This window comes from Echiichthys vipera (genome assembly GCF_963691815.1).
Source record: "Echiichthys vipera genome assembly, chromosome: 9".
NCBI lineage: Eukaryota > Metazoa > Chordata > Actinopteri > Perciformes > Trachinidae > Echiichthys > Echiichthys vipera.
In genome coordinates, this window is record NC_139834.1 from 25,094,672 (window position 1) to 25,155,619 (window position 60,948).

The following is a 60,948-nucleotide window of genomic DNA, read 5'->3' on the forward strand; positions in this document are numbered from 1 at the left end:
GTAAAGTGTCAAGGAAAATATCAAGTGTACATTTAGCAGTTGTAATCTAATATTGAACCCTGCAATGACTCATTTTGTAGCAATATGGGGGCAGCGGAAACGAGCTGACACATTATGACCTTTTATTTTGGTATGGCCAACCTTTTAGCAAACGGTTGCCTATTTAAACCTTCAGCAGCTACGAAGCAACGTTGCATTCATTTGGAGACATGTTTGTATCCACCTGACAAAGGTGAGTGTAATATTCATTCTACTGTCTGTGCTGTTTTGATCTCCACCAACTCCCTAGGATATTAGCTGTGTAACTATTGGACAGACCTGTGGAGAAGGGACAGATGTTGTGGGAGAACGATGATGCGACGGCACAGAGGCATGCTGGATAAAGAGTCCAACAGAAAAACTGCAACAGGCTGTTGCCCTCCAGCCTCATATACAGCCACTGGTGAGCTACAAGAGAAACATATAAATAACAACATAAGACAAAATAATAACCTGTGTCCTCAGTTTGTGTGGGTAATTTTAATGGACACTACTTGTATGGGGCCCATAAAGCAGGTGCACTACACTTCCACCGTTTGTCCGTACTTCCATTTTAGCACTCCAGCTAAATTGAATGGGGGTTAAATATTTGATAATGTGGCTCTTCTAGACTTGCTAATCATTATCAGACCGAATGGATTGAGTTCTGATATCAACACGAGTCATTTTGCGGGGGTTGTGATGCTCGAAATAATGTATCCACTGATTTACAGATGTCTCTTTTGCCATGTTAGTCAATGGGAACAAGTATTTTTGGGCCCAGTCACGTGACCACCACAGAAGTTGTAATTCTGCCGTTTGGCCAATATGTCAAATTGGCTTCAAAGTTCATAAAAGTTCAAGAGTCAGCTAGTGCACAGGAAATGTTGCTGCTGTTTTTTCAGGAGCATATTTTTATTCTGCATATTCTGTCATATTTAATGGATTTACTGTGGACAGATAACATCAATGCAATGTGATAGTCCGATGCTCGCCTATTATTAGGACACGGAAGAGGTGTTTTAATAACTGACTTTCCTCATTGAGGAATCTATCCCCCCTCGAGGAATACAAGCCTCCATACTGTAATGTGTGTGTGTGTGTGTGTGTGTGTGTGTGTGTGTGTGTGTGTGTGTGTGTGTGTGTGTGTGTGTGTGTGTGTGTGTGTGTGTGTGTGTGTGTGTGTGTGTGTGTGTGTGTGTGTGTGTGTGTGTGTGTGTGTGTGTGTGTGTGTGTGTGTGTGTGTGTGTGTGTGTGTACGTACCTCTCAACAGCTTTGTTACACTGAGGTCCATCAGAAAGCTGAGGATGGCAGTAAAAATGCCCAGAGCAGCATAGCTGTACCACTCCATCCCACACAGTGTTTCCAAACAACTCCTCAGCTTCAACAGCCACTCTGAGGACATAGATAGGTGGGTTAACCTCCCTTTAAGTTTCATTTCTGTCTTGCGAGGCCAGAAAATGTGTATTATTAGATTTTTGTTATTACATTTTATTACTGTCCCTAAAGCCTTACTGTTAAGCAAAATATTCACATTTTAATGGCTGAAATCAGAGCATTTTGACAAATATTCTTAAAATAATGATTAAAAAAGGATTAAATCGATCATCAAAAACAGTTGGTGATAATTTAATACTTGACAGCTAATCGATTGAAGAGTAATCATAGCAGATCTAGTGAAAGTCCTATTTGCTTTACCCATCCATCACCCCCACATCATGAATGCATAGTTTGGAGTTCTTATATATACTGTATGTTAAACCTTACATTCTCATTTGCTCCTGTGATAATTACTACAGCCACTAGAGGCTGCCGCTGAACAACAATCATAAATATGGGTTGTAAGAAGCTGCTTGCACAATTGACCTCTAAGGATACATTTGGAACGTGTTCAGATGCGAATAGCAGTAGGATACAGAAAAAAATCAATATTTGTATGTACAAAATTGTATGTTACAAAATAAAATAAAGGGACACAGTGTGCATAGTATACAACAGATAATAATTATGTATGAATGGATAATTAATATAAACAAAATAGAAATCTCTGTCACAAACATTAGTTTAACTCTTAATACAGAAAATACATATTTCAATAGCATTACATTACATCGTAGGCTAAAAGCCTGTCTTGTCCTTGAGTTCAACATTAGTTAAGCTCACGTTCATGTTTGAAACCACGCGCTGTCTGGCTGCTCTCTGGTGTATCGATTGGGTCAGTATTGATCACATTCTAATCATTTTTTTCTGCAGTCTGACCTTTGACAGTCGCACGGGACCGTTGGCATGGTTTCCATGGATCAGCGAGGAGAAGATTCTTATTATGGGATGTGGCTGATTGATTTTCTGGCTCCCAGTTGTTGTTCTTTGCCACAGTTTCGCTCCAGTGATCCTTGTCCAGGCTTTTCATGTTGTCTGGAAGTGTTTGTGACTTTAACAGTCTCAGACAAACACTGAGTGTAACGATGTAATATATGAATCTGCCACTGCAAAACTCAAAGTGAAGACAGTTAGACTTACCTTCTATAGCACTGGAAGTGTTGTATCTGTCCGTATGGTCATATGTGTGTGTATGTGACCTCTGTTCAGGTATTAGCATAGAAGTGATGGAGCAGTCATGGTTGAGAGAGTAGCTAATATTAACTCTTAATGTCCTTCATTGGTCTCTGTGAGAGATGTTTTCATGCTTTCATGCTTTTTAATAGATTTCTGGTGATATTATCAGCCGTACTGCAGAAAATAATTAACCTCATAATCTCAGTGTATAATACCACAAATTGAACATGACTGGGGATTACAATGATTATATATCAGTTTGACAGATAAATATAGTCTACGGTATATACTGTATATATTGTCAAACTACAGTTTCCAAGGTCACGAGGGAACTTACTTCATAATATATTGACATTTCAATAATTATAATTATTTTGTGCTGGCAGAGATTACAGGGTTATTTGCAGAAAGATAAAAAATGTGGAAGACATTTAATAAAGTACAGAAAAGAATCCAAATGCATTATAGAATGGGTAGCTCAAATCAAGGTGATCTGATTGATCCGACTATGTCGTAACAATTCTTTGCACAATTATATCACTCTGTGCCTGAGAAAAAACAAACCAAACAACAAACTCATAGCCTGACAAAGTTACATAGCCAAGACCTGCTAACATTTGTTATAAACTAGTTTATCCGGGGGCTTAAAGCTATGGCTCCTATCAGTCCTAACCTGGAATGAGCTGGGAGAGTAGGATGAGGCAGATCAGTGTACCACAAGACCCATTGCTGGATTAGCAGTTAGCTCTTCTCTCTGACTCTTTGGTGAGATCAGTCGTTTTACTTCAGTTTTGTTAATGTTCAAACAATAGAGCAGGTGTCCACGAGCTGGAACAGTGTGACTGCAGTGTGGTCTTTCCCACACTTTGATTTTGTCTTGCAGTTATCCCAACTCTGAATTTTCTTTGAATTATGTCCTTCCTTTTATACACAAGTTGAGAGAAGTAAAAGCTGTTCTTGTTGTGTCCAGTGTGGTTTTGGATCACCCATGGTTACTGTAGTCTGATAGTTGGAGGCTGGATACCTAATGACAGTTAATGAGCTGTCAGACATTTAAGAGGCTGACAATTAGCTCCACATATTCTTGATTAGTCACATATTCTTGATTAGTCAGTAACCTTTTGATTTTAAAGTCTTTATTTTATCACAGTTTCATGAGTCATTATCTATAGCAACAGAGTCAACCCCCTCTCTTTCTATTATTTTACTTTGCATACAAATGATTCCCATGACATCTCAATTTTGAGAGCAGAGCGCTGGTGTCAGATCAGTACTGGCAGAGAGAGACGGACTCAAAGACAGAGAGATGCAGGGACGCAAGCAACCAAATTAACATTAACTGTAATAATATCTATAGTAATGATATGAATATGATAGACTCTGCCATTGTGAGGACATGAAAACAGGTCACATCCACCATACTAACAAGTTATGGCAGTTAAATGATATGAATAGTATAAATAATGGCAGTTAAGGTAATAGAAATATGAATAATAGCAATCCTGGTGGTGAATGATACAAATAGTAACAATATTAGCTAACGACTAATGGTATTATCCATCTGTCCAACCAATCTTTAACACGGGGTCGCAGGGAGCTGGAGCCATTACATCCGTTGTGAGGCGGGGTATGCCCTGGACAAGATGCCAGTCCATCACAGGGCACGTAGAGACAATCATTCACACTCACATTCACACCTACGGGCAATTTAGAGATATCAATTGACCTAACACATTCACTACTTCATGCCCCTCTAGTTCTGGCACCCTTGCTTAGACCACACCCATCTTGGAACTTGGCCGTCCTTTTGATCTCAACTATCACAGCCATAAAGTTTTATGTTGCTATGTTGCTATTGTGGTAACAAAATCTGTCTACAGATGAATAGATATCTAGCAAAAAACTCAAAACCATCTCTTTGTTAGTTCCTGCTCCAGAAGTCTCCAGAAGCTCATTTAGCCATGGTGACACACACACACACACACACACACACACACACACACACACACACACACACACACACACACACACACACACACACACACACACACACACACACACACAAACAGACTCATATGGTAAAAACAATGCAGCTGGTAAAATCATGTCGTGGCTTCCTTCTCATAGCTTCTAAAAGCCACTTTTATCAAAACGTTTCCAACACGAAGTCTTTCAAGTTATTTGATTTCCTCACTATTGTTTTGAATTGTTTGCTCATCAGGCTGAACTGATGTTGAGTTTTTCATGACGACTCAACATCAAATATTGTTCTAACATACAACACACACTGTTTCCCATCTGCGTATTCCACCAAACATTCACCACACCTGTCTCATATTAATTGGATGCAGTACAGTGGCAAATGTACAATTGTACCACAACAACAGCAAACAAAACACTGGCTCTAACACACATTTCATTACAAAGAACTATAATATACATAAAATCTAGCATTTGTAACACAGTGTTATAACAATAAAGATAAAAACATCATATATTTATACATACGCCCAATACCCCAGATGATTAATTTTATTTATTTATTCATTTATAAGGACAATGCATATTAATTAACATTACTGTAAACATACCAGTGTTAGCCAGCGGGCTAATTTTCAAGTGTAGTCCTTAAAAGTGTTTTGAGACCAAAGTAACAGGAATCAGCAAGGCATTGGTGCAGGTTATTATGAACTGGCAAAAAACACCAAGACGCCAGAAAGACAGCATCAACAACAAATGAAGTATTGTCAAGAGAGTGCAGAAACTCTGCAGAGCAGAAAGCCATAAACATTAACACCGTCATACGTCAACAATACTTTACTCTCAGACTCTGTTTGTTATGCATCTTTTTACTTTTGACATGTTTCTCAGGTGGTGGTATACAGACAAACAACAATCATAAAACACTATAAAATTCAGTAAATTCTTCGGGCGATGAGTAAAATAACAAGTAAGATAATTAAATTACCTATTTCATGTTATAAGAACAACAAATTCCATACGAATAATGAACTCTACCTATCGAAATTACCAATTCCATTCACACACTGCGAGGCAGAGCATATCGATTACAGCTTTAAACTTATGACGTCGGAGAGAGACGTAGGCCATTTTGGAGCAGAAAAAACAATGAAACTGTCTCATGTCTCACAGTTTAATTTTCCGTAACCATACTAAACAAGATTAACCTGGTCGACGAATCCTTTCGACAAACGTTTTCGTCATTCCCACAGTATCAATACATATAATTAACATCCTTGTTGTTATTTAATCATACGCTGCAGCACACCATAAAAACTGAATTTATAGCCTTTTTTTAAACATAGTTTAAGAACACTAACATTTACTCAAGGGTGTGTCAATATGTAATTGTGTAAATATGTAACCCACAGTGACCTAAGATAAACGGATGGCAACTGAATATCCTTTTTCGTCTGGCTTATAAAGAGAGCTCCCTCATCTGATCACAGCATCACAGCATCACAGCACCACGACAGGGTAAGCGTTTAATTTGATATGGTGGGGTTTTTTTTTGTGTTGTTCCTTTTCTGTTTCTCTCCTTGGCAGTGAGGTACAGTTTATGGACGTGGCTGGTTGTCAATTTCAATTTCAATTTTTCAATTTTTTATTTAATTGTGCAGGTTGTGCAGGTCTCTCTAGCACCTGGAACTAATCATCACCATCACTCCTCACATAAAAGCCTGGTCAAGACTCCAGATTTTTCCTGTACAGCCAGTAGTGTGTTTGGGGTTCTTGTTACCTGTGGTGACTACATAGTTTAAAAAAAAACGACATCATTTCAACCACAGATGGTCCTCCTCAGATAAATATAAAAAAGTTAAACAGTGTTCATAAAAGTATAATTTACCCAACCCTAAATATCCGCTCTTTACACAGATGGCATCAGGATTTCACTACATCGTGCTCCTCTGTATCACCAGTGGACTGTGGTGGGAGGCAGGTAAGTAGTATCTGTAATGGCATAGTCATGGAAAATGCAGTTATAATGTAAAAAAAAAAAGCAATATAATATGAATATAATTGTACAATAACATCACATTGGGACTCATATTAAATATTACATAAATATAAACCATAAAGTTAAAATATATGCATCTCACAATTCAAATCAACATCCATTAATTTATTAATAGTAATAATAATAATAATAATTATAGTAATAATAATAATACATTTTATTTATATTGCACTTTTAAATGGTACTCAAAGACACTTTACATTTAAAGATAAAAATAAAAACAACTCAGTAAGAATCCCAGTTATAATCACAAGTTAAAGTCACAGATGTGTTTGGGGAGAGAGTTCCAGAGGGAGGGGGCAGCGATGGAGAAATCTCTATCACCCTAAGTACGGTGCTTGGTCTTTAGTGGTGGACACAGGAGGTCTGCATCATAGGGCCGAAGACTGCGGGAAGGAGTGTAGAGGTGGAGTGGGTCAGTGAGGTAGGAGGAGGCCTGGTTGTGGAAGGCTTTGTTGGTGAGCAGAAGGACTTTGAAGAGTATTCAATGTGGGACAGGAAGCCAGTGGAGTTTCTGGAGGACAGGGGCGGTGGAGCGGGAATGGGTGAGCGGACGGGCAGCAGAGTTCTGGATGTACTGAAGTTTACTTTGGATGGTGAACTGTAGTGAATGCTTGCAGTTGTAGGATATTGTCCTTGTCTCATCATCAAAGAGGGGACACTATCTGAGATGGCACCCCTTATGCCAACAAGGAAATTGGACATGGGCTTTGGTTGTGTCTGCTCTTGGCCCAGCTATGCTCTCTCTCCTCTGGCTCTAATATATCTCTTAACCCTTTGACCTTTGAAGCAGGCTGTTATATTTGAAATTTAAACAGATTTTGTGAAGAGATTTACCCCCTTGAATAAACAGAAAACTGTCAAAAAGTAAAATGAACCATTCTGCTTCTCTCATAAACTATATGAACAAGAGACCTCTCCTCTCCTGAGAGAAGTTTTATAGCCCCTCAAGAGACAGCCCTGCATTGCTTCTCATTGTGATAACAGAACACTTTTTATGACCTTAAGACTCTTTCACTTCAAACCTTCATCTGATAAGAGGAAACACAAAAAGACACATCTTTGTACGTTCTAAGTGTAAATTGGATTGGAACTCTCAAAGCTATTTCTGCCGATGTATCCAGAAAGACTCTTTAAATGGCTTAATGGGTGAAGATTTAGGGTTAACAACTAAATAACCCTCGAGGCTTTGAAACCAGTTGCCAAGTCAAGTTTTTCAGCATCCCCTCTCTCGAATGCGGCCCTGTTGGACAGCAGCTCCGCTGAAAAGCCCGTTGTTGTGAGCCTTGAACGAAGCTTCTCCCCTTGGGAGTTTACCAACTCAAGTCATCTCACCAGACACAGTTGGGTATCTGGTGAGATAACTTGAGTTGGTAAAATTTAAGGAGCAGATTTGGTTACCCCTGGCCATTTGATATTAAACTTGTTGTTTCCTTAGGTTGAACTGCAGTCGCTTTATCATAGCTTTTGCCAATCGTTATTCATTTTCTGTGTTATTTTTCGTGTGTCATTTGATGATATAGCCTTTTATATTCTTTGTAAATTTGTGTATAGCCTGCAATGTTAGTTAGAAATATATAACAAAAAGCAAGCTGTGTCTGTGAATATTTCATCCTAATTGCAAAGAGTCTTGTGGTCAATGTGATACCAGAACAGGCATTTCAGATTGAGATTGATAAGAAAAAATGATAGAAAAATATTCTTTTAAAATGACAGAGATGGTTGTGGCCTGTTAAATAAATAAAAATTAATTAGCCTAATTTATAATAAATAAGCTGATTCATTTATTCAGGCTTATTCATGTAGAATTTATCTTCGCTCGGCACAGTAGTCAATAATGGATGTGATGAAGGCATTGATCTGAGTTTCAGCAGCAGAGGAGAGTGATGGACGGAGACGAGCTGTGTTTTTGAGGTGGAAGAAGGCCGTTCTGGTGATTTGATTGACATGTTTCTCAAAAGAGAGATTGCTGTCGAAAATGTCTCCAAAGCTGCGGATGTGAGGGGAGGGAGGCAGCAGTCATGAGTGGTTTTAATGAGATGGTCCTGTCAGACTTTTTGAAGTTGAGTTGAAGAAAGTCCATGCATGATTTAATTTCAGTGAGGCAGTTGGTCAGAGTGGAGTGAGTAGCAGAGGTGATGGATTTGGTGGAGATGTACAGCTGGACGTCGTTGACATAGCAGTGGTAGTGGAGGCTGTGGAGTCGTATGACATTGCCAAGTGGGAGCATGTAGAGGACGAACAGGAGAGGGCCAAGCACCGAACTCTGGGGGACGCCTTGGGACAGAGGTGCAGGGAAGGAGATGCAGTTGTTGATGTTGATGAACTGTTATATATAGATATGACCTTAGCCAGAAGAAGGCAGTACCAGTGATGTTGAGGTAGGATTCAAAGCGGGAGAGAAGGGGGTTTATTGTGTCGAAAGCTCCCATGAGGTCGAGGAGGATGAGAATGTTGAAGTTACCAGATTCTGAGGAGAGGAGGAGGTCGATTTTAAGGAGGACTGTTTCTGTGTTGTGAGCGGAAGCCGTATTGGAACGGTTCGAACATATTGTTGGAGATGAGGTGAGCTTTGAGCTGAGAGGCAACAATGGGTTCCAGTGCTTTTGACAGAAAGGGGAGATTGGAGATGGGCCAGAAAGTTTTCATGATGTCGGGCTTGAGTCCAGGTTTCTTGAGAATGGGGGTGATAGCAGCCAGTTTGAGTGTGTGAGGGACTGAGCCATAACTGAAGGAGGAGTTGATCATTTCTGTGATGAAGATTTCTGTCTTTTCCTGACAACCATGAAGTTGGATAGCTCCATATCCAAAATCATCTATTTGATAAAGAGACAAGGCAAATTATTGTAACGGGGATGTTACTCCAGTTCTGTAAGAAAGCCTACCTTAATATCACAAATAGCTTAAACGCATTTACTATGGGGTATATAATGAGGGCATGTTGGGGTGGTGAAAGAAAATTAAAACAATATCTTCATTCTGATAAATGGATGGAAACTGAATTATTATGTATTATATAATTTAATATTTATTTTAATAATTAGTTTATCGACTTTTACAATTGTGTTGTAGGGGATTGCTGTGAGACCTGCCCTCCTGGTTGGACGCAGTTTGGCCCTCGCTGTTTCATGTTCAACAATGATGAAAGGGACTGGGCTGATGCTGAGGTAATATATGAAATGTCAACACTAATACAGCGACTGCCACACTTTATTCATGAGATAAACTCAGAAACAGATTTTTGCTACATGAAGCAGTCTGATGTTCTTCATATGAGGCCTTCTAACACCAGTGACTTTCTGTCCATTTTTTGAACAACTGTGTTTCCTTCATTAGACGGCTTGCATTGCCACCGGAGCGAATCTGGCTTCTCTCCAAACAGACGAAGATTACAAGTTCATCAGAGAAATTGTGAAAAGAGCAGCAGGCAAAGATAAAGCTACTTGGATTGGAGGCTCTGATGCTGTCAAGGTTAATAATTTATGGGATTTTGTAGTAGCTTAAAAGACAAATCGACTGTCATTTGAAATATTTCAAAGCAGTATATATGAATGATGCTTCTGAGCAATATTTTGCTTGCATTGATGTTAAGGCGTTTCATTCAGGAGGGTGTGTGGAAGTGGAATGATGGCTCGAAGTTTGACTTCAAAAAGTGGGGCAAAGGGGAGCCAAACAATGTTGGGGGAATGGAACACTGCATGGAGATGAACTTTGAAGGTACAAATCCATTATTGATTCTCCTCTTATGATTCTTTAATCCGTCCATATTCAAGGTAACATGTCTATCTATTCCTGTTGAACATGTAACTAATGACAGGAGCCATACATTGTTACTTGTGTATTTTTTTCATGCAGTGGATCCTAAATTAGTCTAATAAGTGTTGTTTTTGGTAATTTTGTAACGTCTGCCAACAGATCGCGACTATGTCAACGACATGAGGTGCGTTGAGAAGAGATCTTTCGTTTGTGCCACGGAGCTGTCAAATATGCACTGATGATGTTGCGTCTTCAGTGATGATGCCACTGTCATCAGGATATCAGGCCTCGATGGCATCAGTGCTTGGAAGATTTATTGGGAATTCTGACTCATTTACACTTATAACTAAAAAAAAATTTACCCTGCTCAGGAGTTATTCTGTATAACAACAACAGCCTGACCTGAATATGTCTTTGTCATTCTGCACTACAATTCTAAAAGCTATTCTGCAATAAAGGCATAATGATCCTTTATTTCTGTGTCTTCTACGTGTTTCATCAACTGGTGAACTGATTGAATGCTAAACATGACCAAAGTTTCACTTAATGAGCTAAACATGTGTAGTCCAGTCTAATCGCCCATGATCAGATCTCCTTAGTTTTTTTCTAATTTCTCTGCGGTCTGACATCAAGCCTTCACAGATTTTCAAATAAGGTTATTTGCTCCAGGCACGCAGGCCTTGCACCCCCAAGAAATACATGCACTATGCACAGCTCCAGTAGAACATGCTGCTGGTTACTACATGTAGCTACATACTTGTTTGTGTTGTTCATTCCTGATTTCGTATCACAGTCCTGCTGCAACATGCCCAGCTGTGTTGTGTTCGGTTTAGAAGACTTTATTTGTGACTTTTGACAGTAGAAAATCCCATTATACACTCAGTGGCAGTCAGTCCACTGCAGTGGTAGAGAGACAGTGAGCAGAACGGAGATCGAGTCCATGGAAGGAAGCTAGGACACCACTCAAAGATGGCGGTGCTTTGGGTGTATGACGTATGCGCAGTGAAACTGGAGCTGCGCTGTTGGGGGGTTCCAGCGGATGGCACTACAATTAAAGTGCTCATGTGCTGTTTGGGTGGGCTTGGGCCGTTTCTTCTTCTCTTTCTATGATACTAGTCTTTACGGAGATCGGGAAGTGCGGACCAATCAGAGCAGACTGTGCTTATCAAGAGGGGGGCTTTAAAGAGACAGGTGCTGCAACAGAGCGTCTCAGACAGAGGGTGAATACAGGTGCAGCACCTATCAGCAGTATGAGAACAATAAAGTTAAAAAATTAAAGCATGTCAACATGTTCTAGAAGAAACCCAAATATATGAACATGAAAATGAGTGTAATAGGTCTTTAAGTCTTCTCCCAATTCCTTAGTAACAGTTGGTCTCAGCAGCATTGTGAATTGGTTTGAAGAGCCTGTGAATGTTCTCATTTGTCCAGGTCATCGTTATCCCCAAAGCAATTTCAGTCCAAAGCAACTGGACTTCATCAGTTCATGTATCCGCATCTGACCAGTCCCAGCCTGGTCAGATGCGTACATGAACTGATGAAGCTTCTTGGATGAGAGGTGAAATGTCTTCCTAGACAAACAACCAAGTCCAGTTGCTTTTGACTGAAATTGCTTTGGGGATGGTTTGAAGAGGACTCTCTTAGGTAGGAACTTTAAGTGCTGTATAGGAGTCCACCTGGGGGTAAGGTAGAATGTTTTGGGAATATGAGCCGGATGAACAAAACTCATTAACCTTCTTGATGCAAGGGATTCAAAGACTCATTGAAAAGCCTCTGAGGACCAGTAAAACACATTCAACATGAGTCCTCTTAAAACAAACCACTGTTGGAAAGCAGCGTTGCAGTTCTGAGCAGACTGCTCAAGGTCAAGGTAATCATTGTTAAGAAACAACAAACACACACCCACACACAGACTTTAAATGAGTCTTTGGTCAGTGTTCATTTCCCCATGGTTTCTTCTACCCTCATGCTTTCAATAAGCGCTTGTGTTATTATAGAGATTTGAAATCTGCATGCTATGAGCACACTCACACAATTACACCACGGAAATGTGTACGCACTGTTTTTCTCAGTATAAAAATGTGTTTCCATGGGAACAGCACTTTAGTTGACTCTCATAATCAATCATTTTTGAGAAGTTGCTCTTCAGGCAAATGAAAGGTGATATGCAAATCAAATTAAGTCACACAAATCCCCTAACTGAAAATTAGTATTTTTACAAATACAATACAAATACAAGTGGCCCATTTGGCGGCTTCCATTGGATATAATGGGCACGTACAGTAAGTGCTGCATTTAATACAGTCGATCACATGATACATCCAAACTGACAGTAAACCACACGTCCCATCCCCTTCATGAGACACTGACATCACTGAGCAGCTCCTTCAGTGATAGACTAAGACACCCACTGTGTGTGAAGGAGAGGCTCCGCAGTGCTTTTCTTCCTGCAGCAGTCAGACTCTACTTTTAGCAGTGTTTTTGTTGAACACACACACACACACACACACACGCATACATACACACACACACACACACACACACGCACACACACACATACACACTGTTTTTAGCTATTTTTAACTGGTAACTTGTTTTATACTGTTTATATAGTTTATTGATGTAGGTATAGTTTGTTTATATAGTTTATTACTATATTTTTGTACTTTGTATATTAATGTTATTGATGTTCTTGTAGACCTATATACTGGCAAGAGCAATAACAGAAGTAGGAAATGATTGACTGTTTTGATTTATATTTTTTCGTCATTATTATATAAGGAATGTGCACATTTAATTTTATGCATGTCTTCATGCTGCACACTTAATGTATATACACACTATATATTGCTATATTTGCCACCTACTATAATATGAAATGCTGCCCCCAAGTGATAAAAAATGTTTTCATGACACTTTTTACCCTATTAGTAGCTCAATTTGATAAAAAATGATAATAATTGTCATTGTTCTGTTTCAATTCTAATTTGCCTGACTCAAAAATACAAGCAGTAGAAAAGATGAAATATAAATACTTGTATTCAGTTTCATTTAAAAAATATATGATTCAAATTTCAATTGGCCTGGTGTAAGTGTACACTGTAACGAATTGCTGTAAGAAAACAGCCAAATTACGACAGTAACATACTGTTTCCCATTAAAAAGGTATTATACTGTAGAAAACAATGCATTCTGGGCAATATTGGTAGGTAGCTTGCCGTTTCCCATAAAATACTGTAATAAACCGTAAATAGCATTGCATTCTGGGAGTGATGTTAGAATCAACAGCAGAGAGGCCGCGCAAATACAGAACTCTACTGTATTTCTAGAGGAGACATGCTACAACACGTGGGAATAGTTGGAGTCATCAAGCCAACTTTGGTCTTTCCTTTCTTGGAACATCTATTTTAATCCTGCATTTCATGAGCAAATCACAGGGTAAGTTAACCTATATTTTATTTGTTTGATGATGTTTGCTTGCTATCATACTATGATTTTATTTTAGTTAAACTGTGATTAATCAGTATATGGTCATCTTAACTTGTCATGCGGTAACTGGACAGCTACAGCAGGAACATTAAGCATGCTATTTTATAGTTCTTTTTGTTAGGCAGGCAGATATCTACATTATTCATTTAGGTTCTTATTTGTTCAGTGAGACCAATGAGAAGCTGGAAACAACCTGTTTGATTTCATGTGCTGATGTTAGCCTACAGAGGGAGTTAACCAACCTTAACGACATAGTGAGGCTGCTTGAACTACTTAGCTCTTTCTTTTAATGTTCGCAGTGCATATTGCATTTCCAAGAATCACACTTAAACATGAGCTTAACCTCTTTTTGGTGTGTGTGTGTATTGGCACACAAAATGTTCCCATACCAGAGATGTGCTCATCCTTCTTGCAGACATAAGTGTCTCCTCTTTCTTAATTTTTATTGGTTTATTGAGTACGAATAAATAATAATATAAATAAAGCTAGTAATACAAATTAATTCAATTTAAAAGTATCCTTTCTCAGACTCATGGACACTGTACATATAAAAAAGTTAAATTACAAAGATAAAAAGGTCAGTAAAAATAAGACCAGAAGTTTAAAAAAGAGTGAAAAAACTCCATTACAGTAGTTCTTACGAAACTGTTCTCACTACGAATAAATTGTCTGTGCCCTACAGTTGTCTGCCACAGTTGATGACGTCGAGAAGACCCTCACCCTACCGGCAACTCCTCGTCTAATCCTCCTCTGTATGTATTCAGTAAATGGACTTACTGTCTATTTCATATCAGATGAGCTTTACGTGATAAGTGAGTTCTCTGTATCGCAACAAAGCATGAATGTTCTTCCAAGTAGAGATATTTATCCAGGATTTTCAATCAATTCTGATATTACTCTTATTTCACGTTCCAGGTGGAAAAGAGCGTGTGAATATTGGACACTGGATGATCAGCCTTGAAGGTTGTGTGAGGGCATCCAGCCCACCTTTGTGACAGGTCTTGCTGCTCTGATTTCCCTGTACTATATCTTCAACCTGCAGTACCAAGAGGAGTCGTGAGTTATTTCAAAGGTAAGGCTTGTGTTACCTAACAGTCCTTTTTCAAAGCAGTCATTCTGACATGAAATTGTGAGTGAGCACTCTTTTCGGGTTGTCTTTGGTCAAGGGTATTTTGATTTGATTTTGTCCATATCACCCAGTCCTCTTTATATAGTAGCAGACATTATTGCTATCCCTCTAATCTCAGACTGCTGTGTTTTCAGGCGCTTCATCGGGATCAACCCAGAGAGAGAGTCCAAGTCCAGCTGGGGAAAGATTATCTCCAAGAAAACAGGAAAAGTTGTCCAGAAGAAGTCGTCACAGTCAAACCCCATGTGTCCAAACTTCTGAAGAATCTGATGGACTTCCAGTGGAATTTTGTATAGGTTGGTGAGTGAGTCATCGTCGCAGTCACTGTTTTTACCCATTTTTTGTTTACAGTTATGTATGTGTTCTCGTTCCACTGACTAAATATGTTATATTGCACTTAAAAAACGTAGATATTTATATCGTTGAACGCTGCAGAAAAACGTGTGTGTAGCTACAGTTAACAAGCAGGGATTATTATTATTGTTATTTATTATTTATTTTTATTCTATATTTTATTCTTATGTTAGTTTTAGCACAACTCAGAGTTTCAATGCAAGCACTTTAAATAACTTAACTGAAAATCAGTGTTCCATTGCAGATAATTTTGTATCTATTCAGGGCCTTAAGCGCCACAAGCTGATTCAGCTCCATTGCACCAAGTATCTCTTGCCCACAAAACTAAGCAAATCAGTTACACTAAAACAGTTGAATTTGTTTTATTCAATTGTTAACCTGTTAGGTATTGCAGTTGGTGATCATTTTTAAATAAAGGTTATATAATTGATATTTTCTAAGTCTCTTCTTTTACACATTTTAAATGGCTGTATTATAATTAACTAACTCATTCAGTATACGGTATATTAAAATTGCTAAACGAGGTTACAGTGAAGACAGCGCTTAATTCATAGGAATATATAATATATATGGGATTATGGTTAAATGCAATTAATGAAAAACAACAATATTGCAACTACCTTGCACTAGTACTGTATACTGTGAATTCATTCAGCACTATACTGTTTTAGTCTACTGTAATTCAGTATGAGGTTTTATCACAGTAACACACCGTGAAGTAGATAACAGTAAGGGAACTGTAAAATAAACAGTAGAATGCTGGCAACCCTGCTGTCAGTATTTTACTGTGAAATCAAGGAGATACAGGATTGTACTGTAATTCAGTATGTGGTTTTTATCACAGTAACATACTGTAAAGTAGATAACAGTAGGTGAACTGTAAAATTAACAGTAGAATGCTGGCAACCCTGCTGCCAGTATTTTACTGTTAATTTACAAGACAATTGTTTACAGTGTACTGTAGCTTTTTGAGAATTTCCATAAAGAAGAAGCTTGTGATTTTTTAATACATGTAAAACTACATTTGTTTACAAAGCTGAAAATCTACTTAAAGATAATATATATACTTTCAGCAGCGAGCAATGAGCAATGACCTTCTCAGCCACTGTGTCTCTATCTCTGTGTGCAACATTATGTAACACGCAGCAGCTGAGGCCGACACAGACTGTGTGTGTGTGTGTGTGTGTGTGTACCGGTGCTAATAGGAATGCACGTACACACACATATAGAGGTGACTCAATGTTACTGGTAAGACAACATAGATAACCGACATTTGTCATTTTCATAATTCCTTCCTAAGGTTATTTTTGAGCAATATTTGATTTATTTATTCATGATTCTCTCCCCAATAAAGATTTGACTCAATCTAAACCTAATTTGCAGGACAAACATTTTTAACCTGCTTCCCACCAGCCGAGACAACACTTATGTTTATGTGCATCTACAGTCACTGACATTGAGCTACAGTATGTGAATTAAGGCGATCACACTGGACACCTAACTAAGACCATTAATTTCTTTGAAGTTGTGACTTTACAACACACACCTCTCAGTTGTCATCAGGAGCTTCTTTGTCTCCCAACAGACAAACTTAGACAAAAGATATGACGTGGCTTGGACTGCGCCAATGGAGCCGGTCATTAATTTGGTCATAAACAACCATGTCTCTTGAATTTGTCTGATGATTTATCCATCAGCGCTTACACACAGACGTTCCTGAATCTCATTGCTTCTCCACGTAGACAATTCTGGTGGTATCTTCATATAAATCACCTTTTTTCATCTTCTTCTCTGAGGTTTGTTTTCTTCCAGTTTGGCGTCAGCTGCACGATAGAAACATCCTCAACACGCCGACTTGTTGGCTGTGATTTCTCCGCACAATGAAGTGTTCGCTTCACACATGAGCTCAATTGGATATTACACAGACTTTGCAGGGAGCTGGCAGAGTAAAGTCTGTTGTCGGGTCCAACTGATTTGGAGATATGTTTTCACACATACAACTCTTTCCGGTAATCTCTAGATAAGTTCAGGTTTGTAGTGTATGTGGGAAAGGGGCTTACCACTAGCTTTGGCACACAGTGTAACTCTGAATAAAAGGCCCGTCTGAACCAGCACTATGATTGCTGGTAATATGTAGGGGAGGAGGCTCTGTGAGTTGCTGGGCTGGATTTAGACCTTCAGCAGGGACTCTGAGCACTAGACTGATAAGACTGGAAGCCCATGTCAGTGCTTGTGTCATTTGTAATGCTGGGCAACCTTTCAAACATGACTTCAAAACAAAAGATGGCAACCTTTGTGTGTTATATTTTAGCAGAGCACTGCCTTGAATTTTAATTCCCAGATGGCTGCAGATATTTGATGTTTGTCACTGCAGTTGTGCTGTCAGTCAAATGAGTTATGTGTCATATGTGTCATATACAGGCCACCCTTCAATTGACTGAAAAGACAAAGCAGAAGTCAAATATGTAATGTCAATGAGCCCATAAATGGATTTTAATGAGGGGAGCACTGAGTGTTGAATCATGCTCACTGTGGATATTAATAGCCACAAAGCAATGTCACTACTAAGTCCCCTGCTCCCGCTGACAGCTTTGTTTTCATGCACATTCTTTCCATCTTTGTTTTGCTCTTAACTTATCTGCTGAGGCGATGCGCCTTTTTCACTTTTCACTTTACTCCCCTCTCTTCACAGCATTTTTCAGCGAATCATTTGGTGTTAATGTTATGTGCTCAGAGGTTTAACATATGAAAGATTAAATCAATACACAGATGACAAATGAGATGCTTTGGAAACATTGGACACTATGCCATTTAATGGCAGAACCATGTGAGGATCCGATTTCAGGACAAATAGTGAATGTGAAGAAAGCAGAACAGACTGATGGAGGAGTGCAGGGGAAATTACGGCAAGGAGAGGGAAGCTATTTCAGGGATGGTGCGTCTGCAATGACAACTGTTGCCCTCCTCAGCCCCTGCTCTTTCTCTATCTCTCTCTATCAAATCCTGCTCTCTCCTTTGCTCTTAACCGCATAGCCTTCAATGCCCAGAACTTTTCCGACAACAGACCCCTCGCTCCATCGCTCTGTGCGTCTCATGACAAATATAGAACACTATTACCCTTTCCCAATGAGCTGTGACACGTGCACACCGCCCATGGGACCTACAGTATATAAGGGCTGAGGGGTGGCTGCCGGAGAGATAAATGATTTTACCAATGGCACAAGCAGGAAAAAGCTAATATACAGTATATATATATATATATATATATATATAAGATAAGAAAGATAGAAGAGCTTCGTGTGACATTTCTTGCATTAAGCATCTGGAAGATTCCCAGAGCAGCAACAAGAAGAATCAACTCTCTCCGCCTCCCTCTTCCCTCCCTTTACTCTCCTCCTTTGCCTTAACCAACTCTCAGCCATCCATGAGTGCGACCAACTCTTCTGCCTATCGATCGGAGCGTAGTTTCCACCAGACATCCTCCTCAACCTCTTGTAACCCATACATGGAGAAAAGCCGGGGACTGTTCGCTGAGGATTTTGGCTCCTTCATGAGGCCTGGGAGCGACGCTTTGGGGTTTTCCAGTAAGTTGGAAGCAATTTCAGGTCTCTGTTACTTCTTTTGTAAACAAGAGTGGTATGGAAATGATAATAACAGCAGGTTGGAGCGACAGCTTTGACTGTAAAGTTGACCTATGTCCATGTTTGGAAAGGATTTGTTTAAAGGGTATGATGGTGATAAAATGTGTCTGAGGTGACAGACACAAGTTAAAAAGGCAAAGGGACGGATGGGTTTCTAAGTAAGTGTGTAGCCATGGTTTGACGTATGGAGTCAAAGGAGGGCCATAACAAAAGAATCAATCTGAATAAGAGAAAGAAAATGTATATACTATAATGCGAAATAAATACGATCATAAAGGAAAGGAAATAAATAAATGTGGAAATATAAAGAGAAATACATTTAAAAAAAGTACATGTTCAAATATAAAGATAAATTGAATATAAAATAATACTTATAAGCATTTCATTTGTTTTCACATTTTCTGATCATTTCTTAATACTTATTTATATATTCAAGTAAGGAAATATTTGTATTTATGTATTGTTGTTTATGTTTTATATATATTTGTCTATATTGGCATGTCATTTATCTTTCTTAATACTTTGTTTCCAGATATTAATGAAAAAATAAGTGAAAATGCATATAATTCTTCTTTTATATTTTGTCAGTTGTCTTTATATTTCCATAATTAGATGTGTGTTTCTTTTTCTATGACTAGGGTATATTTCTTTGACAATAGAAAAAAAAGATAACATAGTGTTTTTCACTAAGTCTGGGCTGTATTTTTTGTCGAATTGGAGGCTTTCAGTTTTTCAGACGTTTGTTTATAATAGACTTTGAGGTCAGACAATTCACTTTACAATGTCTGGTCCATCTCTAGCTCAGTAATGTGCGAACTGTACACACACGTGTGAATGTGTGAGATCTGTACTTTAAATGGACTGTGAGTTCATGTGGTCCATGTGTCGGGGGCAGAGCAGAATTGTTTTGGAGCCATTGTTGGTGCAGCACAGGAGCCTGGGGGTGGGTGCAGCTAAAGGCAAAGCAAAACACACACACAAACAGACACACACACACACACACACACACACAAACACGTACATGCACACTTACACACACGAGCAAGCCAGGGAATGCTTGACTGACTTCACACACTGAATATCTAGAATGACGCCTGCATAAGGAATGACCAGATGGTTGCCCGGTGACTAGTGTACACACCAAATACACACACACACACACACACACACAGACACACACACACACAAACACACACACACACACACACACACACACACGCACACACACACACAGTTGGAATGATTTCACACAGTTAAACTATCCTGCATAAAGACGTCAGAGCTACGCACACTCATTTCCAGTCTGTGTGTGAAGTCTCACTGGGGACAGACGGTCACTGAGCGGACAATGCATCAGACTGCATAATTATCAACAGATGTTTCTTGCAGTGTCCTGTTACTGTCATGGACTTGTTTTAAGGCTATTTGCACAAAGAGAAGGTACTTATGTGAGGTTATAAGATTGATATCATCTGCAAATAATATACGGAGAAGATTTTTACAAGTCATACATCAAAAATAATAAAGGGCTGAAGATAGAACCCTGGGGTACCCCTTCAGGTTTTTTTTTAATTCAAGTATGCAACCATTAATGGAAACACATAGTTCTCTATCAAATTAAATTCTTTATAAGCCCCTACAGATTATCAAAGCTGCGCTAATCAATACCTTTAATATTAACAATGGATCAAGGTGTAATGTGAAAGGTGTCGTTCATAAAATAAGCAGCAAAAAATATTTTTTGAAAACTGAAACTAAATTAAAATTAAATTAAAATGAACGTAAAATAATTTCAGTTTAAATTTTTTTAGCTATACTACTTCACTGTTACACATCACACCTCTTTTGATCCCAGAATACCTGCATACTATAAAATCTCAGCATAATGATCGTTTGGTTGAGTGTGAAAAATCAAAGCCATGGCCATCTTATGGAGAGACCCAGTAAAAGCCTGAATAATGTTGGATTTTTTTTGGATGAGAGTCTGTAACATGTCTGTAACTGACCCCGTAAGAAACACCATTGCAGGTAATTAATGATCTGCAGTTATCAGAGCAGGAAGATGTGACCTTGTTAGCATATAGCATAAATGACGATTCAATGAAAATGATTTGGCAACGAAAGAAAGACAGACAGAAAGAAAGAAACAAACAAACAGAGATATACTTCTGTCTCTATCTGTGATCTAACATCCTGTCTCATCTTGTGGTGACTTCAGGCGGATCTGGAAATATCAAGACTCTTGGGGATTCATACCAGTTCACAGTTGACGTGCGAGACTTCTCCCCTGAAGATGTCATCGTCACCACATCCAACAACCAGATTGAAGTTCGTGCAGAAAAGGTGGGTGGAAGTGTTGACAGGACCTCGAGGTCTGTGGAGCAGATAAATCACTTATCACAGGATTTATCTCACGATACATTAAGTTCTCACTACTATTCTGTCTTCGGCAGTTGGCCCAAGATGGTTCGGTGATGAACACTTTCACGCACAAGTGCCAACTACCTGAGGACGTGGACCCCACCTCAGTGACATCATCACTGGGCACCGAGGGGACCCTAACAGTCAGGGCACGGCGAAACCCAGCCAAGCACGAGCTCGTACAGACCTTCCGCACCGAGATCAAGATCTAGAGAGGGAGTCGTTTTTTTCTCATCACACAACTCTCAGTTTTTGTGTTCTTATGCTACTTCCTGTACTTCCTGTATTCACTTAAACCATTCTACTGTAAACACTATAAAACATGCTACATCCTCCCTCCATCCATGCAACAATCATTTATAGTTAGTTCACCATACACAGTAGCAATGTAGGTCATAACTGCATAACATAAACACACACACACACACACACACACACACACACACACACACACACACACACACACACACACACACACACACACACACACACACACACACACACACACACAGAAATTAACTGATGGATATAACATAACATTTCTGAAACTCACCTCTGAAATTGATGGTTGCCACGTTAAATATAATTTATTGTATATTGTTATTATCATTTGTGTGAATTAAATGATCTTGCTTTGACAATAAACATCTGGCAGTGTGTGAGCCTTTTGATGACAAAAACTTTCTATTACAGGCGTCGGCCGGGAGTTATATATTCTATTTTTATTATTAATAGAAGTTCACACATCATGGGTTTTTACAAGTTTATGAAACTTATGAAATGATTAGTTGATTGACAGAAAATGAATCGGCTGTTTTGATAATGGTTCAAGTATTTTTATGTGCAGACATTTCACGGTTTCAGATTCACAAATGTGAACATCAGCAGCTTTTCCTTTTAATTTTTTTTTAAATTTTTAATATTTAATTTTGTAATCGTTTTTTATTTTGGACAAAACCCATTGTGAATCCCTGTGGGCTCTGGACAGTTGGGCCACCGTTTCTCACTATTTTTATAAAACAAACAATCATTTGATTAATGGAAAAACAAAATTAAAAAAAAAGATGAATCCATCATGAAAATAATCATTCGTTTATAATTCAAAATGTGCTCAACCTCAAGCAACAGTAAAATGCTTTTACATTAGTGCATGAGTTGTTATGGTGGGGGCGCCGGTTCGAGTCCCTGTGTGGACCATGAATGGAGAGTGGACTGGTGGCTGGAGAGGTGCCAGTTCATCTCCTGGGCACTGCCGAGGTGCTGTCGAGCAAGCGACCGAACCCACAACTGCTCGGGGCACTGGTCACTGGCAGCCCCCTCGCTCTAACATCTCTCCATTAATTGCATGTATAAAGGTCCTGCGTGTGCATGTGTGTGCATTTCGGGCCTGTGTGTGTGTAACATGAATAACAATAATAGAGTGAAAAAAAATCGAATTTTCCCGTTGTGGGACTAATAAAGGAATTCTTTTTCTTCTTCTTCTTCTTCTTCTTCTTCTTCTTCTTCTTCTTCTTCTTCTAATAATAATACATATAAAATATAAGCGATATTCTTATACTTCAACTACATTTTCCTGATTATACTTACATACCTTTACCGCGGGAACCTTTTCAATGCTTCACTTAAACAGTATTATTAAGCTGTGGTAGACTTTTCCTGCTGTAAAGGATCTGATTATTTCTTCCATCACTGGAAAGAGGGAGGTAAATCCTTCTATTCAGCCTTTTGTGTTTGGAGGCATTTATGAGGCATCTGTCCTGCGTCCATGAGAACATTATTTCAAAGGCTCTATTCAAGCAAAAATAATTTAGAAGCTTTTGTAATGTGGCTGTAATTTACTCTATGTTGGAGCCAGGCTGGGGCCTTTGCATTCTGGCATGCTTGTCCCTGGAAGACCACATTACAACAGCATTGATAATGTTGAAATGAACGCTTTGTATCTTCCATTGAAGAAGGTTCTGAAACATCATTCTCAGAAGAGTTCACATAATACACATTCATCAGAAGGCTACAGTCCTGAAATGATAAGAGCAAATAGAAATAAGACATATATAACATAGGCCCATAGGTCTACATTCTACTGCAACAGCAACTCATTGAAAAAACAGAAAATTTAAGTATGTAATAAAGTGCATTATACGTATTTTCTATGCTGAATGAATTGATTGGTAGGCACTTGCATTGTTCATCTACTAATATTTTAGTTAATGCTTTTCTCCTCTGTTTACTTGTGATTATTGTCTGTAACTATTTTGTGCTGCAGCATTGGCATGGTCATCCCTGTAAAAGAGATTAGCCCACATTTATAGATAAAAATAAAAATATAGGCTACCTTAAATAAATTAAATATGAACCGGAAGTCAGTTTTCTTTTCATTCATTATGAACAAAGGTAGTCTAACGTCATTTCTGGTGGGGCGACCGGTGGAACAGTGGTTAGAGCAGTTGCCCAATGTAAAGAGGCAGTGATGCATGCAGAGGCAGGTTAATGCACAGGCGGGCCCTAGGTGTGCAGGGACCCCGAATTGGCGAGACAATTCTTTTTTTTTAATTTACTACACTGGGGGAAAAAAAACCCTTGCCTTGTATTTGGGCCCTTAGAAACATTGAAAAAGTGAAGTCCCTATATGGAATAATAGGGGACACATTTACCCAATCAGCTGCCATCATGGGGCCGGGTTCATAAGGTCAGTTTTGTTTTTAAATGATCGCATACCCACTGTACTAGACAGTAAATAATAAGGACAGTATTATCAAAAAGGAACCATGATAGTGGAGCAGGAAAAAGAAAAGCACGCCTGAAAGAACAGGACGAGGATCTACTACTTGGATCTACTCTGAGAAAATTCCTAAATTGACAGTATTTTTCAAGGTTGTGGACTCGTCTTCTGTTCTAGCGGGTTTCTTTCTGATACAGCATGATTAATAATGTGGGGGGCCCAAACAAACAGTAGCCTAGGGGCCCAAGACCACCTTAATCTGCTACTGGTGCGCTGGCTGCATGTCTCCCCCTCTCTCTCACCCCATTTCCTGTCTGTCCTAGCTTGAAATCTGCCATAAAAAATAATAATAAAAAAAAAACTAAATTCTGGTAAAGTGGGAAAAAGTAAAACATTTTAATTCTAGCCAATCATCAAGGATAATAGAAAAACTTTCACTAGTGTATAGTGTAGTGTTGTGTTACTGCGCCACCACATGGTCATCATCAGAACAGCACATGTCCACACTGCGCATGCTCCTATGACACATCCGGCCGGTCCCTATCAATCGATCAGAGAGAGGAAGATGGCGGTGGATGGAGTTAGCGTCCAGGATCGATCACCGAAAAACTCGATTGGGTCTGTTTTTCCTAACTGAGTGAAACACTCCGCATGACCGCCAGAGCTGCACTTTAAACCCGGAGTGAAGACACAATAACACGAAGGTAATTCAGGAGTTAGCTTCTGTTAAAATGGCGCTGAAATGAAGCGAAATCAGCGAGCTGACAGAGAAAACAACCAGGGACGAGGACAGGACAGACTCTGCGGCCCGCCATCTTGTGCCTTCACTACATGCATGTCAAGGCACGCTGAATTAATCCCTGATAACAAAGCTACAAGGATGGAGGCATTGTAATCGATGTATGGCACCGTCAAACCAAGCTGTCAAAACTTTCAGGCGGACCTTATTAACATTGATAACATATTTTACTGTAATATAAAATATGTCGTCGACTACGGCACCAGTTGGAGCTCAATGCTGGTGTCATTCTGCGCTTATGTCGCCTCTTGTGCTTTAACGTTAGTTCGTTATCTGGTCACATTGTGTCCCATCGTTAGTTATAATTTCAATGATTGTTTGTTCGTTTTACGCAGTTTAAGGTTGAACTTGTAGCCCTGTCTTGACTGGTGGTGTCCTTTAAGAGCACACATCAGACCCACTTGCTTTATGATGCACACATTACGTATTTAACAAATTGCTTCAATACATATTTAAGTATCGTTTCCGATGTAAAGTGGTGGATGGCGTAAAAACACTAATATCACAGCCTAAACATACGCTACTCTGTTGCAAGACAAATGACAGCATTAAAAATGTTTCTAAAGCAACAGTATTGTAGGTTACGTATAATAATAAAAGTGTACTTCGTATTATATGTATTAACATGTCCCCTGTTCTACTATTACATAGCATATATTGCAAAAACAACAACGCCATAAAGCTATTTATAGGATAATTGTGTATTATATATTTTAACAGTCCGCAAATGACTGATACTGAACACACAGCACTATTTTGCAATTTAAGTTTTTTGTTTATTCTTTATTTTTTATCAGTGTTGCTTGACAATGCAATACATTGTATAATAATTATTATTATTATGTGAAATATTCTTAATAATGTAATGTTATGTTTTAGAAAGAAGCCTTCTGAGTACCTTTGCAGAGTCATATATAGTTGACGTTATAGCTTAAAAATTTACTATATCAACCAGCACCCTCTAAACTCAGCATTGATCTCAAAAATCCCACATCGGTTGGGCCCTCGTTGGTTCACATTTGTGAAACTGGAACCACGAAACGTTTGTGCATGAAAATAGTTACCAATTTATTTTCTGTCTTATTTAGCCTTTGAGCTGTACTTGTATAAGTGTTTCGTAGTTTGAGTTCTAAGAAAACATAGTGTTTTCTAAGTTCTTCTAATGTTCCATCACTGCATGTAAAGAGGAGTGGGTTGCAGGATGAAGCTGCGTTGTTTTCCCAAACCTTTATAAAGTGGTCAGATACAAAAGTTCCTATTCACAGTTTGAAATTAGGATAGTTAGAAATGGGACTGTTGTTACGTTTGAGCACTGTACTTATTTTTGGCTAACATTGAAATAATTTACTTCTTTTTACAGATAAACATTTCTGTCCTGACTTTTTTATACCGTGGAACTTTGGACAGTTACATTGTTTTTAAAGGCTGATAGCTGTATTTAGTTTCACATTTCACTCACAGCTCACACTAGAATGATTAGTTGTGTTTAATTAAAATACAGAAGAATACTTTGCTCATCTGTTTCACAAGACCGGTGCGTAGGGACAAGTAGGCCAAATGTTGCAAATAAACACGGTTCTTGCACACTATTGTTCTTGCAAAAATATATGTATTTTTTGACGTTCCAGTGCTTTGAAAAATATTAGGTCTAGCACTAAAACGTTTTTACCTGAAGAAGGTAACCAAAAAGATTGCATAGCAAAGGGTTTAATGAAAGGCCGATGTGTAAAGACGAACTGGTCAAGCTGACGATCTGCCTATTGAGCCTTTCCTGTTAATTTGCCATGTGTGACTTCCTGCTTGTCAGCTGTCCAGAGCCAGTGCCCACCTGCCAGCCTCTTCCACCGTCCTCAAGCCTTCAGGACGATGGAGTTCCCATGGCACAGTGGGAAGGTTCTGGAACAGCTTAACCGCCAGCGCCGGCAGGGCCTGCTGTGTGACTGCACCTTTGTTGTGGACGGGGTGGACTTCAAGGCCCACAAAGCTGTGCTGGCAGCTTGCAGTGTCTACTTCCGCACCCTCTTTCTGGACCAAAAAGATGTGGTGCATCTGGACATCAGCAATGCAGCAGGTGGGCTTACATAGTTCTGTATACTTTGACATTATGCATGTAACTTATTTTGTGCTTTTCATCTCCAGAGCTCTGGCTTTGCGTACTGTCACAGTGCTTTACTTAAACAGTAGTAAACGTACGCCGCCATCACTGCTGTATAACCGGACCTGCTGTGTTGTTGCTTATCATTGCAGGATTGGGTCAGGTCCTGGAGTTTATGTACACAGCCAAGCTGAGTTTAAGTCCACAGAATGTAGAAGATGTGCTGGCTGTTGCTAACTTTCTACAGATGCAAGAAATTGTAAATGCCTGCTCTGCGTACCAGTTGATAGCAAGTCCAGCTCCGTCCCTCATAACACTGGATTTCAACGTTGGTGAGTGCAGGTTAACGAGATGCGTTTTCTGTGTTGAATGAATTTAACCAGCTAATAGGTTTAACCTAGTGGATGTATGTGTTTTATCTGGTGGCAAAGTATTTTCCCCTTGGGTATTAATAAAGTTTTCTAATCTAATCTTAACTATCACTTTCCATAACACAAGGTTTCCTAAGTTTATATTAATAACTCTCTGTTCTTAGTATCACTCGTTATTACAGATAGCATTCTACATTTGAAAAAAGAGCTTTAAAGTTGTTGTTATATTAAGCTGATATTAAGATTTTATTAAAATTCACATCTGGTGAAGAATTTCTCTGATATGATGATTATGATATAATTTCATGAAACCACATTTTGGGCCAAGTTGATCATCTACTCATCTACATATTTTTGTTTTTTATAAGCCACCTGATTAGATCCAAATTGAACGTTCAATTCTACATTGCATTCTTAGTATGAAATATGGAGCATGATATACAGTAATGTTCTACTGAAAAATTTCCATTTTTTATTTCCAAATAAAGCAGAAGAAAAACGAGGTGTAGCAGAGCAGAGAGAGAAGCTGGAGAGTGAACTGGCAGAAGTAGCATCCCAGGCACAGGAGAGTCCCGGCACCCCGACAGAAGATAAAGAGCCCACACAAGGTCATGAAGATATAAAGGAAGACATCTCCACTGAAACACAACAGACCGTTTCTCAGCCCCACTCAGGCCGAGGACGACCTCCCAAAACCACCCCCCTTTCTGCTCAGAAGAAAACTTCTGTGAAGGTGAAAGAATGTGCTGCACCAGATGCACCTGGGTTTCAGGATGACCCGACTGATGCTGACTACACGCCGAGTGAGTACAAAGTTATAGAATGTCCTCTCACAAAGGAGATACTGGCACACGTTTTCCCTGTCGACACACACTGAAAACATCCATACCCTGGAAGGGATCCTGCAAAAATAACTTTCTTTGTGGACAAAAGGCCAAAACGCAGAGAAATATTGGAAAATATGGAAAGTATTTTTAGTGAACTTAAAGTAAATAAACTAAAACTAAACTGGAAAGTAAAGCTACATTGCTGTGTTAAAGACGGTTTAAAATAAAATTAAACGTGAAATCGTTTCAGTTTTAGTGTTTTAGCTATAACATGCTATAAGGGGTGTAAGTCTCACGGTTTCTCACAATATGATATCATCTTGATTGTTTTGACAACGATATGTTTTTTCTCTGACATAACAAAGGCTGCCATGATATGATTTGATCTGACTGAATTGAGGGGTCTGTGATTGATAAGGGACGATATAATCTGCCTATTTGACATAATCAGTGACATATATTTATACATCAACTCACAAAAAGCAACTGAAATATGATTTTGCAATTTTATTACTGAGCTCTTCCAGACATTTAAATGAAAAACTTTAAATCGAATAAAATCGCTATCTTCACTTTGCATCGATGATACTGATTTGAGAGGGCGTGTCCTGCAGCTTACCCTGCGGCTACATTTTACCTGAATGGAAACGCGATTATTAAGGCCATGTCTACACAGTCCTCCAGCATGTATTATGTATGTATATGTAGCTACATACTTCTGACACTTTACAAACTAAATCTACATATAAAAACTAAAACTAGTAAACACTCTGAAAACTAACTAAAAGGAAATTAAAAAGTCAAAACTTACATAAAATAAAATAAAAGGTAATGAAAAATGCAAACCTGTAATAACCTTGTTTGTCTGACCAATATACCTAAAATATATTTTCTCTTTGTTCACAGAGTCACAGTTGAAATCTGCTGGCGGCTCCTCCTACATGAGCTCTCGGGGGAGAAGAATCAGAAAACCTCCTCGACGAAACTTCCCACCTGGTGAGCAGGCTGTGCTGGTTTTTCTCTGCTGTAGCAACACAAACAACAGCCCTTACTTCTGCGCTTTCAGAGAAAGTCAGACAGAGAAAGTCAAAGAAATTGATACATACAAAAAAGGTTTTAATAGAACTAGTTTAATTATCCTAGTGTTTCTTTAGCTTTAGTCTTACATTCAATTCCAGGTATCAGTGACAGGGTGGCAGTTTTAAAAGACTCTCTTATTCTACCCATTGCAATTCCAGTCAAGACTTCAGACAGTTTGGATTTTCAAGAGTTCTCTATTATCGCCCTCATAGAAAATGACTCAGAGGAAGAAGGCGCATCAAAGGGACAAACTGAGAAGAAGGTGGCAGAGCCGGTCGAAGTGACCGGAGAACAGGAAGACATCTGCGGAGAGAATGATGACGGGGACGCTTATGATGGAGAGGGGTCTGGAGAGGAAGATGACGAGGTTAGCCAGCTGGAGGAAGGAGTCGATTCGGGTAGCGAGAGAGATGGGAGACAGACTCAGTCAGCGTCTATGAGCAGCCGGTCCGAGTCAAAGCCCTACAGCTCCGTGACGCACAAATGTGAGGTGAGGTAGCTGTCTTATATTATCAGCCCAGGCACAGTGAGCTGTGCAAATGTTGGTCACATTTGCATTCAAATCTTTCCATAAAAATATTAAGTCAGCTCACTCTTCATGTTGCTTTCCAGGACTGTGGGAAGAAATTCACCCACACTGGTAATTTCAAGAGACACATGCGCATTCACACAGGAGAGAAGCCGTTCAGCTGTCGGGATTGCAACAAGGCCTTTTCCGACCCTGCAGCCTGTAAAGCTCACGAGAAAACACACAGGTGAATTACCTAGTCTAGTTTGCCGTCACCTGTCTGTTGAGCTCTGTCAAGTTTGTGTTTAAAATTCCTCTTTTTGTCCTGTCCTAGCCCTCTGAAGCCATATTGCTGCTCCACCTGTGGGAAGAGCTACCGCCAGATCAGCCTGCTCAACCTGCATCGCAAACGCCACACAGGCGAAGCACGGTACAGCTGCGAAGTGTGCGGAAAGCTCTTCACCACATCTGGCAATCTGAAGCGTCACCAGCTGGTGCACAGCGGCGAGAAGCCGTACCACTGCGACTTCTGTGAGAAGTCCTTCTCTGACCCCACTGCCAAAATGAGACATCTGGAGACGCATGACACAGAGAAGGGAAACAAGTGCTCTTACTGCGACAGACGCTTCAACCAGGTAACAACATGCTCCTGAAAGTGTTGTAGCATATATATATATATATATATATATATATATATATATATATATATACTATGTATATAGAGATTTTTCAAGATTTTTCAAGTTTCCAGCCTTGTCGTTGAGAGCAGAGGATCACTGTTAGAAGTTTGTCCTGGGGAAGTGCAAAGGCAATGAAAATTTGCTATTTAACCAAGATTTTTGCAGCATGGCTGAAATGGGTCCAAGGCAATGCATATGAGGATTGGTGTAGTTAATGCAAACAGTTTATCAAACTCTGCATGATGGTAATCAAGTCAGTGGAATCAGACATGCAGGGAGAGAAAGACAAAATTGCCAAGAAAGCCCTTTTATTTCAGTGTTTAGTGTGTTTACTCATTACCCGGCTTTGTGCTTTCCTTAGCCGGGCAATCTGAAAGCTCATTTGAAGATCCATATTGCAGACGGGCCTCTCAAGTGCAAGGAGTGTGGCAAACAGTTTACTACCTCAGGTAAGAAGAAGCCAGTATAGATCATATGTTTCTTGAATTCTTTTTATTTCTGTTATATGTTATGCTGAGGTTGACGTTTTTTATGATTGTAAATTGTCTTTGGGGTTGGGACTTTTAAGTTAGTATGATGCTACGGTGTAAGCACAGTGCTTACACAGGGACACAGTTAACTGCTCATGCAAACTCACCTTGAACACAGAGTTTCAACTTTAAATGGACTCATCCTTGAAACATACACTACTGTATAATCACCTCCTGATACAGAGCTGACCTGGGGCGGGTGACCATCGACCATTTTAATGTGGAGTGAACTGCTATCTAATAGCAACTTGATTTTGTAGTTATCTTAGCTTTGAAGCATTTGACCTAACCTTTGTATGATGGTATCTGCTTTAAAGGAAATCTGAAGAGACACCTGCGAGTCCACAGTGGAGAGAAACCGTACATCTGTATGCACTGCCAGAGAGCTTTCAGTGACCCCGGAGCTCTGCAGCGGCATGAACGCATCCACACAGGTACTAACACAGCATTCAGAGAGAATCTGCAATTGTGCAAACCCCACACAAATATTATCTACATCCTGCCATACCGAGACTTTTAATTCATATTGTACAGGAGAGAAGCCCTGTGTGTGTCTTATCTGTGGCAAGGCCTTCACCCAGGCCAGCTCGCTCATCGCTCACGTCCGCCAGCACACCGGAGAGAAGCCCTACGTCTGCGATCGTTGTGGCAAAAGGTCAGCAAGCAGATACATCAGTGCTGTTACAGAAGGCACATTTTTCAAACTCACTTGCACCTGCATTATAACCTGAGACTGTCCAACAAGAAGATTTGGAAATATCTTAAGAGAGAGCAGAGAACATTAACTGTTGGATTATAGCTTTATCTTGTGTAGTGTGAATCACAGATCACATGTAGGGGCTTGCTGGTCTACAGTTGAAAAGTAATATCCTGCCATGAAATTCTACACAAAAGCTGCAGCTAGAAGTTAGAGAGAATATATGTGTTCTTCTGGAATTTTTGTGAACTGACCTGCTAAAAGCAAATGCCAGGTAAAATGTAGGAATAAAGACCAGGAATGCATTTTCTGTCTGTCTTTGGTCAGGTTCGTGCAGTCCAGTCAACTGGCCAATCACATTCGGCATCACGACAATGTCCGGCCGCACAAGTGTCAGATGTGCAACAAGGCATTTGTTAATGTGGGAGACCTGTCAAAGCACATCATCATTCACACAGGTGAGTGCAACACTTTCCCTCTGTCTCTGAGCTCACGGCTTTCACACTTAAATCTTCAGCTGATTCCTTTTCTCCATCCGGCTCTCTCTCAGGGGAGAAACCTTTCCTGTGTGATAAATGCGGCCGAGGGTTCAACCGGGTGGACAATCTGCGCTCCCACGTCAAAACCGTCCACCACGGCAAGGCGGGCATGAAGCGGCTGGTGGTAGCTGGGGGCAGCGCAGACGAAGGTGCTGATGGGTGTGCAGGGGCAGCCACCTCTGACAGCGAGTTCAACATAGTCACCGTAACCACAGAAGACATCGTCACCCTTGCAAATGAGGCCCTGGCAGCCAGCGCTGTAGCTCAGCTGACAGGTCAGTGAATTTTCAGTATCCTGACTAATCTTGCACATATCACTCTAAACTTGAGCAGGTCATAAAAGAAGCATGGAGATGAAAGTGTTTGTTTATTCTGTGTCGTGTGTCTGTTTGCAGTAGTGCCAGTGGCCACTGCAGACGAGACAGAGGCTTTGAAAGCTGAAATCACCAAAGCAGTCGAGAAAGTGCAAGAAGCAGGTAAGACTGAAAGGAAATACATGATTACACACTGTGCTGCATTTCCACCCTCTGATTTTGAGATGGAACCGCTCATTTTTGACCAGCCAGATTTCAGTCCCCTGATCTGTGAACACAGAGGAGCCCCCCAGGGATGAGTGAAAAGCTGCAAACCTAATAACTACATCATGAAATCCTCAGATGATACAACCATCATAGGTTTGGAGGATAATGGTTTTTCATAGTATTGTGTAGCATGGTGTGATGATAACCACCTGGGCTTGAATGTTAAAAAAAACATTTGACCTAAGAGGAGTTGGTAACCACAGGCCTGTGGCTCCGCGTCGTGCCTAACAACGTTCCATAACTCTTTAAAATCACTGTAATCCACGGCCTCTCGTGGCTTATTGCTAAACTTTATCTGAGCGTTTAAAGGACTTTTTTTTCCCCATGCTGCATAAAAGCTGAGGTTCAAAGTTAAATCTTCACCTTGGAAACAGCAGTTAAGAAAACAATGTATGACTAGGGATAACCTTTACCAATAAGATTTTGAGCTAAAAAAATAATAATAATAAAATGTTCCTCGACCTAAATCTAAAAATACACAATAGTTTCATCAAAAGACATAGAGGTTGACAGAGATGTCGGACATTAAAGAGAATGCAGTTTGAGAACTTCTTTCAATTCTTTCTGTCAATTCTTCTTCTGTTCACAGACCCCAACACCCAGATCTTGTACGCGTGTGATTCATGTGGTGATAAATTCTTGGACGCCAGCTCCCTCGCCCAGCACGTGCGCATCCACACAGCTCAGGCCTTGGTCATGTTTCAGGCAGATTCCGACCTCTACCAATACACCACAGCCACCACTGCTGAGGGGGATTCTGCCACAACATGGCAACCCACGGCTGAACAAGTCATCCAGGAAGGAGAGCTGATCTTCCGTGCCCAGGATGGAGAAGCAGAGGTGGGGGAGACACAAGAACAAGAAGAAGGGACAGCAGGGGTGATTGATGAGGAGGGGAGGGCGGATGAAGAGGTGGAAACCCACACTGAGCTGCACACAGAAGGAAAAGAGGAAGCTGCAGCAGAGGTAGAGGAGGACAAAGAGGAGGAGATGGAGTGTGAGATTCAGGTGTAGTCTCTGTGAAGAGTGAATGAAATATTAATTTATACAGGAAATGAAGTGAGTTCATGAGAACTCAGGGTTTTTTTCTTTTTTGTTTAAACAAGTCATAATGTTATAAGACTAAACTGCTGAACTGGATTTATAAAATACAACACTTTATAATCACTTTTAAATTAGAATGTATGGTGAAAAATCAGGTTATTTTCCTGAATGATGATTCAGTAAATATGATTCCAGAGAGGGTTATACTACTTTGTATAGTTTGTTGTTAGACTTAAATGCAGGACCATGCATTGCCCTTTATATTTAGACAACTCTAACAATACCTATATTCACTTAAAGAAAAAAAACTCTGTTATATTTTCATTTCACTTCGATGTGATATGTACATATTCCTTAAATAGTCAAACTATTTTATTGTATTTAGTTGTAAGTATTTTCATGAAAATCACAGAGTATCTACATGGATATTGGGGGGGACTAAAGATTTAATTGGGGGGGTAAATACCCCCCTCCTCCTGTTTCCAGAAGCGGGATGACATGTATTCATGTTCTGGCAAACATTGTAAATGCTGTGCATGTATAATATTTGTATATTTGTTATGTGTCCTCTAAAAAGTCTTAATACCTCTGGTAAAATATAAAAAGGAATATGTGTGGCGATGACAGCCTCACCAATTCTCTGTTTCACATTGGTAGAAGTTTTTTCCTGGTCTTGCAGTAAATAAACTGGTCACACTGGTATGAAAACAGTTCCCTGATGGTGGTATGTCATTATTTAGTCTGTTCATATTAACCCCAGCAAGATGCCCTGTTAGATATCAGTGACAATCCTCACACTCACTGGAATTCATCCCATCATTAAAGAATCATCGCACAGGCTGCGCTGACATGTGTTGTGCTGTTTTTTTATTTATATGAAACAATATGCTGTCAATTGTCTTTAGGTTTACATTGCCCACAGAATATCTAGAATATTATGGAAGGATTTGTTCCAGTAAGTAATACAATTTATTAAATAAGGACAATAAGCCTTCACCTTTTAATAACTTGTTTTACACATGCACTGCATTTAAATAGTTGTCCATCCATCCAAATTATTGGAAAACAGTGCATCTCATAGTAATCATAACTTATCATAACATAACTCATCAATATCAACACTGAAACTTCCGCAGTTGACTACTTATATTAAAACAATTATTTTATTACAAGTTTTCTGAAATGTTATATATGTTATATAAATATGCAAATTAATGTTTAAAGCAAACAGTAACAAACTACCCGCAAATATTCAAAGTATATTCACCCAAAGAGAAGGGAGTTCTTTTCTTATGGGGATTGTTTAAATTTAAATTGAGAAAGGAGTACAACCAGAAAACGTTTTGTATTTATGTCTGTGGAGTAAAATTATGGAATAGTTGAAAGAAGAGCTCAAGCAATGTCCGAACATAAAATTATTTAAAAAGAGGTTAAAGGGAATGAATGATTCTTGCAGGGCACAGGGATGAGGGTGTTTGATGTTCATTGGGTGTTAATTGTTTATTTATTTAGTTTTTTATTTATTATTTTGTATCTGTTTTTTTGTATTTCTTTTTTAGGGAATTATTAAAGTTATATATAATATACTATAATAAACATCATACAACAGTTATATATTTGTTATAGACATATAAGTAATACATTTAGCTATAGAAAATGATATATTTGGATATGTTAATATATATATAAAATAAGTAAAAAATAAAGTCTATGTTAATAAGTATTATGAATTAAGGAGACTTTATTAAAATGAGTGATGGAGAAGGTGTGGGATTAGATAAGTGCAAACTTCTTCCTACTCCTTTTCGAACATGCTTTTCTTTTCAGCAGATGTTTGTCATGTCATGTATCTAATTATGCTTCCTATTTTGTCTTTTTTTTTTTACATGATCGAAATAAAACATTTAAATCAATCCAATTAGGAAGTATCAAATAGTATTGTATTAGTATTAAATATGTGCATAAATGTGAGGAACAGCCTGGATATTTGTATTCATCGCTGCACCTCAACCATGGTTAGTTAGTCAATAAATAATATGGAACTATTGATAAAGATTTTCTTGACTACTTCCGGGATTGTCAGCCTTAGAATGAAGCTTCCATCCCATTGGCGGACTAGTGGCCAGGGTGACGCGTTCCTCTCTGTGATTGGCTGGATCTCGGGGTCAAAGTTGACTCGACTCCTAACGCTGACGTCCACTTCTGCAGCAAAATGGCGTCGCTGACAGCAGCCGCGCAGACACACCGGTCCGGTTCTTTATCATCGTCCCGAAAACGCAGCGGGATGATAACCGAAAGGAGGTCCGGGCTTCTGGACAACAAGGTCCTGTTGCTCCTGTCGCTAGCCTCCATGCTGCACTGCGCTCTGGCTGACGGTAAAACGCTGGTGCTGCTGGACAACCTCAACATCAGAGACACACATTCAATCTTCTTCCGCAGTCTGGCAGGTTAGTAGGACTTTATTTTTATATTTTCATCCATAAATACCCTCTCCATACTGTTATAAACTCCCCGGTACTGTAAAAAAGGGGCTATAAATGAGTGTTTTTCGGACTTTATGCAGCTTTAACGCGGCTGCTAACGTTAGCAACTATGACTCGCCAAAGCCCATTCAAGAAACTGGCAATTGAATGCATATTACCTCATTTATGGAAGGGTACGTGCTTGGTAATGTTTATCTATTCTGCACTGTCAATTTTACATTTACGGCACACTTCTTGTAACGTTACACCAATAAATAACAACATACAGTCATCAAACAAAGATCAATCATGGCAGATGCAGTTGATCGAGGCTACATTAGAATACATTCATTTGAATGGGGCGTTAACATTTTCACATCTGAATTAACTAATGCTATGCATGCATTTCTAACATACTCATTGGGCTAACAAAGTAAATCTCAAAACATTTTCAATGCAAATAAAATACATTTTCCATATTCAGCATTTACAGTCGTTAAAATCAAATTACCCTTAGAAAAACTGTCCTGACACAAATACACGTGTACAACATTCAAGAGGCTGTTTATTTGTCAGACAGTTTATACGAGTTAATAGCATTGCTTATCATGCATGTGTTTATAATAATAATGTTCAAAATTGCCATATTTAAAAGATGGCATCATACATTTAATCAAGTACTCCTTGACAATGTAACGATGATTTCACATTTTTTCAAATGTAATCTGGGTTTATTATAGTTACTTATTTGTGAATTTTTAAAAATATTTTTTAAAACTTGTAATCAGGTAATCTGGATTACATGTAATCTGTTACCGTGATTGCATGCTAATATACTGTAAATGGGCTCCCCAATTCATCTCCAGCTGTTTTGCTTTAAGATGAGATATATACTCATTATTTTTACATTTTGTAGGCGAGGAATTTATACTGTAGAAAGTTAGCCTGAACAAATGCATGATTTTGAAAAGACAACTTTTTCGGTTATGCTGATGGTTTCACTTGACAAAGGATTATAACTAATGACAGTGTTATTATCTATTGTCAGTGCTTATAGCAAGGCGGTTATAGTGTAGAGGATCCCAGTCCTTTGGAAATGTAGTGCGCTGCCACTTTCTTTAAGTTTCTGCAAAAATGCACAAGTTTGTCAGTGTTTCAGTGATAATGTGTCTCTCCTTTCAGATCGGGGCTTTGACATCACATACAAGACAGCTGATGATCCCTCCCTGTCTCTGATCAAATACGGCCAGTTCCTGTACGACCACTTAATCATCTTTGCCCCATCAGTTGAGGGTAAATTTCACACTCTTAATTGAAAATCAAGTTAACAGTTCAGAGGCTAGTGTTTTCCTTGTTGAAAGAATGGTATAAATTAAAATTTGCTATGGTCTTTTGCAGACTTTGGAGGAAATATAAATGTGGAGACGATTACATCCTTCATTGATGGCGGAGGCAACGTCCTGGTTGCTGCCAGTTCCGATATCGGTCAGTTAATTGCCAACTGCTTTGCTTTCAATATTTATAGAAAATGCTATACTATTATTGCATATATTAATTCTCTTCTCCTGTTACACAGGTGACCCTCTGAGGGAGCTTGGCAGTGAGTGTGGCATCGAGTTTGATGAAGAAAAGACTTCTGTCATTGACCATCACAACTTTGATGTGTCAGACTCTGGAGAGGTAAACAGAACTCTGTACAGGCAGCAGGCACATCCACTTTGTTTCTCAACACTCCCTGTTGTTACTAACGAGTGATCCTTCTTGTCCCCAGCACTCCCTGATTGTTGCTGATCCAGCGAACCTGATGAAAGCTCCAACTATTGTGGGCAAACCCACCAATAAACCTGTTTTATTCAAGGGGGTTGGGTAAGCACAACTGAACACCATAGACATTCAGTATCTTAACACAGTATATATTGTAAAGTAGCAGCAAATACATTCACTCACTTTTTTTATTTGTTTATAAATGTTATATATTTACGTTATTAAATTAAATAAGGGACTATTACTTTGAGCAGCTACTCCCTATGCCAACTTTTCACAGAATGGTTGTAGCAGAGACTTTTGAAGAAAGAGACATTGGAATCTGTTAATTAATGTTAAAAGAGTAACTGCAGTACTGTGACTGACATGCAGTTATCCTCCTTCCTCCTTCAGCATGGTGGCAGACCCAGAGAACCCTCTTGTCCTGGACATCCTCACCGGCTCGTCTACTTCCTACTCCTTTTTCCCTGACAGGCCCATCTCTCAGGTAACAGTTATGGCAGATTAGTCATATTTAGAGGAGTTTATTCATAATGATTCTTTGAAGTCCTGAACTTGACAAGAAGCAGCTTATTTGCTGAAGCTCCGGCTCTCCACAGTATAGACTGGTGGATATTTAACTAGTGGAAAATGCTGTCGTGTTTTCTTCCTGTATCACTGAGCTTTAGCGATGCAAGTGTTTCTGTGGAGAGTCCGAAGCTATAGAGAGCTCTATTTTATCTGCATTAGAAATGAACTGCACAACATTCAAAGGCAGAATAATTAGAATTGGTCAGTTGTGGTTTGGAAAGACATCAGACAAAGTTGCCCCCCCTCCACCATGAACACAGCAAAATAAAAAAATAAAAATTAGAATCCAGGCAGACGGTAGGGTGATGATTGACTTTCATACCATTATGCCTTTTATCATCATTGTCTTTGTTTCCAACTAATAATGTATTTTTCACCTTTCCAGTACCCCCATGCTGTTGGCAAGAACACCCTGCTCATCGCCGGCCTCCAGGCCAGAAACAACGCCAGGGTTGTTTTCAGCGGCTCCATAGACTTCTTCAGTGACGCCTTCTTCAACTCTGCTGTGCAGAAGGCCACACCCGGCTCCCAGAGGTAGCCTTCAGTGTTCATCACATCCCTCCTTTTTTTATGTCCCATGAATACTTCCAGTTACAATATCAGAACTGCTACTGATGAGCCATGTTTGATACATGTTTGGTGTATACCTTACTGTTTAAACTCGTTGAGCTAATTTGAAGAAGATAAGTAGTTTTACACAGCCCGTGGATAAGTATTGAGGCTCATTTATGTCCCTTCACATACGAAAATAGATGAGTTAATTTCAAACAATGCAACAGCCACTGCCCCCATACTTCCATGCGTCATTCACGTTTGCATAGATGTTTTGACTACATCTCAATTCCGTTCCGTTTTTAATAATGTCTTTGTCGTTTCCTATTTTGTCTCGCTTATATTGGCTACGCTGCCGCCATGATTTCCTGTGGCACTGCTCCATTTCTCTCGTATACAAAAGCCTGAACTATTTCCAAAATATTTACATTTGTTCAAACAGAACCTGCTCCAACTGTGTAGTGTGTAATGTGTTCTTATAAAATATTGATCAATCCAGCTGTAACTTCTGTAATGCAAAAAACTTTAATTTGCATTAGAGGTGGTCCACTGTGAAAATTTCAGCATTGTCCAGTTTTCAGTGTTTGAAGCCTGCCTCTTTTTGTTGTGGTGTTTGTTAGACACGAGCAGACAGGGAACATGGAGCTGTCAGAGGCTCTGTCTCGCTGGGTGTTCAAAGAGGCGGGAGTCCTCAGAGTAGGAGCTGTTACCCATCATCCTGTTGGAGAGATCACTCCCCCTGCAGCATACACAATCACTGATCTTGTGGTGAGTTTAAAATGTCAGCGAGCTACCCCTAAAGATGTGCGTCTCAGCCTGAATGAAGGGCTGTGTATTTTTATGTACATATTTCAATCGGTGTAAAACTCTCCCACGCAGGAGTACAGCGTTGTCATTGAGATGTTGACGGAGGGCCGCTGGGTTCCCTTCGACGGAGATGATATTCAGCTTGAGTTTGTGAGGATTGATCCCTTCGTCAGGACTTATCTCAAGAAAAATGGTACGTTGCTTTGGTTTATAGAGCATATACAGTACTAATCTATTCTTTTTAATTCATGCTTGCAGTCTAAATGTGGATTTGAGCTGTATGCCTCTTTGCAGTCACAAACTGTATCCACTGTTAATGGTGGCTTGTCTTTTTTTCTAGGAGATAAATATAGTGTTCAGTTCAAGCTGCCTGATGTGTACGGGGTCTTCCAGTTCAAGGTGGACTACAATCGACTGGGATTCACACATCTCTACTCCTCCACTCAGGCAAGTTAAACAGCAGGTTTACGTCACTTGGCATTTCCAAAATGAAATTCTGGTATGGTTGTTGAAAAGTGGCAATTATTTTCACTCCCTCTGTAGGCTGTTGCTTTTATTTATTTTTTTATCATTTTTAATTTGCAAATATGTCACCTTTTGCCCCACTTGTAAGTTTGCAGGTCAGTTTACTTTCTGAGTACAGCAGCATTAAGACATTCCTCTCAGTTATAATGCATTTAAAAACAATGCTTTCATGTATGGTGGCCTAACTTGTACTATTTTGTTTCGCCATCACAGGTATCGGTGCGTCCCCTGCAGCACACTCAATACGAGCGCTTCATCCCCTCAGCCTTCCCATACTATGCCAGTGTCTTCTCAATGATGGCCGGACTCTTTGTCTTCAGCATAGTCTTCCTGCACATGAAAGAAAAGGAGAAGTCAGACTAATGCAGAAAGACACCGGGGGAGGGATAACAGGATTATAGAATTTAACTTGTGGAGTGAAGAGTTGAAATTGAATGTCTTTCGATGGCTTGAATCTTCACACAGGGACTTGGACTGCAGTCCTCCATTAAAAATACTGTTTCTGTTCGGTTATTGGGTAACTCAACTAATTGGGCTTGGAGTCCAAAAGGAGTGACTATCGCAGTGGTTGGGGATTGTTTGGGGGTTTTTTTGTACTCTGAAATCACACACAGACCTGAAAATGTCCTGAAGTCGGTCAGCGTTTGTAAAAAAGTTGCTTTACATTTGATAAAACCAACTCCTAAGTAGAGCTCTTGCCATAGAACATTAAAGAAATCCATATCAAAATTTGACCCACATGTTCTCAATCAGGAAAGTTTATTGTGGTAACTACATGCACTGAAAATGGCAACTGTTAATTTGTTCTGTTTTTTTGAGAAGTGTTTCCAAAAAACTTGGAGTGATCTTAACAATAAAATATTGACATTCCACTCGGTAGTAATTGCGGTTCTTTCTGTGACATGACAGCACTCTTGTGATTTCCATAATACATTTAAAGCTGTCTCCACCTAATAGATGGCCTTTTATTTAATACAGCTACACACTGTGTCTTGATTGTACTGTACTGTCCTGGAAATCAAATATGTTTGTATGGAGAGGATTCCCACCAAACTCCCCTTTTTGAAATATGGTTATTTAAATGTGCAGCAGACTTGCAAAAGCTAAATGTGCATATTTTATACGTATGCACATGAATTCACAATAGGCATTTTATTTTGTATTTCCGATGTAAATGAGGTGCATCAAAATAGAGCTTGTTCTATGAATTCAAAAGGGCCAGGGGAGGATAGCACTGAATCTCCTAAAATCCTAGAAACACCCCTGCAAATATCTGGCCTGTGCAGGGCTGCTCATGGTTAAGATAGTTAGGACAATAAAGGTTGAAAACAGGCAATTGAAATTGAATTTGTTTGTGTACTAACTGGACCCTAGACTTCTGTTATTTTGCAGAAGTGTCCCCCAGGCATTGCAAGTAGAGCATTCCTTGCTTAACTGCAGACATGAGGACATGATGAACTAATTCAGATTTATTCATGAGAAAATTAAAACATTTCGCCGAATTGGCGAGTGAGTTTCAATGGTCACAAGTCATATTTTATAATATGTTTATGTTTTTGCAATATTCTGAGCAGATCTAACTTTTAATAGCCGTACTTTTAAACGCGGTCCAGTGCCTATGGTTCTCCCGCGGTGACGTCACCCACAGACAGTGGGAGTTCAGGCAGAACAGTTAGGTCAGTTTACCAGCATCCGTGACTTTAATGTAATTGACTGACGTTATACAGGACAATACACGAAAATGTAACTTAAACTAGCTTACATTAGCTAACCGCAGTGATGACACGGAGACTTTGATAAAAGTTACCCATGGTTGGACTAAAACTCGTTAGCCGCCCCCACTCTGAGTCAAGTGGCTACAGCTAACAGCTAACGCGAAGCTAGGCTAACATTCCTTGGCTAACCGGATCCATTGACGGAGGTTGACTTATCACGCTACATGCTTGACAGTAACATGGTAGTTGTGAGCTAGCGGTGCTGTCACATTGGATGTGTACAACTGACAGCCAACGCTGTATCGTTAGTTTGGCAGCCAACTGCATTGAAGGGCAAGATAATGTTAGCTAGTTAGCTAAAACGGGCGGCGTTAGCTTTAGCAAAACAAGAGCTGTGCTTCGGGAGTCAGCTGACAGCAGCCGTGAGCTGCCACAGCAGTGATGGATCAACTGAAAGTAAAGGATCGCATACTGGAAAACATCTCCCTCTCTGTCAAGAAGGTAAGCGATGTCCAGCTGGTCAGTACACTCAAACAGTGTCACGAAATTGAAGTATTTTCACATAAAGTACTGCAGCCCACGTTAGGTCATCTTTTGTCTGTCAAAGAGGGCAACTTTCAAGTCGGTGGGACATTACAGCTGTCTGTCACTGGATGGCCTTTACCTTACTGTTACACATTTCCCCAATAGTTTCTCAATTGTGTTTACGTGTTATTGTTGTCATGCTTTTCGAGCTTTTTCTTTGTGGCCACGGTGGACAGGGTTAGGGTTAGGCACCAAGCCCTTATTGGCTCACTGCGGCAAGAGTTGTAAATACACCTGCTACATATTGCAAGGGTGAGCCAGTAGATCAACTCATTTCCATTAGGATTATGAAGTATTTTAGACGTTTTTCTCCAGCTATGCCTGATGTTGTGAAACTACCCTTCTCATAACCTGACCGACTGCATTTCATATTCTTCCTGCTCTCCCTGCGTGTTTGCTTGTTTTGTATGTGGTTGCATTTGAGTTTTTATCTTGCATGGGCTTTCTCATCTGTCTCAGGCATTTACCATCATAAGTTCACCAGTGTTACATGCGACAAGCACATTATTGTGTCTTACATGGGCTTTGAGTCCCCGGAAAGTGCTCTATAAATTAAATGTATTATTATGTTCCACATTTGTCTAATACCTCTCAGTTCAATTTTCCTGTGTATCTCTTTATTTTAAAGACTGCATAAGGATCATCAAAGTGCTAATGGAATGGTTTGTCTTAAGCTTCCAAGAAAGTCTACACTCAGTGCTTACCTAAAACAAACATTGCTTAGTCACGTGGAGACAGTCACAGGATACAAATTCTTACTGGAGGCAAATTAGGGTGAAATTAAAGTATGTGCACATACACATGAACCATGTACACACGCACACATGCTCTCTCTCTCACACACACACACACACACGCATGCACGCACACAAGCACATGCACACAGAAAACATGCAAATATGCTCTGAAAAAATGTGCAGATACGCCTTAAAAACTTGCACATATGCACTGAAAACTAAGGATGAGCATCTTGTCATTTACATCTTTGGGTACTAACAGAAAAAAAATCTAATTTGCCTAGTTAATTAGGGTCGAAATAAGTTTTTCATGACACCTTGACCGGTCTTGACTCAGGCAGTTAAGTATTAGTCAGTTTCTTGCCATCTAAATAAAGGATTTTATTTGCAGTTTTTCCTGCACAATTGATTCTATTTTTTTGGAGGTAGATAACCGGTTAGAGTTAGGGTTATTCAGGCCTTAAGTTAGCCACTTTAGCAACTTAGATTAGGCCAGTACTAGCCTTAGCTGCGCTAGGGGTCTGATAAATGAATACAGTTTAACAGATTGATGCTTCATCCACACACTCCTGTCACAGCGTAGAAAAGCACATTGCTATTGCCTAATAAATGACAACTTTTTTAGTGAGCCACTTGTCATAGCAGCACATCGAAGTAAGATATTAACATTTCGAAAGCGAAACCGTATCTTACTATCAAAAGGACTTTATCCGTTGAGCAATACTGACATCCAAGTCGAGTGCTCAAGTACTCATGCCCATCCTTACTGAAAACATATGCACATACGCACTGAAGCATGCACACACACATTAAAGACATACACAGCGTTTGCTCTGTCAGATCTGTGCTGCAGCTCACTCACTGCTAGTTTCTTGGGTTTCATGCCTTCAGTCTGGTCTTCAGCTGCAAAATGGCAACACGGGGATTGCTGCACACTGTAATCACAGCAGTAAAACACATACTGTCTTGGATTTAGGTCAGGAACATTCCACAGTTTGGCACTAAATTCCTTGGTTGCTTTGACTGCATGTTGCACTGTGGGATCATTGTCCTGCAGCAATCTCCTTAACCTTGGATCAGGTAGAAAAAAGGTTATAATTCCTACAGTGTTCACTGTATATTGATGTCAACACTCTTACACACCCTTAATGCCCAATTCTGCTCACATTTTAGTTACTGTTGTTTTGTTATAAAGTAAAAATGGCTAAATGACTCGATCGCAAGGTGATACAGCCAAAAAATAACTTTTCTTTATTAAATCATTTCCTGTTTAGCACGTTTTGAAAGATTGTTCACAGTTCAAATTGGCTGAACAGGATCTATTCCAGGTAACCATGCACACCACATGGTGTGCCCTGTTTCAGGTATATGCAGCATAAATAATAAAACATTCCTCTCTAGATTCATGCACCTAAGCCAGACAGTCCTGATGAATATTAATATCTTAATAGGTATGTTTTTACAGGTCTGTCCTTTGTGATAACTGTCCAAATACAATCCGGTGCTGAGAAATTGTCACAACTTTGTCCCCTGCAAAACAAACAGCAGAAAACACACATCTCTCTCTATAGATGCAGAGTTACTTTGCGGCCTGTGAAGATGAGACTCCAGCTATCCGAAACCACGACCGGGTCCTCCAGCGCCTCTGTGAACACCTTGACCACGCTCTGCTGTATGGGTAAGAGGCTTACAGTAAATTTCACACTGGAAAGAAGCAAGATGCATAGGATAGTAATCTGATTGGTTTGTATTTGTCATGCAATAATTCCTGTTATAAATCCTAATACTGCATTTTCTGTATATGTGCGTGTGTGTACCTCCCTGTTAACTATCACACTTTTGACAGCTTTTAGATCCATGGTACAAATAATTGATCTTGGTTTTGATACTTGACAGTTTATTACTGTTATATTTCTGTGAACATTGAGTTCATGTATCATTACTTTAGTCCCCTAGCCCCTTGTGGCCTAATTTACATGACGTTATTGACTGTTTTCTACATCACAGGCTACAGGACATCTCCTCAGGCTACTGGGTCCTGGTCCTTCACTTCACCAGGAGAGAGGCTGTCCGTCAGATAGATGAGCTTCAGCACATAGCAACCAACCTCGGTCGAAGTGAGACCTCTCTCTCTTTCTCTCTCTCACTCAGACAAATTCGCTCACATGTACAGAAATTGTCATCCTTCTGTGGGTTATTAGTAGAGAAAAGAACTGTGCTCTTCTCCGTGTAGGCCGTGCTTGGTTGTACCTGGCATTGAGTGAGAGCTCTTTAGAAAGCTATCTACGCCTCTTCCAGGAGAACCAAGGATTACTGCAGAAGTATTATTTCAAGTAAGTCACCCAATTACCCTGATCATGATTACCTGAAGTAACGGATGTCACAAACTGATTTAATGTAACAAGTCGAAGTTCTATATTATTTTAGGAATTACTTTCTGTGGTTGATGAGGACAGACTGCCTCAGTATTTCAGTTGTAAGTAAATGTCACATGAAGCTGATTTGTTTTCTTCTCTGCTAGGAATGCACTGGTCTGCAGTCATGACCACCTCACACTCTTCCTCACACTGGTGTCTGGCCTGGAGTTCATTCGCTTTGATCTGGAGCTGGTTAGCATATATTTTGTGACAATAACAATAGAAATGCAGCTCCTAAAAGTAAGCAGCGTGTATGTAACTTTTCTCTGGGATCTTTTCTGGTTCAGGATGTGCCCTATCTGGACGTGGCCCCCTACATGCCAGAATACTACAAACCCCATAACCTGCTCGACTTTGAGGAAAGGCTGCCCAGCTCGGACAGCTTGTCCCTGCACTCTTTCACCTCCCTCACCTCCACCAACCTGGAGTGGGACGACAGTGCCATAGCCCCCTCCAGTGAAGGTAAGCAATACAGGATGTGCCGTTCATCTTTTTTGGCCCTGATGCTAATACAGAGTCTGATCTGACACATTGAATTAACAGAGGTGGCCTTCTAAATGTTGCACACCTTATGTTTACAAAGGGAGAAGGACATGCCGCTTGACTCTGAGGGCAGGTCGAACAGGTGCGCAAACAACATAATTTCAAGGGAGTAACGAAAACAACCATGGAAAAAAAGGCACTCTGTATATGAGTGATAAGTGATATAAGTTTATATTTGAGCATATTGGCAACAAATTAGACCGATGCAAATAAGCATCATCAGTGTTTCACACCTTAATTTTAACAATCTTATTGACTCAACTACTGAAGGTCCTGGCTCTCAACTATAATGTTAATAAGTTTCAATTATTGAAATAATAATAATAATAATGATACATTGAATTTATATAGCGCTTCTCCAGGTGCTCAAAGAAGCATGACAAGAACAACTGAAACAAAACAAAAGCAAAATATGATGATATTATGTGAATCACAGTCTAACTGGGAGAATTACTCCTGAAATTGATGTGATACAACAGTGTTCCTTTAATCTGGACTGATTGTGATGTGAGTCTCTTGCTGAATGCCAGCCTTTATTTTTGTATTTCTGATTTGATCAGGCCCCGCTGCAATGCAAGTACACACCCATATTAGGGATGCACCGAATTCTGGGCTTTTTTGTAAAAATAACAGTTTTAAAGTAATGCACTCCTTTATTACACTATCTTTTGAAGGATCACAAATTAAATTATACAAAAAACCTTTAATATAAGATTCTTTCCCTTGAAAATATTATTATTATAATTAGTTTTTAAACTGCTTCAAAAGTTTTTTTAATCCTGTCACACAACATCTAGCCAGCTCAAAATTGATGCAAGATAGCAGATATAAATCGGCCACTGCAATCGGTGAATAACATCTTATTTGCCAATAGGCGGCCATCAAGGTGAATATCAGCCAGTACTGATGGCCTGCTGATAAATCGGTGCATCCCTGACTCACATGCTTTGGTACAAATTCATAGTGATGTCAGGATGATGGCATGTTAAAGCAGAAGTTGGATTGATCCTTGCAGACTCTTGTGACTCACAGATCCCAAAGTGCATTTTATAAAATGGATCAGTTGGCGTGCAGAGGCTCGTGGTTAGAGAATGTTCTCCTTGGGGTGATTGCAGCACTTACTGAATGTTTTCCCCATCACAAAGTACTGAGTCAGTTTCCGTTTTAGTTTTAGTTCCCACTTTGTCTATTTCTCCCCATCGATTCTGTTATTCCATACACCATGTCATGTTATTTTTCTGTTCTGTTCTCCTCTCTCCACTCCATCTCTCTCTCTCTAATGTTGAATGTTATCCTTCCTTTTTTAGATTATGATTTCGGTGACATCTTCCCTGTGTTGCAGTCATTGCCAAGTGCAGACTGGGAAGGTGGGACATTGGTCAACCCCTCCCTTTCCTGCCCTCCCATCCCTCCCTTCTATCTGGCATGGCATTCCCACATCCCCATTTCTGTTTGTGCTTAATGCATGCTGGATACTCTAGCCAGTAATTAGACATGTTAATGTGTAAAGTACAGCTAGCTGGTACAAGAAACTGCTAAGCTTCAAGAAATGAAGCATGTCCCTGGGTAAAAGTGCTTACATTTTTGGGAATGGATTCAGTTGGAGGGATGCGGATTTGGATGTAAAGTCGTGGCACATTTTTTACCAAATTATATGATTAAGTTATATGGCATAATAGTTATTGTACAAACAAACCTCTATGTTGACTCTCTCTTAAACCTGCTCATGACTCGTTAGGGGAGAATTAACGGAAAACCCTCCTTTGCCATACATGAGTTTTTTAGTTTATTTTTGTAAAGCGTTTTTAATGATCAAAAATATAAGGTGTGGTTATCATACATAATAAGTTGACAGGTAAGTTTGGGAAGAAGCAGCACAGCTTGTCGGCTCACTGGGAATTCAGTGTTGTCTGTCACGTTCTGCATGTGTTATTCAACTGGGGAATGATCCTAATGCTCACTCTGCCTTATTATTTACCACAGCAAGATAAATGCCTGGTGTCCTGCCTGGTACTCACCTCGTCCAGTCTGTCTGCATTACACTGTGTTCCCTTTTTGTCTGGTGTATTGTTTTTGTAATCTTCTCTTTCTGTGTGATATGTGGCATTGGCCTTGGTTCAGCTCAACTGTAGTGTGAGGCAACAATCAAGAATAGCTGCTTAAGGGCATAGAGTGCAAATTCCTTAGTAGCTCTACAGAATCTATCTGCAGTAAGCTTGACTGTTTTTGTAGTTTGAATGTACGCATGACTAAATGACAGTAGTGGAAAAAGCATCAGAGAAATTGATCACAGGGTCTCTAGTGATTTGTCCACTCACGATCAATCAAAAATTATGATTTCTGCAAATTTAAATATGTGTATGATCCATCTCTAGCTGCAGAAGTAATGTTTGACCCAGGCCTGTGCCACTGCAAAGAAAGCTGCTGCCTGTGATGTCTTACTCATCATGTTCTGTGCCTGTCTGAGCCGCCAAAGAACTGCAAAGGACACTGCAGCCCCTAACATCTGTTAGTGTGTGATCCTGATGAAGACATACACAAAGTGTTTGTGAAACTGTCTCGTTGGTCAACTTCCCATTGGTGGTGAAAACATACAAAAATGTCATTCAGTGTACAACTCTAATCTAAATTATTTTCTATGGTTAAACTTTTTGATTTCTAAGTTTATCACTAAACCTACCAGCGAGACAGTTCCACACATCAGTGTGTTTCTTATATACATATATAGAAATACAGTGGGTAAGATCTACTTTAACTCATAATGTTACTTTTCATGTTAGAGGGTGACCTGACCGACCAGGCCAGCTGCCCGCGCTCCAGTGGCTCTGATCCCCAGACAGTCATCAGCGACACAGTGGTCCTTTCTACTGGCTCTGTCAAGGTGAAAGTAGCAACTCATCTCGCTCCACACAGCCCCACTTTCAGACACAACCCCTTCAATGAGGACTCCGACACTAACACCACCAACACCTCAGCCGACGTCACGCCAGTTCACGTGGCCAGCCGCCACAACTCCACCACCGCTGGAGATGACACAGAGACCACCAGCAATGAGCTGGAGGTCATCAGGTACAGTAGCTACAGCTTCAGTTTCATGACCCGGTTGTATAAAACCACTTAGGGTAAGATTGCCCTTAAATGTTCATGTAAGTATGCCTTAGAAAAAAATGACTTGCATAAAATCACAGAAGGATTTCCTTAGGATAAAAGGGAATATCATTTGATCTCTACGTGTTTGCCCTTATCTTCTTCAGTGTTCTCTTATGTGTTACTAGAAGGTCTTTGGTGACCATTTTGCTCAGAAAGTTTTAAGGGACCAATATTGGTCTTTTTTTATTTGTAAGATTGTTATTTTGATTGTTTATGGTGATTAAGAAGGAGGAGATACCAAGGCGCATTTTTCAGGACAGGGAAGCCCACTAGACAGTATCGACAATGTGCAACTTGTTAGAGTAAAGTTGTAGATTTGACTGTCAGCCCATCTTCAAAACCTCTACATAACTTGAACCGGACCTTGAACACCAAACTTGGATGAACCACCAAGTGGTGATTCCCTCCAGGGTCTTTGTGTGAGGGACTTTACTTTCTGTTGTGAAAGAGTCTCTTTCTCTCACTCATTATAAAAGGCACTTCATTCAAACTAGACAAAAATTAAAGAAAACTCACTTAACCCGTCTTAGTTAGTCTGTACACTGTTCCAATAATCAGTAACTCTGGTTTGATCAAACAAAATCAAATTCACAGAGTAAGATCTGAAAGTATGCCGGCTCTACATGCTGTTTTTCTCCATTGAGCAGCGGCTTCCACCCTGTTCTTCGGAGGCAGACAATTAATAAAATTCCAAAATATTCCCCCCACAAAATACAGCTGGCAATGTACTCGGACAATCACTGATATATTTTTCCCATTGCCCATCCTGAGCTCACACTGACAATAATGCTGTCAAATAACGTAAAAGCCTTGGTCTGAAAACTTAGCTTAGGGAAATCTTATTATATTTAAAGTTTGATACTTAAGATAGTGTATGCACCCAGGTACTGGCTTGTAGGCCCATATTTTATCTCCACAGTTAATTCAGTTGTATTAGAACAGAGGAACCACAGCTAACCACTCTGGTCTTCCAGGATGGCCAGGCGAAGGAAACCAGCCAAAAAGCGACGAGGAAAGGGTTCCACAGATTCTATCAGCAGCATCCATAACTCTGTCTCCTCTGAGCACATGGACATGGACAACAGCCTCTTGGCCTCGGAAGACGTGGACTCACTAAATGGCACTCTAATTCAGCTGGATGCTGAAGCAGAGTTGAGAAGAAGCAGGGTGGGGTCAGAGGTTGTGGAGGAAGGAGATGAGGACGGATCAGAAGGCCTAAGGCTCCCCGAAATGACTGACACCTCCATGGACACCGTGGGCCAACCCCTTCGTGATGTCATGGACCGGCTCAATGGGGCCCTGGATAGGGAGGAGGCATGGGAGCACAGAGAGGATGGGGAGAAGAAAAACAGTGAAGGCTGTGACCGGGGCCCCGAGCCACCTGCACAGCAGCCCTTTCGAGAGGATTCAGAGCGTGAGCCCCCTGACCCAGTCCCAGGAGACACGTCTCTCTCCCTGCAGGCCTCTCCTGCACCTACAGACTTATGCTGCTTTACCCCCAACAGTCCAGGCTCTACTCCCACGGGTGGTGGCCACTATGACTCTGCAGAGCATAGCCAGTCACAGGCTCTTTCAAGTGGCCTTGAAGATGAAGGAGAGACAAAAGCGTCAACAGGACAGGAGCCCGAGATGAAGAGTGAGGAGGAAGGCTCAGACGAAGGAGAGGAAACTGATAAGAATGCATTCCCTGAGGACAGTCATCCTGCAGAGTTTAAGTAAGGACTTTCTACAAAATGAGTTATTTGTTGTTGTGATGTTGTTTGTGTCTAATGTTCCTCATTATTCATATTTGCAGGGTGGACAACAATCACTTGCTTCTTCTCATGATCCATGTGTTCAGAGAGAATGAGGAGCAGCTCTTCAAGGTGAGCACAGAGACACTCATCGTTCTTTATTGGTTTTGAAGGAGGTTATTACGTGGAGAAATTGTGAACGTCTTTGTTTGACTGTAACAATAACAAAGGAATGATACATTACAGAACAGTTATTTTCTTTTACCATGCCTGTCACATGTCTGTAAGCCAGTGTTGGTGTTGTTTAACTCATACATGTTTTGACATCACGGAAGAAGTGGTTTGGAGACTGTTGCTCAGTGGAAATTTTGCAAGGTTCAGTTTGGCAATTGCCTTTTAACGGTTTTCACTAAAGCTGTAGTCATGTATCTGCCAGGTATATGTTGTTTAAAAGCCCCAATTTTTCACATGCAAACAAAAAAAGCAGATTTATTTAAAAAATGTTGTTAGCTTAATAACCCTAAATCAAAGGATCAAGTTACTAAAATTGAAATGGTTTGTGATAAATGATGAAAACTTACAGCTGATGATGGACTATTTATCTACAAAATATCAGTCTCTATATAGTCTGTTATCGGCTATACTTGAAGCAACACTGGCACAGTCTGCTGAACTAATCTGTCTGAGACAGATGAATATGGAGGTTGACAGAATTGATCTTTGTGTTTTCAGATGATGAGAATGAGCACAGGCCACATGGAGGGGGACCTGCAGCCCCTTTACCTGCTGCTGACTGACTGTTACATCTACCTGCTGAGGAAGGGTAAGTCGCTAAAACTCAGCATGTATTGGCTTTATTACCAAGGGACACTAATATTGGTACTGGAAGTCACAATACATTTTTACACATGGGAAACAGGCAATGATCTCTCAACTTTGACTGTGCATTACACCTGTACCGCAGGGTTTCCACAGGTCAATAAAAATGTCTTTAAACGTTTAGAATATTACTCTGGCAGGTCTTAGAAATGAATTGAATTATGAAGTTACCGTTACTTTTATAAAATTGCATTAAACTCAGTCTCTCTTTTTAAATATGTTTCTTGGAAAAATGTAATGATCCTGCTATGGCAAAACTACAAAACGAAACCAACATGAAACCAAGAACTACTAATGAAAACTGTGCAGCCAGTTACAATTTATTGCAACACACACAGCTAGTGTGTCACTACGCGGCTCGTGGGCTAACATGATGTCTCCTCTCGTCAAGAAGATGGCTACTTCTAGAAGTAATGCGTTGAAATTGTTTCTGATAACCCCAAAGCAATTTCAGTCAATTGTTTCTGTTAAAGTTACTCTTATGTAATGGGTAAGTCCACTTTCAGCGAGAACATCACATTTAGTGCTCTGTTGAAGCCTGTTGGAAATAACAAATTTGAAGCCCGCTGCACCTTGAGGCATGAAATAGTTCTTGAATAACATTCATAATTGTCTTAAAAATGTCTTGAAAAGACTTGAATTTAACTTTTTGAAACCTGCAGAAACCCTGAGAGTTTCTTTTTGAAACATACCTGAAGGTTTGAGAGTTTCTCCCATTGTCATGGTCCCATAAGTTCTAGACACTAACATGTTTACACTAACATGTGCTCACTGCATGTCTTGGTTGTACTTTTGTTTCCATCCACAGGTGCAGCAGAAAAGCCCTACACAGTAGAAGATGCTGTTTCCTATAATGAGCTGGACTATCTGTCAGTAAGTGTCCTGCACAACAATTTGCCATTTTCATCTGAGACGGAGAATCTCCTGTTGTGTGCTGCATGTGTGAAAGAGAAACTCTGGACTATCTCTGGACCTGATTCTTCTGATATTGTCCGGGAGGCACATGTGACAGCAGATTTAGTTTTGTGTCTTTTGTATAAGTTGTAATGCTGTTTTCCTTTAGGTGGGCCTCGACCAACAGACAGTGACTGTAGTTTGCACCAACAGACGAAGAAAGTTCCTGTTGGACACAGCTGATGCCTCTCTGACTCTGTGAGTTTACCTGTATATCTCTGACTCCATGCACCCTCTTTGTGGGCTATTTGCAACCATCCTTGCGTCCCTGGCCACCTCCAAAATCTTAACTACTCTTTGTGTATTTATGTGGTCTCATGTAAGCCAAACAGGGTACATCACATCTCCTCTGACCTAATCCAATCCATCTTTCTTCACTTACAGGTGGTTCTTGACTGTTATCAAGTCAGCCATGGTGAAGGGGTGTCGGGAGCCTCCATACCCCTCTGTGCTGACTGATGCTACCATGGAAAAACTGGCTCTCACTAAGTTTGTCTCCCAGGAATCTCACTGTGAGGTACAGAAAATTAAAAATGTGAGATATATTGTTGGGGCGGCTGTGTTTCAGGAGGTAGAGCGCATTGTCCTTTATTCACAAGGTTGGCGGTTTAATGTCTGGTTCCTCCTGTCCGACGTGTAAATGTGTGTGGGAATGAGAGGCAGATTCTAAAAGTGGTTTGTCCGGAAAGGCAGTAACTTTTGCCTTAACCAGGCCTTAACCAGCAGTAATATCTTTGTATTTGTGTAGAAAGGTTTGGGAGTCCCTTCTTACAACATTCTTTTTCACCCCTCTCCTGTTCTTTAGCTGACTTTTAAAGCAGTCGTAAAACAAATACTGTCCTGTTTCTCCAGGTTTATGAAGTATCTATCGAACTGTATTCACTGGTGCACTGGGAGGATCCTATGGACATGGCTTTGTCACCCCAGGGTGGCCCACCAACCTCTGGACTACCTTCCAGCACCAAGGAGGGGACTCTACAGTACAGAGCTGGAACCACCTACCTGGGCAAAGAGTTATGGAAAAGCTGCTACCTCGTCCTCTGGTACGGGCAAGTTGCAAACATCGGTATCCCTTTCAGCTGGTATCTATATGTCCCTTTGAGATATACATTGGCTGGGTTCAAGCGGAAACCTCCAGGGCTGACATGTAGCCAACTCAGAGGTGTCAAAAACTGCAGTTCCTCAAATGGCCACTTGAAACTGACTCCAAAAGCGAGTCAATTCCCATAGACCACCATGTTAAAATGCCCAACTTTACAGCAGAAATGAACATGTTTACAGCCTGTTACAAAAAAAGCGTTTGGCCCTATAGCTAATTTTCCTGTTACTGATGCGGGGGTGAATTTTTAGATAACTCACGTGTATATTAAATTATAATAAGGCTTATAGTTCTGTATTATTAAGGGCGTGGCTTCTTTAAATGACAGGTGGGTGCCGTCACAGGAGGCTAGCATAGACTGTAGGCTCCATTCAGCCTGCTTCAGCTCCCACCATCCACGCCCCACCCCTTTTCCCATTTTTGGATTAGCCGGACAGACAAAGTCTGGCACTGCCAAGATGGCGACGGCCAGAGCCACAGGGACCCGCCCACTTTGAGTTTCATTTAGGCTCTTTAGAAACCTATGGGTGACGTCATGGAGGTGTATATTACAGTAATAGTTGTCCTCTTCTCTTGCAGTAAGGGGATTATGTACCTGTATGCAGAAAGAATTGATGTGACACCTCTGCTGTCGGTCACTATGGGGTAAGCTTCAACTGTCCATTCTCACAACAGACAGTTTGACTTGTCATAGCAGGAAAAGCGTTTGGGATGTGTTTTCACTGATATATTTTTATGGTCTTTGTGACCAACAGAGGAGAGCACTGTGGAGGCTGCCGGCGCTCAAACAGCACAGAGCGTCCCCACGCCTTTCAGGTCATCCTGACAGAGCGACCTCCACTGGAGCTCAGCGCCAACAATGAGCAGGACATGGCCGACTGGATGCAACTGCTCTGCCAGTCTGTCTCTAAAGGGGTAAGAAGCTGTATACTGCATATTCAGTGTGTTTAGCAAACACTTTTTACATTTCACATTAAAACTATGTATGTACTGTAAGAACACTCGTTCCTGTGATAACCCTGCAACACTTTCAGTGTTATATCTGAGCTTAATTTGAGCTTAACATCAGTCAGGTTGGATTGGCTATACCCACAGTCCTCAGTCAGAAGTGACCATGCATAAACGCTCCCTGACAATGTGCTGTTTGCACAGGTTGAAAAAGTTCACTTTGTTACAACAGCTGCTGATGTTCACTTCTCTTATGCAAAATGTCTATTGATTCATGTATATATAAATGCAAGGTGTAATTAAATAACGGCTGCCTCACCTGCAGGTTATCCCCCAGGGTGTGGCCCCCACTCCATGCATCCCATGTTGCCTGGTGATGACAGACAGGAAGCTGCTGACCTGCCATCAGGACTGTCAGACGAGCTTCTTCCGTTCGCTGGGCAGCGCTGATATCTGTGATGTCACTGGTGTCAGCGTGGAGGCCGACAAGGAGTACTGTGTCATTGTGAGTGCCGTCTCTGTAACTCCTCCTGGTGTTACTCCAATATATGGTTTTATTTTAGACTTGTTACTTCATGTATTCAAATGCCATTCACCTGATATAATTCACACTTGGACCCAATGGAGTACATCCTTGGATTTGGACATGTGACATGTTTAGAATTAATAAACTTTGAATAAACAAGTGAACAGCTGAGCAGCAGAGGCAGGGCTGGGGCTTCAGTGATTGGAGTCAGGAGTGTCGTCTGCAGCAGGTTACAGCGACTTAATGCCGCATTGTTTATTTCAAAGCAAACTACAGTATTTGGAATTTATGTCCATTCAGTGGGGTTTCTGACTGCGAGAAGCATTACATATTTATTCACTGAATTGTGGTGTTGGTTTCACAGAATTTGAAAAATTCCATGACATGAAATGATACACAATACATTGCCTAAAGTGTTAACTTGGTGCCTCACACACACACACACACACACACACACACACACACACACACACACACACACACAACCACACAAACCTAATATGTAAAAAAAACTAATCAATTAATGCAAAAAATGCACATTTCTTTCTTGAATAAAAAATATTGACATTTGGCACAAGTGTATAGATAATGTATCGCAATAGACAGTACAGTACACCATACATACCAGCATAGAAATAGGTAGGTATATAGCACTGGTATAATCTAAACCTTCCCCTCTGTAGGAGTTTGCGTCAGACCGGAACCAGTTCCTTCCTCCGTGGGTGTTGTATTTCAGCGGCTGTGAAGAGAGAGATCGACTGCTGAAGGTGTTAGACAACACATGGAAAACCATTTTCCAGGTGGGAAGATAGACTGACATTATCAGTGGTTTTAGGGAAAAAATTTGATATTGCAATACTAAAAAAAACTGTTGAACCCTCATATGTGACTTCACTGTACACAGGTTGACCTACCCCACAGAGAAGTGTTGGATCTGTCTGTGCAGAAGCGTTGTGGGGAGGCCCTCGCCCTGATGAACAGTGCCTGGCAGAGGGCAGACAGTCTGGCCCGAGGCAGAGCCCAGCGTGAACCCTGGTGCTGACAGACACACACATGCACGCACACACTCACCAGTGGGTAGCCACTGAGATGACTGATAGTTACAGTCTGATATAGTACCAGGATGGATGGATTTAAGTATGGCATACACTCTGTGCCACTGTAATCCGAGTCCCAAGCTGAAAATCAGACATGGTTATAAAACTTGTGATGCACCTCTGATTCACTGAGGAAATGTTTCTGTCAGAGAAACATCTTGCAGAAGTAGCAATGCCTATGGCACTTCACACCACAGTGATGCAACAGTAGGACAATCTCACCGGAAAGGAACGACTATTAAAAGAACGATTTGTTTTGATCCTAGTGATGCATTGCCATTATTCCTTTATTAAAGGTTCAGAAGAAATAACAACAATGCAGAACTAATATACCGAATCAAGGAAAAGTTTGTGCTCTTTTGTACTCTCCGTAGGGACAAAGTTCTGTAGGAAATGTTGATGGATAACTGTAGAAAGCACACACAGCAGTTGTACCGAGGGAAGACTTTGAGAGCGATCTTCAATACACCGTGCATTCAAATATATCCTGCTGAATTGAGGTTGAGCGTTAAGTCAAATCAAGCCTGAACTTTGTTAAGTTTGAAGACAGGATTGAAAATGATGAACCACATATTTAGTAAATTAAGGACGCTGAGTGTGGAGGAAGAAAGAAGCTTCTCTGCACACTAAAGTAAGAAAATGATTGTTTTCTTTAAGAAGTAATCGATCTATGATGTGTCATAAAGCCATATACTGTATAAAGGAGACAGTTGATGCTTGTTTGCAACATGGAAACATTCAACCTCCTCGCCTTGCACTCACACAGAAGTAACGCTCTCTGATCGCACAAGATAAGTCAACCCTTGCTTAATGACAGTTACCAGATGTTCTACTTAACCCTGTATGTGGTACAATCATAGAGCAAATGTACACCGCTACAGTATCAAGTTTATACGTCTGATATCCAGTTTTGGGCATATACCTAGACACTGTCACTTCGCACATTAGCTTGAGAGAACGAGAATCTTAATATGAAGAATATTGAACAGTTGCGAGGACTGTATATGACATCCTCGTGTCATCTGAGTTCTTGCTTTACCAATTTAAATAAAGTCACTCGTAAAAAGAACCCTATCAGGAAACAGCCTTGCCTTTTATCTCTGCTCTGTCGCTGAGTGGAGGCTTCCATGCACACTTGCACATCGTTTTTGCTGTTAGTCTTTTTTTAATGGTACCAGTGTTGGTTTTGTGTTACTATAATGACATGTGCTTTTGTATTGACATTGTAGAGAAAGTGGGAACAATTGTTACTAAATTATTCAATAGTGTAGTGACATTCTGTGTGGGCACAGTCCGTTACTGACTGAGAGCTTTTCATTCATTTTTATTTTGCACCAGTGGTTGTACTGTCCAGTACGATCTGGCCAAACCCCACTAAATGAGAACATCCCTTTGTGTACGAGTCATTTAGTGGTCTAAGACCATATTTGAGGTTTAATGAATCCTTTAATAGCCTTTCAACTTGGAGCAAGTGTAGCATCTGTACTTAGCCAATTAATGCTTTTAAATAGACTATAATTTTCAATATTAAGGCTTTTCTTGGAGTAAAAGGACCCTAAAGCAAACGATTTTTTGGTTTCCCTACAGATTAAAGACAGATGGTAATCTTGTGTTACAATCTGTCCTTATAATTAACACTGAATACTGCTGCTCTGACAGTATACCCTGTCACACAGCCTGTTCAAGGCAGTAATGTTGCCTTGATGTCTGTATAAAAGTTACAGACACAGAATGGGGGAACAGAGGTTTTCTGCCGTTAAGCTGACAGCGTAAGTAGCCACCGAGCCGAATTGACATCTGTGTATTCGCACACACACCAGACGCAGTTGTGTTACTCGTCATACCTCTTTTGCTTCGGGAATGCCAGCATGCTATCTAGAATCACACACAATATGCCAGCATTGTATGGTTCAGTGTAAAAGAAAAAAGAGTCAAAGGTGGATCTTCTTTGTGTACTGCAACTGCTCTCGTCACAAGGATAACATCAGCGTGAGGTTTCTTTCGCAATGACAATGTTGCCTTTTTGACAACCTTGACTGAATTGGATAAAATTGCCAATTCGTTGAAACTAAATGAAGCACTGTTTTCCTATCTGTGGTTGCCTTACACTGCATATTGGCTACACAATCATCTGAGGGTTATGATTCTGGTTTCTTTTGAAAGACGAGTAACTCAAAATACTGTATGTGCTGTATGTGGGCTGGGTATCCAACCTTGATACTCACCTGTATTACAGACAGAACTGTGTACTCTCCCTTATGAATGTTGCATAGAATGCCTGCTCTTTGTCATTTAATTAGATGTTGCCCGATTTTGGAGTTTTTGTATAAAAACCTTTAAATGATACCCAGCCCTGCTACTTATATGCCATTATGTTGTTTGTACCAAATGTCTTTCTCAGTCACAATGTGTAACTGTCACGTCAGCAATAACTACACCAAGAACTATTAACTATGACGATAACAATAACGATAACGATGTGAGCATCCGCACTGGTGAACGATAATGCTCTGTAAACAGCGGCACCAGGCAGGCCGCGTACACTCCAGCTGTGTCAGAGCCCCAGATGTCCCTTGTCCTATGCATTATTCTGTTTCCTAAATGAATCCATTAGCTTACATAAAAGAGGTAGTCAGAAATGGCAGAAATAGAAACCACTTAATTTAGCTTTAATTTGTCATTATTATTATTATTATTATTATTATTGATAAGAATATAAAGAGAACTGATGAAAAGTAGTTACTGCCGTTTTTCGTTATGCATAACAGAGGCGAGTAGAGAGATGGTGTTGATTTGAGTAAGTAGCCTACACTTTATTACACTTTATTTATTTTTATTTATGAATTTGAGTGTGACACCTTGTAAATTCAGATGTATTTTGATTGACTGTCAGTGGTCAAATCGCTCTGAAAGTGATTCCAGTTATACTGTTCGTCACAGTCATTGTTTTAGTGGTGGTGTAGACTCCTTCATCCACTTGAGTAAGGTCTAACTATACATTTATAGTTATCGTTCTTGGTGTGGACGTTCCTTTAATCAGTGCTTTAAGCCTTTCTAAGTGCCACTTGGTCTCATTCATCCTACAAAGAAATCTAATCTCAGGTGAAAAAGGTACATCCCATCAGAAACCTTAACACTCACCGTGTGTTCTTTTTATTGCTGCTGTTTTGTCAAATTCAATATTTTTTAAATCCCTTTTTCTATTTTGTTTCGATGCAGCGTTATAAAGTTATTTTGCGCACACAGACAAGGTTGCAAAGTAAAATAACATGTTGGAGAAGGTTTTATGTAAAAGTCTTTTAATAATTTAGCTGGTTCCAAAATAGTGGATTACTTCAGCACCTTTGACCAGGGAGAGTACACTTGCAAAAGTCGGACTTACTTGAAATGTTTGTTGGATTGTCAGTCAAGAGATTGAGAGTTGTGGCCTCTGAAGTGTATATAAAGAAAAGCATTTGACCGTGGGACATTGCTGGTCAATGATGGATGACATCTTCTAAGTGATGCATTGTGAAAAAGCGCTTTTTGATTTTGTTCATAAATGTAAACTGCATGTAATATTTGTATGATGTTTAGCGGTTTCATTGACCTGTAAATAGAGCACTAATCAAATATAACATACTGTACACTCGCATAAAGATGTGCATGTCCAGAAGGTTTTATACGGCTCATAATGGTAATGAATGTACAAATAAAGCTTTGTGATTGGACAGCAACAGTAACTGAATAAACTGAAATGAAACCTTGAGTCCTTTGCTGATAAATGCTATATACGTACCAGTGTCTTGCCCTTAGCATCTATATTTCTGTTCCAGGTCAGACCAGTGAAATGTGAACATAAGGACAGTCATGTTAGAGCAGGGACAGACGATTCACAGGTAAGAGAGCAGCTGAGTGTTAGGTCAGTGTTAGCCAGTCAAAGGATGGTTATCAGCACATAGACCGCGAACAGAAAACAGCATACTGACTAGAATATCTGTGGGAGTTGATTTGTTGTAGGCCCCATGGCTC

General features: G+C 40.1%; 5 protein-coding genes across 7 annotated transcripts in view; 4 read left to right on the forward strand and 1 right to left on the reverse strand.

Annotated features, from left to right (window-relative positions):
- Nucleotides 1-2,429, reverse strand: part of clcnk (chloride channel K) — a gene marked incomplete at both ends in the record, with an annotated part of 15,045 nt that extends 12,616 nt beyond the window's left edge. The window contains 3 exons of the mRNA XM_083919305.1: nt 319-447; nt 1,283-1,414; nt 2,279-2,429. Of these exons, the coding sequence (XP_083775431.1) occupies nt 319-447; nt 1,283-1,414; nt 2,279-2,429 (412 nt within the window). The remainder of the gene's footprint in view (nt 1-318; nt 448-1,282; nt 1,415-2,278) is intronic.
- A 16,131-nt stretch (nt 2,430-18,560) lies between these two features.
- On the forward strand, nt 18,561-21,999 carry hspb7 (heat shock protein family, member 7 (cardiovascular)). Its single transcript, XM_083919608.1, has 3 exons — nt 18,561-18,926; nt 21,202-21,326; nt 21,437-21,999. The coding sequence occupies exons 1-3, from the start codon at nt 18,767-18,769 to the stop codon at nt 21,614-21,616; spliced, it is 465 nt and encodes a 154-aa protein (XP_083775734.1). The 5' UTR covers nt 18,561-18,766; the 3' UTR covers nt 21,617-21,999.
- A 2,690-nt stretch (nt 22,000-24,689) lies between these two features.
- Nucleotides 24,690-34,588, forward strand: zbtb17 (zinc finger and BTB domain containing 17). 2 transcript variants are annotated; one of them, XM_083920630.1, is made up of 15 exons: nt 24,690-24,827; nt 26,730-26,993; nt 27,170-27,349; nt 27,877-28,191; nt 29,122-29,211; nt 29,508-29,785; nt 29,908-30,050; nt 30,138-30,438; nt 30,845-30,932; nt 31,331-31,447; nt 31,548-31,668; nt 32,038-32,168; nt 32,261-32,524; nt 32,645-32,725; nt 33,420-34,588. In XM_083920630.1, the coding sequence occupies exons 2-15, from the start codon at nt 26,789-26,791 to the stop codon at nt 33,842-33,844; spliced, it is 2,739 nt and encodes a 912-aa protein (XP_083776756.1). In that variant the 5' UTR covers nt 24,690-24,827; nt 26,730-26,788; the 3' UTR covers nt 33,845-34,588. The 2 variants fall into 2 exon arrangements, with proteins under 2 accessions (XP_083776756.1, XP_083776757.1); XM_083920631.1 differs by having other exon boundaries at nt 27,880-28,191.
- A 1,492-nt stretch (nt 34,589-36,080) lies between these two features.
- ddost (dolichyl-diphosphooligosaccharide--protein glycosyltransferase subunit (non-catalytic)) lies at nt 36,081-41,426 on the forward strand. The gene is made up of 11 exons (XM_083919446.1): nt 36,081-36,321; nt 37,519-37,629; nt 37,735-37,821; nt 37,913-38,016; nt 38,108-38,202; nt 38,494-38,587; nt 39,056-39,204; nt 39,843-39,990; nt 40,102-40,222; nt 40,370-40,476; nt 40,768-41,426. Exons 1-11 carry the CDS (start codon nt 36,087-36,089, stop codon nt 40,915-40,917), a joined length of 1,401 nt encoding a protein of 466 aa, XP_083775572.1. The 5' UTR covers nt 36,081-36,086; the 3' UTR covers nt 40,918-41,426.
- Nucleotides 41,427-42,222: 796 nt separating this feature from the next.
- Nucleotides 42,223-60,571, forward strand: plekhm2 (pleckstrin homology domain containing, family M (with RUN domain) member 2). 2 transcript variants are annotated; one of them, XM_083919937.1, is made up of 20 exons: nt 42,223-42,770; nt 45,163-45,269; nt 45,599-45,708; nt 45,825-45,924; nt 46,113-46,200; nt 46,296-46,470; nt 47,859-47,918; nt 49,332-49,620; nt 50,676-51,416; nt 51,497-51,566; nt 52,167-52,257; nt 53,122-53,186; nt 53,377-53,465; nt 53,652-53,784; nt 54,120-54,310; nt 54,946-55,011; nt 55,122-55,281; nt 55,640-55,819; nt 56,524-56,640; nt 56,745-60,571. In XM_083919937.1, the coding sequence occupies exons 1-20, from the start codon at nt 42,711-42,713 to the stop codon at nt 56,880-56,882; spliced, it is 3,030 nt and encodes a 1,009-aa protein (XP_083776063.1). In that variant the 5' UTR covers nt 42,223-42,710; the 3' UTR covers nt 56,883-60,571. The 2 variants fall into 2 exon arrangements, with proteins under 2 accessions (XP_083776063.1, XP_083776064.1); XM_083919938.1 differs by lacking the exon at nt 47,859-47,918.
- The last annotated feature ends 377 nt before the right edge of the window (nt 60,572-60,948 follow it).

What these genes read in the sequence shown, in the direction of transcription:
- ddost (XM_083919446.1), top strand. Translation starts at nt 36,087, where the DNA reads ATGGCGTCGCTGACAGCAGCCGCGCAGACACACCGGTCCGGTTCTTTA. An exon ending in CTTTGCCCCATCAGTTGAGG is followed by an intron (nt 37,630 to 37,734) that starts GTAAATTTCACA and finishes GGTCTTTTGCAG; the next exon opens with ACTTTGGAGGAAATATAAAT. An exon ending in ATGTGTCAGACTCTGGAGAG is followed by an intron (nt 38,017 to 38,107) that starts GTAAACAGAACT and finishes TCTTGTCCCCAG; the next exon opens with CACTCCCTGATTGTTGCTGA.
- plekhm2 (XM_083919937.1), top strand. Translation starts at nt 42,711, where the DNA reads ATGGATCAACTGAAAGTAAAGGATCGCATACTGGAAAACATCTCCCTC. An exon ending in TCTCCCTCTCTGTCAAGAAG is followed by an intron (nt 42,771 to 45,162) that starts GTAAGCGATGTC and finishes CTCTCTCTATAG; the next exon opens with ATGCAGAGTTACTTTGCGGC. An exon ending in CATAGCCCCCTCCAGTGAAG is followed by an intron (nt 46,471 to 47,858) that starts GTAAGCAATACA and finishes TTCCTTTTTTAG; the next exon opens with ATTATGATTTCGGTGACATC.
- hspb7 (XM_083919608.1), top strand. Translation starts at nt 18,767, where the DNA reads ATGAGTGCGACCAACTCTTCTGCCTATCGATCGGAGCGTAGTTTCCAC. An exon ending in CGACGCTTTGGGGTTTTCCA is followed by an intron (nt 18,927 to 21,201) that starts GTAAGTTGGAAG and finishes TGGTGACTTCAG; the next exon opens with GCGGATCTGGAAATATCAAG. An exon ending in TTGAAGTTCGTGCAGAAAAG is followed by an intron (nt 21,327 to 21,436) that starts GTGGGTGGAAGT and finishes TGTCTTCGGCAG; the next exon opens with TTGGCCCAAGATGGTTCGGT.
- zbtb17 (XM_083920630.1), top strand. Translation starts at nt 26,789, where the DNA reads ATGGAGTTCCCATGGCACAGTGGGAAGGTTCTGGAACAGCTTAACCGC. An exon ending in CAAACAGTTTACTACCTCAG is followed by an intron (nt 30,933 to 31,330) that starts GTAAGAAGAAGC and finishes TCTGCTTTAAAG; the next exon opens with GAAATCTGAAGAGACACCTG. An exon ending in CGAGAAAGTGCAAGAAGCAG is followed by an intron (nt 32,726 to 33,419) that starts GTAAGACTGAAA and finishes TTCTGTTCACAG; the next exon opens with ACCCCAACACCCAGATCTTG.